At 41.7% G+C, this 66,019-nt stretch overlaps 1 protein-coding gene across 2 annotated transcripts; it reads left to right on the top strand.

Annotated features, from left to right (window-relative positions):
- The first annotated feature begins 35,167 nt into the window (after positions 1–35,167).
- Positions 35,168–64,107, top strand: PTP4A2 (protein tyrosine phosphatase 4A2). Of its 2 annotated transcripts, XM_045858964.1 has the most exons (7): positions 35,168–35,568; positions 42,264–42,361; positions 51,390–52,073; positions 54,185–54,277; positions 58,734–58,864; positions 60,378–60,452; positions 61,658–64,107. In XM_045858964.1, the coding sequence occupies exons 3-7, from the start codon at positions 51,978–51,980 to the stop codon at positions 61,764–61,766; spliced, it is 504 nt and encodes a 167-aa protein (XP_045714920.1). In that variant the 5' UTR covers positions 35,168–35,568; positions 42,264–42,361; positions 51,390–51,977; the 3' UTR covers positions 61,767–64,107. The 2 variants fall into 2 exon arrangements, with proteins under 2 accessions (XP_045714920.1, XP_045714919.1); XM_045858963.1 differs by lacking the exon at positions 42,264–42,361.
- The last annotated feature ends 1,912 nt before the right edge of the window (positions 64,108–66,019 follow it).

Genomic DNA, 66,019 nt, shown 5'->3' with positions numbered 1-66,019 from the left:
GTTGAACACAAGTCTGTCCAACTCCAAACCACTATGACACTATGCTTTGTCATCCAAGAGGATTGTTACTGGAACCCAAATTTTTTCCCTTGAGTCTGCCTGCATGCACTGGCTCAAAGAAATGCATGAGCAGGAATTTGCAGTAAGGAAAGAAAAAAAGTTTAATATTGAATTGGTCAGTAAGGAGACGGGGAGCTTATGCTCTAAAAACGCAGCTCCCTGATGGCATGTAGGTTATATAGGGAAAATCACAAGACACCATGGGTTAGGGAATGAAGGATGGTGCTGGGAGCTGATTGGTTGGAGGTGAGGTAAAGGTAATAGATCATTTCTTCAGGTCTTGAGGACAGTTCTGAAGTCTTTTCCTTTGTTTGGTCTCATGGGAAAATAGCCAGGGTGTTGTTTCACCCTTAGGGCTCAGGAGCTGAACATAATTATGTCAAGATGTTATCTTTAGCCTGCCAGAGGTCTGGGCCAGCTGACAGTCAGGGTACTGTCTTCTGCTGCCTCACAGGTTGCTGATTATCTGGAGGAAAGTCTAGGTTTCTGAGAGGTATGTCATAGAGAGAGATATGATTTCTAGAGCTAGGATTTAAAACTAAATGTAATCAAAGTCATAGGGACCCTCAGTTTCAATACGTAGGGGATATCAACTTTCTGCCTCCCAACTATAAGTTGGAGGCAGGTGCAGGCGTGCCAGAGGCACTGACCACCCTCTCAGGCAGGCAGCTCTATCACCATCACCACACCAACATCATCGAAGGAAGCTCGGAGAAAGGGAGAACTGTGGGCAGAGAAGGCTTCAGGAAGAAGTTGAGTTTTGAGCTGTGTCTTAAGAGACAATTTGAATTTGAATAGAAGTGGAAATGGAGGGAAGACACTCCAAGCAGAGGATGCTAGAGATGCAAAGAAGAGAAAATGGACATGGAAAAGGCATGCATGGACTGGAAAGTCTGGACTAGGACCTGTTAGAACGTCAGATCTAGCCCTGACTGGCATTGCTCAGTGGGTTGAGCATTGTCCTGCAAAGCAAACGTCTGCCAGTTCAATTCCTGAGTGGGGCACATGCCTGGGTTGTAGCCCTGTCCCTTGTTAGGGTGTGTGCATAGATGTAACCGATTGATGTCCCTCTCACACATCAATGTTTCTCTCTTTCTCTTTCTCCCTCCCTTCCCCTCTCTCTAAAAATAAATCAAATATATTTTTTTAAAAGTCAGATCTAGATGATCAGATATGGAAGACTTGAAATTCTCCTGAATCTGCCGAAGGAAGGAAAAGGACTCAATAGGATTTTTAAAAACGTTTTATTTATTTGCCCTGTGGCTCAGTGGATTGAGTGCTGGCCTGCAAACCAAAGGGTTGCTGGTTCTATTCCCAGTTGGGGCACATGCCTGGGTTTCAGGCCAGGTCGCCAGTATGGGGCGTGCAGGGGCAACCACACATTGATGTCTCTCTCCTTCTGCTTCTTCCTCTCTTCTTCTCTCTCTCTCTCTCTCAAAATAATAAATAAATAAATAATATATTTTTTTAGACCCAGGCATGTGCCTCGACTGGGAATTGAACCAGTGACCCTTTGGTTTGTAGGCCTTCATTCAATCCACTGAGCCATACCAGCCAGAGTCTTAACAGGATTTTGAATAAAAATGGGAAGGTGATGAAAAGCATGCTTAAAGTAATCTTTAAAAAGGCTGCAATATTCAGGGTGAATTGGAATTAGCCATTCAAACTAGATCAGATTTGGGTTGATATTGGTCTAGAGTAGCAAGAGGAAAAGTGGAATAGAAGGAGGTGGATGTAGGACTTTTGAAACAAACAAACAAACAAACAAACAAACAAAAAGATGGAGATGGTATCTAAGCCCCTGTGTTCCAGGGAGGGAACACCTGTGATGCAGATAAATAAACACCCATGATTGCCGATCAACAGGTTAAAAAGTGCTAGGAAAATCACCGGACTGCAGCTCTTATCAAATTAACCTTTTCCCCAAACCCCTTACCTATCCTTTCTTCTTACAGAAAGGTCAGCTGGAAATGAGATGTTAAGATGGTTTTTGAGGGTACATAACCTGCTGTCTTCTCAGATTGCCAGCCACCTGAATAAAGCACCCATAAAGATTAAAAAAAAAATATAGAGAGATGCTTGGCAATTAATTGCATTCAGAAGGAAAGAAAAAAGACGAGAATCTGGGATTTGATTTGTGGGTAGCCAGGAGAATAATGATGCATTTGAAATCAGACTGTACTTGTTTTTGGTGACTGTGTGTGGCCTTTCTCTGATGGAGAGCAGGTAGAATGTGGAGCAAAGGACAGAAAAACAAGTGAAGGAGGATAAAGAGAAGAGGCTACAGAGAATGAGAGAGGGAGGGAGAGAGGAGGAGGGAGAGAGAGAGAATAGGGCATCATGGAGTCAAGGAAAGCAAGGGAGAGGGGAAGGACTCAAAAAAGACGTAGATGACCAAGGTCAGATAGGATAGAGATGGCAAGACAAATCACAACAGGAAACAGGCCACTGACTTTGAGAAAATCAATAGGCTATCCCAAAGTAAATCATGTTTTAAAAATGTATTAATTTTTTGAAAGAGAGAGAGAGAAACATTGGTTTGTTATTCCACTATTTATGTATTCACTGGCTGCTTCCTGTATGTACCCCAACCAGGAATCAAACCTACAATGTTGATATATCAGAATGATGCTCTAACCAACTGAGCTACCCAACCAGGGTCCTCAAAGTAAATCACTCTGACAGGCTCCTGTCTCTCAGTAAAAATTGCCAAAAGCACAAGGTGAAGGATACTGGAAAGGGGGTGATGGTTCTGAAGCAATGCAGCTAATATTTCCTGAGCACTTTCTATGTGCTCAGGCTCAGGTGATGGCAGACGGGTGTCATCAGTGTCTTCTCAGGGAGGGAAACCGAAGCTCAAAGAAATCACTGAACTCTCCCGTGGCCCCATCATGGAGGTGATGGGACTAGGATTTCAAACCGGGTCTGCATGACCCTGAAGGCCCCAGCGTTATCCACCTTACCTCAGTGTCTGTGCTCTGCACCAATGGCTCCACGATAATAATATGAAAACCTACCATTTCACGAGCCTTTCCTGGCACTGAGGACTGTACTAAACAGTTTATGTATATTAATTTTATTTTATGATACCCTTTGCAGTAGGTATTATTAATCCTGTACCACAGATGGGGAACTTAAAGCTCAGAGAGGTTAAGAGATGTGGCTAAAGTCACACAGCCAGAAAGCGGTTGAAGTAAGCTACGTATAAAGCTGTGGGCTTCTGCCCTGGTGAGTGTGGCTCATTGATTGGGTGTCATCCCGCAAATCAAAAGGTTGCTTGTTCAGTTCCTGGCAGGGCACATGCCTGGGCCCGGTTGGCAGCATGGGAGAAGCAACCTATCAATGTTTCTCTCTCGCATCGATATTTCTGTCCCTCTCTTTCTCCTTCCCTTCTACTTTCTCTAGAATCAATAAAAGAAAAACAACAATAAAGCTGTGGGCTTCTATTACCTCAAGAATTTCTTTAAAAAAAGATTTTATTTATTTATTTATTTATTTTTAGGGAGAGGGGAAGGGAGGAAGAGAGGAAGAGAAATATGGATGTGTGGTTGCCTCTCACACGCCCCCTACTGGGGACCTGGCCTGCAACCCAGGTGTGAACTCTGACTGGGAATCATTTGGTTTGCAGGCCAGCACTCAATTCACTGAGTCACACCAGCCAGGGCAACTTCAAGAATTTCTTAAAGGAAATCTATTTAGCACCCAACAGGTGACTGGCTAGTGTACTGAAGCTTTTATAAATTAGTAATTGTATAGAGTCAGTATCACATGCTTCCTGGGTGATTTTTGGTGCTTCGAACACTGTGCTTCTGGTGGCAGACTCCCTGGCTAGCATCAGCATCACTCCAGACTGCTCTGTTGGGTTGCAGGGCTTCCTCTGTATCACACTCCTTGCTTCACCCCAGGGACTGAGGCCAATCTGTGGTTTTTGAACTTGCTCTTTCATCAGGGATGGAGAAAGCATGAGAGTTCACCTACTGCCTGAATTGTTAGGAGTATTTGGACAGAATCAGGCACTTGTGGCTGGCTGATGCCTCTGCCTGGCAGTCCCAATGGCTGGCATCACTTTTCCTGACTGAACTCGGCGGAAAGAGGGTGGTTGAGTGGACAGCGGTATCTGCCTGGCAGCCGGAGGCCTGTGAGACAGAGCTCTAATCCCTTCCCAGCAACCTTAACTGTGGCCGAGGCAAGACCAAGTGAAGGCACTCTTAGTGACAGCCGTTTGGCTGGAGAGGAGGCAGACATGGAGATTTCCCTGCGGGGTTCTGGGCAGAAATAAGCAGGAGCTCAGTTGACACTGTGATTGGTAGGCCAGAGCAAGGAGGGGGCCATTAGGCCAAGTGCCTCTCTTCCCCGTGGTCGTTAGTCAGAGGGCCTCAGGGAAAATGTCAGCTTTCCTGATCTAATTTCCAGCCCCCTGCTGTATAACTGAGTGACTCTCTCCATAACTGAGTGATTCTCTCCACACATGGTCAGTAGCTGATTTTTCTCAAGGTGAAAGCAATTAGGCCTCCATCTCCTCCATCTCCTCCTCCCCTACTGCTAGAAAGCAAAGGAAGATGGAAGGGACGCTGTCCCTGCTTCTTCCAAGGTCAGCCAGGGTGCCCTGGCCTGTTCCAGTAATTGGCTCCCTGACCTGCTCTTACCTCTCACAGGTTGTTGCAGTCTCAGGCATTTCGGTGTCCCTCGTGGAAATGAAGAGGGCAGGAGCTGCTGCTTTACACTTCCCTCCCAAACCAGAGAGAGGCCATCTCACCCTGCCCTGGGCAGGGAATTAACTGGAACACTGTGAGGCCAGCTTGGCCAGCAGCACACATACAGCACACACACGGAGCTGAGCTGCTCCCTCCTCTCTCTGGAAGATTCAAAACCAGGCAGGAGAAAACTCTTTGGAAGTTGCAAGAATTCATTTGTTTGGTTAACGGCTATGCCAAGCCCTCTGCTAGCTAGGAGTTCCTGGTCCCTGTCTTCTTGAAGCTGAAGAGAGCATGGTGGGTGTAGGAGGTGGAGGGGTAGGAGAGGTAATGAGCAGAAAATCACCAAGGTGCTGAATGTCACAACAAAGGAGGGAAAGAAAAGATACCATGGGAACCTGATCTACAGTAGAAGTCAGGGAAGGCTGCTTGGAAGAAGAGACTTTTGAAAAGGGATAAAATCTCATGGTAAAATGTTTAAAGGTAAAAAGGGCAAATATTGAAAATAGAAGCTTGTGATTATCCCCCACCCCCACCCTCATGGTAACAGCTGTAAATATAGTGTTCTGTACTTTCCCAGGAATTTTCCATATGTAGTCAGGTGCAAATACATGTATATGTATGTATTTACAATCCCTTAAAAAAAAGGGATTGTATTGTGCACCCATTTTGCTGGTTACATTTTTTTCACCTCACAATATATCCAGTGCATTTTTCCATGTCACTAGAGAGTGCTTTGCCTCATTCTTTTTGAAGGTTGTGTGTGGTATGAAGAAGTGAAGAAGTGATTTTTTAAAGGTAAAACCTGAAGAATGAGTGAGATTAGGAAGGCAAAGGGGTGGGTCTTTAAGGGAGAGTCTAGGAAAAGGAAAACTACATAGATCTCCATACCTATACCTGCTAGTCTTGCCCCTCCTCCTGTTCCCAGACCCCCTCCCTCTCCTTGCTGCCACAGTTTTCCCACTCTAATTTGCAAAGCCAGTCAGTTCCCTTTGTCTTGCCCTATCCCTGGGGAGCTTCATTCTTCTTGCCAAAGCAACTTATTAAGTATTTTCCTAAACAAAGAACCATCTACCCAGAGAAAAATTATACCACTCCCCTAACAGACAAAAGTAGCTGCAGGCAGTTGTGGTTTTAAATAGCAATTAAGAAAAAAAAAATCTGTTACACACATAAAGCACCTGGCAGTTCACAAATGGTGGCTGGTTGTTACTATTATTATTTACATGTGCCGATGGATGACTTGGCTGCTGAAAGAACCCATCCTTCATCCTGGAGCACCCACCTTTTGATTGGTAGCTTTTAAATGCAGAAACGGTGTTTTATTTGCCTTCGTACTCCCAGCTCTCAGCACAGGGCCTGACATAGAGGAGACACGCAGGAAATGAGTGTTGAGTTGAACACTCAAGAGCTCTGAGTGTGCTGCTCTGAGCAGATACTGAGTCATGGATATTGTGGGTCTGCTGTGAGCTGAACCCCAGTATAGATGCTTTGGGACAGTAGAGCCAACAATTTTATTTATTTATTTATTTATTTTTAGAGAGAAGATAAGGGAAGGAGAAAGAGAGGGAGAAAAGCATCCATGTGTGATTGTCTCTCACAAGCCCGCACTGGGGACCTGGCCCACAACCCAGGCACGTGCCCCAACCGGGAGTTGGGCCCAACACTTCGGTTTGCAGTTCAGTGTTCAGCCCATCAACCCACTGAGCCACACCAGCCAGGAGAGAGAAAACATTTAAAAAAAGACTTCTCTCCCTGGGGGACCTCACTGTCAGCCTGGACCTTGTGAATGTAGTATCATTTCACAAACTGTAAAATACCCCTGTAGTCCCTGCTATCTTTGGTTGTTTTGTCTTTTGGGGAAGGGGTAAGCTCTCCTCCAACTTAGGCATAAAATAGATACAGTACTGTGTACGAATCTTAAATGAACAATTGAGTGGATTTTTATATGTGTATGACACTTTATAAACACTCCCCCCAAATCAACATACATAACATTTCCAGCAACTAGAGGGCTCCGCTGGCCTGTTTTCAGGTACAGTCCCTGCCAAAACCACTATTTCTGACCTCTACCACCATCAACTTTTTAAAAATTCTTTTTTATTTATTGCTTGCTGTTTTTTAGAATGAGAGGAAAGGAGACAGAGAAAGAGAGAAAAAACTTTGATTTGTTTTTCCACTTATTTATGCACTCATTGCTTGATTCTTGTATGTGCCCTGACCGGGGATTGAACCCGCAACCTTGGCATATCGACACAATACTCTAACCAACTGAGGTGCCCAACCAGGGCACCATCAACTGTTTTTAAGCCTTTTATTGTTAAATGTAAAAATCTTTAACTTCTACAGTTAAAGTCTTTGTTAAAGTGAGGTTTTATTGAGCCAAAAAATGCTACCCAAAAGACTAGTACTGGGGCCTGGAGTCTAAACCACCAGCAGCATGGCTAGGTAGAAAAGACAGCATGTGCCTGCATCATTACAGAGTTCTTAGAAGCATTTTGATACATCGAGTAGGGGTAAAGGGAAGAAAGAGGTAGTCTGAAAGAATTTACATGAGCTTTAGGTAAGGGGTGGGAGAAGGTGAAGTGAGCAGCTCTGAGCTTGCGGAGTCCCAATAAGAAAATGTTTGCTCCTGTGGTAGGGCTGTGGGCAGCAGTCCGCAAAGCTCACCTGTAAACAAGCAGAGGCTCCTGGAGTTAGATGGTGCCTGGCGGAAATCATCTGCAGAAATAGCCACCTGGAAATCAATCCGAAAGTCCAACAGGCAAAACAGGAATGTGAGAAGTCCTTTGTTACCTGGCCTGCAGCCATTAGCAGACTGACAGTTCTGTCTCTTTCTCTCACTCCCTGGCCACCGTAATTTAATTTAGAGCATCTCAGAATTTTTTTCTTATCATTATAAATGGGATCACAGTATATATCCTTTTAGGTTTGGCTTCTTGCACTCAAGCTGTAAGATTCAACTATGCCAGCTCTTAGTTCTTTGAGTGTGTGTGTGTGTGTGTGTGTGTGTGATATAGTGTCTGGTGATTGAACATATAACAATAGGCATTTGGTTTGTTTCCAGCTCTTCTGAATAATGCTGTTATGAATGTTCTCTTACACATTTATATAGCCAAGAGAAATAAGTGTTTATTTCTCCTGGCTAAAAAAGTATATATATGATATACACATGAGTAGGATTGCAAAGTCATTACAGGATGCATATATTTCACTTTAGTATACTGCCAGTTTTCCAAAGCAGTTGTGCCAATTTACACTCCTATCGGTAATGTGTGGGAGTTCCAGTATTTCTGCCTCCTTGTCAACAGGTGGTATTATCAATCCTTTTAATCTCAGCCATTCCAGTAGATGTGTCACGGTCTCTTACTGTTTTCATGTGTTTACACTAATAAGTAACGATGTTGTTTTCACATGCTTATTTCATGTGCTTGTTGGCCTTTTCATACGTTCATTGGCCATTTGGACATCCTCTTCAAAGAGTCTATTCAGCCTTGATCCTCTCACCCAGGATTGTGTCTGGGTGTCAGGATTGTGTCAGGATTGTGTCTCACCCATAGTTGTGTCTGTCCTTGTGCTAATCCCATCCATGAGCTGCCTCTAGAGATCCTGCTCCTAAACTCGGCACCCACATATCCAACTGGCTTTTGCTAACTCTGACAGGGTGATCCACACACTCCTGAAGGTCAATGTGCCAGCTGAAATCTTCGGCTCCTCTTCAGCTCCAAACCCGTTTTCCTTCCTTTCCTCTCAGGCCTATGATCTGGCCCATCATGTTCGTTCTCACTGCCCTGTCCACAACCTCACATTTCTCAAGAAATGTGCTCAACTAGTTTCCCTTTCCTACCCCACACCCCTCCTTGCCCCGAGACCTCCTTTTTAAGTCTCATCTCACACGTCACTTCTGCTCAGTTAGGTGTTTCCTATGCACTCCTCCAGCACCAGTTCCTTCTCATCATGTTGCTTATCACGCTGTGTTGTAATTACCAGTATCACTGCCTGAATCCCCGAATCAGACATCTGTTGTCTTCGCCTACTCAGCATTCATTCCCTGCTCCTTAGTTAGTACTCTCATTTTCCCTGGGAACCATCACTCCATTTGCAATCCACGTGGTCTGGGTGGGGCTGTGCAGAAGGGGGTGCATGTCACCCAGGCCTTGTTCAATCAGCATATTCCATCGTTCAACCCCATGCCTGGGTCCATGTTAAGCATGGCATCAAGGCAGTTGATCAGAGCCAATTTTAGGGTTTTTACTGGAACAACTGGGGAGGAAACATTCTTTTTCTGAGGGGGTTCGTGACAAGCTAAGATGAATGGCTGGAGCCAAGGGCAGCCATCAGGCCACCACAAGGACAAGGCTACCTGAGGGCGGAGGACCCAAGAGAAGAGTAGGGTGAAGATGTGAAGAGACATTTTGAGTCTCTGGATCAACAAGCCTACCTGATGTCCATCCTCCTTTCAATTAAGTGAGCCAATAATTCTCTTTTGCTTAAGCCAATTTGAATTGGTTTCAGTCATTTGCAACCAAAATCGTGCTAATTCATTCCCCCAGTAGACTGCAAACTCCCTGGAGGCGGCACTGCCTGGCCCATAATAGGAATTCAGGAAGTAGGGGTTTAAGGAAGGAAAAACAGAAGAGCTTCTCTTCACTGCGCTGGATCCCTCCTCCTGACTTCCCCTGCCAGGTGTTATTCCAGACTTACTCATCCACAAGTCTACCCCTGTCAGTCTGAGGGTGGCTCATTCATTCTCAGCCGTGAATCTCTGCTCCCTGATTCCTTTGAAGTTTACTTGCCTGTCCCACTAGAGACTGCTGGCTGTTTCTCAGCTGTCTGTTCCCCAGATTCTCTTTGCTGGCCAATCCAACCAGCCACACATTCTAGGCGGAAGAGTTCTCCTTCACATTATTGGGGAACATAGGTTCTTTTTTTTTTAAGATTTTATTTATTCATTTTTAGAGAGAGGTGAAGAGAAGGAGAATGAGAGGGAGAGGATTATCAATGTGTGGTTGCCTCTCATGCACCCTGTACCAGGGACCTGTACCAGGCACCTGGCCGGCAACCCAGGCATGTGCCCTGACTGGAAATTGAACTGGCGACCCCTTGGTTCACAGCCCTCGCTCAATCCACTGAGCTACACCAGCCAGGGCTGGAGCACATAGATTCTATAAAAGAGCACTCCTCCACAGCCCTTTTGCCTTTTTAGTGCTTTGATGCATTTTGTAATTATTTTTACTTAGATTTATCGTCAAACTACAGAGTAGTAGTTGCTAAAAGCACAAGCTCAGAAGGCTAACTCTAGGGGTCAAATCCCGGCCCTACTAGCTGTGTGACTTTGAGAAAGTTACTTAATCTCTCTGTGCCTCAGCCCTCATCTATAAAATGGGGATGATAATGGTACTTACTTTATAGTGTTGCTGTGAGAATTAAATAAGTTGATTAATGTAAAAAGACAAGGTTACACTGTGGGAAAAATCACTCATGGGATATTTCACAAAGGAAGTGAAAACAAGGCCAGGTTTCCAAGTGACTAACAGTGGCCGAGTTGGTTACAGGAAATGCAGTGGAGTTTAGCCTGAGTGTCTCACCATTAACTTCTAATGAGGTCCCTTGTTTTCTCTATTTTATCTGTAATGTGATCTTAGCCTCATGATGGCATCACTAATGAAATCATTTTCAAGAGTTTGGCATCTCGGGGGTGTTCAAGAGCCAGAGGGTTACCAATAACGCAAAGGGATGATGGTGGTGTTTGCTGCATAACTTGCATTTTTTTGCATTCTTCGTATTGTACAGAGTATGTATTTCACCTGCATAATAAATTTGGTTCTGTGATTCCAGCACATAGATATCCACGTTACAGAGAAGATTTAGGGACTCCTTCAGCCAGTACCACACTATGGAGCTGCACATGGCTGGGAGATGGTAAAACACTGCCGTTTCGAGAGCATGGGCTTTGCAGTTGGTCATATCTGGATTTAGACCTCATCACTGCTTTTTGCTTGCTTGTGTGAACTTAAACCATTAATTCATCCTCACTGAGCCCCCATTTTTTCTTCTGTAGAAATGGATAAAGTAATTGCCCCTAAGTTTGCCTCCTGGCACAATCAAAGGATTGCCCATCACAACAGATGCTATGTCTTGATAGTATCTACTTTACAAGGTGGTTGTGCAGATTAAATGGGGTTGTTTCTGTAGCGCAGTTAGCTCAGCATGGGTGCATAGAAAGCACTCAGTAAATATGAGTTGCTATTATTCATTTATTTTACATGGGGAAGTACTTCTGATAATCATATCATAATAGGAGAGTGTAGAGTCAGGCGAGTGATGAGTAAGGCTTTCTGAGGAGATTCTAAGTTTTAAACTGGATTTGAAAGGTGGGAAGGAACCTATTTTGGCAAAGAAGATCAGGGTGTTTTGAGAGGGAGGAAGAACGAACAGGTGTCTATGTGACCAGAATGAGCTACTTGGATGCAGCTCAGCCCTGTCCTCAGGGCACTGTTGGGCCTCTGCCAGTAGTGAGGAATCCCAGAAGCTTCTCTGGCTTGGCTGCAGAAGGAAACAGACATCTCCCACAGAGAGAAAGGAAGTCATCAAGTTGTGGTCTGGTGGTGCCTGAGATTGGGGCCAAACCGGCCAGTGGACCAATTTCTGTGTGAGCAAGGGGGCTGGCGGAGTGCGGGCCTGAGGGTCAGCCCAGGACTCCTTGGTCATGTGGGCAGCTGGGCTGGAGGCTTCTTTCTCTCTGCAGAGTTAGCAGGGCTGGTTCAGGGGCTTCTTCCCAGATGTTCAGAATCCCTGTCCTCCTATATATCATCCTTATGGGTTCTTCTCTGGGGAAGGAAAGAGAGTACTGTACAGGGAAGGCCAAAGGGAACTCTGAGAGTTTTAAAATTCTGGTCTGAGCTTCCAGGAGGTCATCAAGGGACTGTGAGAGAGACAGCTAGACCAGGCTCTGCTGCTTTCTTGTTGGGCCAAGTATGTCCTGTCTGTCCGTCCAGATCCACACTTTACCCTGTTCTGGGTCTGACTTGTTTCAAAACATCAGCAAACTCCTTTGTCTGCTGGCTTCAGGCTGGGCTCAGCCAATTGGAGTCCGTGGATGGGAGGCAAGAGGAGAAGAAAGTTGGGGTATTTTTTCCCCTGGCTGCCTCCAAAGTCTGGCAGTATGCCTTGACTGACACTCTCTGCTCTTCTTTAGGAGGCCGCTTCTCCAAAACTCCCTCCAGGTTCAGGTAACCATCTTTCCTCTGTCCCTTCAGGCCTAGGGGTGGTGACAGCTCCTTAGCTGTTACCAGCCCTGGGTTACCATGCTGTCCCATGTGGTTCTCCTACAACATCTATACCATCACAAATGAACCTTCCTCAAATTATTTTGAGTGTCATCTATTTTCAGTTGAGACACTGACTGATACATTGGCCAAATAAGGATTCTTTTGGTTGTCTCAAGGGAGGGGGGATAGAAAGAGAGAGAGAATATGAATGTAAATTATTGCCTCATTATTGCCTCACATACCTGAAACTTAAGGTACAGACTTTAGACTTGTCTGTTCAAGTGCTTGGGCAAGAGCTCAAAGTTTGTAGGCTTCAGTTTCTTTCAATCCTTTAGCTATGTTTCCTGTGGATTTGCCTTACACTCAGGCACTCTTTCCACCTAGGAATCCACCGTAGCTCCAAGTTTATATCCTCTCAATGTCAAATCCAAAGCAGGTTCATCTCTCTCTTCCATGGATTCACAAAGGTCTAGCATTCTCATTGACTCGTCATGGGTCACAAGTCCACTCTCAAACCAATCCCTGTGATTGGAGGGATGGAGTAAGCAATTGGCCAGATTTGGGTCGCATTCTCGCCCCTGGAGCTTGAAATAGAGGTGCCAATCCCACTCATATCAAATGGCCTGAGAACAGGGGAGGGTGGTTCCCGAAAGAAGGTGAAGGTACTCTAACCAAAAGAGGAGACTTGGATACTGAGTAGGGCAAAACCACGAGTCTATTCTACTTGGCTGTGTGAATTTGGGTAAGTAACATAACCTCTGAAACTTTTGTGTCCTCTTCTCCAAGAGTTCTAAGAATATCTAATGATTTTTGAGCAGTGGTTATGTGCCAGGTGTTCCACTAAGGGTTTTACATAAATCTTTGGTAGGTACCATGATTTTTCCTGGTTTACAGATGAGCCAACTAAGACTCAGTCAAGTGATTTGGAGCCCAGCTTGCAGGCTGTTGTGAGGATTAAACGAGATATAAGGAAAATAATAAGCCAACATTTTTTGTACTCTTACCGTGTGTCAGGACCTGAGCCAAACATTCTACATGGGATTCATGTTTAATCCTGGCAACAACTCTCTCAGCCTAGGAAACACCTTGCACAGGCCCTGGTTCAGTACGAATTCACTGGCAGCTTCTCTCCCCTTGTGCGCCCTGACTGTTCTCTTCATGTTGGTTCAGGTTTCTCCCCAGTGTTGGCCATCCTAGGTCCTTCAAGACTGCACAGGGTCTCTGAGCTGTTTCTCCTGCTGCTTAGAAGCTGAGAAGAACCATGCTCAGGGCCTGCAAGAAACTGAAGTCCTGATGGGGGAACTGGGGTCAATTGGAGGAGGGCCGGTGGGAAAATAGGCATGACGAAGTGATTGATTAGTGTCACCCAGTCAGTGTTTTTTTCTTGTGCTGCTTTGGGCACTTTTAAACATCCCTGGAGGACTGGGGTTTAGCCTACTGGAGAAGTGAGAGGTTGATGAGTCCAAGGCTCCCAGAAAACTGGTATGAAGACCAGACACACATTCTGGCTTGTGCTACAATCCCCTGGACTGCTTTCATCCTGAGGGTAGTTACCCATCATCTTTGTCCAGTCAGGTACCAAGATCTGATGATTCTCCCAAACGATTGTTGCTACCAGACAGGTTCTTTATTAAAAGCTTTGACCAAGTTTTCTTCATTGGGATTGAGGGTAGGGACTATATCTTCCCTTTTTTTGTGTTTCCAGCAACTAAATGCATGTTTAATTGAACTTAATAATAGTGATAATTTATTCAAAGTCTCCCGTGGACCAGTTACTCTACTGATCATCAGATTTAATCCTCACAACAACCTTGTGTTATAGCTACATTTTTTATCCCTATTTTACAGAGGAGTAAAAAGTGCAACTCTGAGAAGGTAGGTGACTTGTCTAAGGTTGGAAGGCTAGCGAATTAACTAAATGGTAAGCTAGTAAGTAACTTGGAACTCTCTCTTGAACTCCAGATAGGCACCTCTGGTTGCATATTTGACATATTCACTGGAATGTCCAATGACATCTGAAAATTAAGACATCCAAGACTGAGTTTCTGGCGTCCACTCACCCAACCTGCTCAGTTAGTTGCAACTGCACCTGTCAGTTGGTCAGGACAAAAACCTTGAATTATCTTTCTTTCTTTCTCACATGCTCTAGCTCTAGCTCTAATCCATCAACACTCTCCGTTAGCTCTACCTTCAAAATTGCCTCTAGAATTGATCACTTCTCACTCTCTCCACTGCTCCCTTTCTGGTCCAAGCCATCATCATTGTTCACTGGGATTATTGTGAGAGCCTGCCTCCTCACTGGTTTCCCTGTGCTGGAAACCCTTGAATGGATAAATTGATGAGAAAAAGCCAAAGTCCTTATTCTGAGCTACAAGTAGTATTCTGAGCTTCCTGAGACTTCTCTCACCTCATTTGCAGTCTCCACGCTTCCTGCCCCCCCCCCCCCATCCCCTTCACTCTGCTGCACTTGCGTTTCCTCAGACCATGCACTCTCACTTCGGAGACTTTGCATATGCTGTTTACTCTGCCTGGAAACCTCTTCCCCCAAATACCCACATGACTTGCTTCTGGATCTCTTTCAGGTCTTTATTCCAATGCCATCTTCTTGATGAAGCTTTTCCTGGATACACTATGCAAAATTTCACACCCTCCACTGATATTTTCTATTCTTCCCCCCACTTTTTTTTTTAGGATTTAGCACCACCTAAGATAATATATCTATTCTGGCTCATTGTCAGTTTTCTCGCTCAAATGTATGTTCCATTATAGCAGATTTCTGGTCAGTTTTGTTCACTGTTGAATCTCCAGCTCCCTTAACAGTGCCTAACACATGCTAGGTGCTTAATAAATATTTGTTGAATACATATTTGTCTATCTTTCTGGTGACTAAATGAATAAATGAATGTAGAAGGAGAAATGAAGCCTGTTGACTCATTCTATTGCTCTATGCTGCCTATCTAAACTCAATGTGTCTGTGATACACAAGTGGCTATTTGATGGTACTCACTGCGGGGGCCCCCAGTGTTGCTGGGGCTCTTGGGGATTAGTGAGCACCCTTCTTGCTTGAAAGGTTCTGAATCATTTGAGAAATAAGACAAAGGAATAAGGCATATGGAAATCATTATGTGTAATGATAAAACTGATATTGAAGGTAGTGGCTTATGTCTGTGAGTAGTTGTGCTTTCTAATACTATTGATCTCTGAAGTGGACCAGTTTTACTACCCATTCATTAGCAGTGCTTGATACTGTGTAGACCTTAAGGCACAGAGAGATAGGAACAATGCCTTTTCCAGGAGGAGATGATGTGTGTTGAGCAGTAAATACCTATTCTTTCTTCCAAACTCACAGATCCTTTAAGTCACTTCTCTCCTTTAGGGGAGGAGTGAGTTGGAGGAAGAAGTAAGCCAATGGATGCCTTTCCCATGGAGGAAACAATGAAGATGAGTGTCTCTTACTTAATACCCCTCAACTTTTTAAAAAAGATTTTATTTATTTATTTTTAGAGAGAGGAAGGGAAGGAGAGAGGGTGAGAAACATCAATGTGTGGCTGTCTCTTGCACGCCCCCTACTGGGGACCTGGCCCACAATCCAGGCATGTGTTTCCACTGGGAATGCAAGCAGCCAGGGCTTATTACTTTTTAAGAGTTGGGAATTAGCCCTGGCTCTTGTAGGTCAGTGGATTGAGCACTGGCCTGTAAGTCAAGGGGTCGCTGGTTCCATTCCCAGTCAGGGCACATGCCTGGGTTGTGGCTCCAGGTCCCCAGTAGGGGGCGCATGAGAGATGGCCACACATTGATGTCTTCTCCCTCCCTCTCTCTCTAAAAATAAAATCTAAAAAAAAAATAATGAAACAGCTTTATTGATATATAATTCATATACCATAAAATTCACTGTTTAAATATACAAGTCAGTGGTGTTTAGTATATTCACAGAGTGGTGCAACCAGCACCACAGTTTAATTCCAAGATACTTTATTGTCCCAATGTCCTTTGAAACCCAAACATTTTTAATGTTTACAAAGTCCAATGATCTATTTTTTCCTCCTATTGATCTATTTTTTTCTATTGCTGCTTGTTCTTTTCGTGTCATATCCAGGAAACTATTGCCCAATACAATGTCATGAAGATTTACTCCAATGTTTTCCTTTAAGTTTTATGGTTTTAGCTTTTACATTTAGGTCTATGATACATTTTGCATTAAGCTGGTTATATGGTGTGAGTAGGAGTCCAGTTTCATTCTTTTGCATGTGGATATCCACAACCTTGGCGTATTGGGGACCTTGGTGGGATGGCACTCTAACCAACTGAGTTACCTGGCCAGGGCTGAATTTTTTTTTCAAGATTATTTTGTTTCGCCCTGGCTGGCGTAGCTCAGTAGATTGAGCGCGGGCTGCGAACCAAAGCATTGCAGGTTTGATTCCCAGCCAGGGCACATGCCTGGGTTGCAGGACACAGCCCCCAGCAACCACACATTGATGTCTCTCTGTCTCTTTCTCTCTCTCTCCCCCCTTCCCTTCCCTCTCTAAAAATAAATAAATAAATCTTAAAAAAAGAGATTATTTTGTTTCTTCTGTGTCCCTTGCATTTCCACATGAATTTTAAGATTAGCTTGTCAATTTCTGCAAAAAAAGCCAGCTGAGATTCTGATAGGCATTGCATTGAAGAAGTAGATTGGTTTGGGGACCATTGCCATTTTACTCCTCAGAATGCTGTCTGTTCATTCCAGTCCACGAACCTGAGGTTTCTTTTCATTGAGGTCTATGATATGTTTTAGGTCTTCTATTATATCTTTCAACCATGTTTTGTAGTTTTCAATGTATTAAGTCTAACACATGCTAGGTGCTTAATAAATATTTGTTGAATAAATGTTTGTCTATCTTTCTGGTGACTAAATGAATAAATGCATGTAGAAGGAGAAATGAAGTCTGTTGACTCATTCTATTGCTCCATGCTGCCTATCTAAACACCATGTGTCTGTGATACACAAGTGGCTATTTGATGGTACTCACCCCAGGCCCCCATTTGTTAGATTAATTTAACAAATCTTTTGTTAAATTTATTCCTAAGTATATTCTTCTTCTTTTTTTAAATTAAGATATTGTATTTATTTATTTTTAGAGGGAAAAAGAGGGAGAAAGTGAGGGAGAGAAGTGTCAATGTGTGGTTGGCTCTCGCACGCCCCCTACTGGAGACTTGGCCAGCAACCCAGACATGTGCCCAGACCTGAATCAAACTGGCAACCCTTTGGTTCAGAGGCAGGCACTCAAACCACTGAACCACGCCAGCCAGGGCATACATTCTTCTTCTTGATGCTATTGTAAATGAAATTATTTTCTAAATTTCACTTTTAGATTGTTCATTGCTAGTTATTATGGAGTGAATGTTTGTGTCCCCACAAAATCCTCGAATGTGATGGTGTTAGGAGGTTGGGCCTTTGGGAGGTGTTTAGGTCACCAAGATGGAGCCCTCAGGAATGGGATTAAGGCCCTTATAAAAAGGAGCTCAGAGAAAACAGCTGTCTGTAACCTCACCCGAACCTGACCATGCCGCCACCCTGATCTCAGACTTCTAGGCTCCAGAACCTCAAGAAATAATTTCTGCTATTAAAAATCTATGGTATTCTATTGTAACAGCTCAAATGGACTAGTGTATAGAAATTCAGCTGTTATTTGTGTATTGATCTTATATCTGCAACCTTGCCAAACTCATTTATTATTTCTAATAGTTTTCTTTTTGCGGATTCCTTAGGATGTTCTAAGATATTCCTTAGGATATAAATAAGAGCATGTCATCTACAAATAGAGATAGTGTTATTTCTTACTTTCCAATCTAGATGCCACGATCCCCAGCTCTATCCTGTCTTTCATTCTTCTCACACACAGCCTTTAGGTTAACCTTCCTAGTGTTTTGCTTTCAAGTTGGAGTAGGATTTGGAGACCCATGTTGGAAGCCACGTTTGACTGCTGATCCATTCCTGTTTCTTGAGGTACAAAATTCTTGGAAGAAATGACAAATTAAAATTAGATAATGTGTAGTAAGTTGTTATTGTCCCTTTCCCTACTAGGTACCAGATCCCTGTGTTCAGCAAGGCCACCACAGTGCTGGTCTCCAGAGAGCACCGGTCCTAGAGAAGACCACATGGGTGATGCCCCCTGAAGACAACACAACTGTCCTGATACCAAATGCTTGTCTTTAGTTCTCACAATGCCACGAGACTGATGTTACTAATCTCATTTTAGATATGAGAAAACCAGAGTTCAAAGTAGTCAAACAATTTTAAGGTAAGTCTCAGAGTCTAGATTTGAACCCAAGTCTTTATGATTCCATTATATCAAACTGTCTTTTAAAAAATAATATTTAAAGTTTTAAATTTTAGCTTGAAAAATAATACATGCATATGGCAAAAAATTCAACAGCACAAAAAGATGTGTAGTGAAAGTAGTTCTTTCTTATTGCCATGCCCTCAGTACCGCCATCCCCAGGGGTAGTTATTATTAGTAGTTTCTGGCGTTTCCTTCCAATATATTCCATACATAACTAAATACATATGTCTATAGTTATACAGCTTCTTATTTAAGACATACACACGATCAGACTTACTGAATGTTACACATCTAGCTTAAAAAAAAACTTAATGAATCTTGAAGACCATTCTACAGCAGCACATACGGATCGTCCTCATTCTTTTTAGCAGCTGCACGCTGTTTCATTTTGTCCAAATGCTCCCATACTGAGGGATATTTAGAATGTTTCCAGTTTTTTGCTGTTACCAACAGTTCTGCAGCAAACATTCTTGTATGAATTTATTCGTACATGTCAAGCTGCTTTGGGAAATACTTTGAAAAGTAAAAAAGCCATACAAAGACAGGGCTTCTATGAGTAAGAGGATTGCTAACCATCAGTGCTCTCTAGCAGACAAGGAAAGCTCTCCATTACTTGCTCTAGCTGTCAGAATTGAGTGTCTCCTGGGAGTCTCTGGCTTGGAGTGGACAGCACTGTCGCGCTGGGTTTGCAGTTATTAGGCTCAGCCTGGCTGAGCCCAGGTCGTGGCCTACTTTAGGCTGAAGTGCTGAGCTACGGATACTGGTGTATAGCACTCTGATGACTGCAGGGGTAGCCAAAAGCCATGTCTCTGGGATGACCTTGGATGTCAAGGTGCCTTGGGTGGTGGTGTTTAGCTAGATTAGGCTCTGACCTCTTCTGACCAGGAGAGGGCAGTAGTAAGCTGCCTAGCACTTTCGCCTGGCTGGTGGAAAGCTCTTCTCCCCAGCACCAATGGTTTCTGTCTGGAACAGCGCCAGGGAGAACCAGGCAGCCAGGTAAATCTCTTTACTCTTGAAGAAAGAAGATGTGATAGAGGAAATTTGGTGTAACATGCATTGAGGATAATTTAGGAGAAAATAAAATCAAGGTAGCTTCTTCCACCATGAAAATAGCTTTATTTTTTTTCTCATAAATATTATGCACACACACTGTAAAAACTTCAAACAATACATAGAAGTGCAAAGAGCAAGAGAAAATCTGCCTGAAATCTTATGGCATGAAATAACCACTGTTCACATTTTTGGCAGTATTTTAGAAACCTGCATTTTTTTTAACCTGGAAGAAGTGAACATCTATCTATGTCAGTACCTTTAATGTCCGAGGCCTCAGGACTTGTACGTACATAAATGCTCCTTAAATTTTTCCACCTGTGTTACCCCAAAGGCAGAGAAGATGAATGGATGTATTGCTGGGCCAGTGGTGTGTGAGACAGTGTGTGGCGCTGAAATGTAAGAAAAAAGGAAAAACTTCTTTGACATTATTGGGTTTTTACCTGAAAAATTCAGACAAGTTTTGCTTTATACCTCATTACATTTTGCATTCTACACCATGCTTACTTCTATTTTAAAATATTGTTTTTTCTCCTTCAAATCTTCATAATATTCTCTATATTCTATTAGAGCAAAACACAATATTGGAGATTTAAGTCATTCCAATTTTTCTCTACTATAAATGCTACTGCAACAAGCGTCCTTATGCATATGTATTTTCTCTGGTCTGAGTATATATATCATTGGAATAGAATTCTACACTGGGAACTTTAAAATACATTTTTAGTTTATTTTTTTTTAGAGAAAGAGTGGGGAGGGGAAGAGAGAGAGTGCACGCGTGAGAGAGAGAGAGACATCAATTTGTTGTTCTACTTATTTATGCATTCATTGGTTGATTTTTGTATGTGCCCTGACCAGGAATTGAACCCTCAACATTGGTGTATCAGCACCATGCTCCAATCAACTGAGCTATCATCCAGGGCTAAAATGGGCACTTTTAAAAATAAAGATATGCCTTTTCTGCTCAATGCTTTTGAGAAATGGACACCAGTGAGATGAGAAAGGGAGCTGATGGAAAGGGGTTTTCTCTTTGAGCTTTCTTTTCTCGTCCTGGCTGGGATCTCATGGTGGACTGGCTCTAGGGTTGGACCCAGCTCCTCTTTGGCATTCATCACATACTAATTACAGGGCTTCTGGGTGCCCAGTGCTATGCTAAGTTCTTCTTTCCACTTTATCTTATTCAGTCTTCATGACAACCTGGGAGGGCAAGCACTTTTATTCTATTTTACAGAGTGGGAGCCAATACAGTGAATCCAGGTGTTTTGGCCAAGGTTACACAGTTAGTAATTAGATGCAGGGGGTGTCTGGATTCAGGAATCCAGGGTCTTTGTCAGCCTAGTGAATAGGATACCTCGGCTGTAGACTTGTTTCTTGGACAGTTGTCTAAAAACCTTTTAGTTACAAGTCAAAACCAAACCAAACCACCACAAACACTAAAGCTATTTTGTTTTTGTTTTTAAAGGGAGGATGATGGTGGGAGAGAGAATTCTAGGCACACAGAGAATCTCATGGAACCCAAGAGGAGAAGTAATTAGCCTCATGAGGGATGAGGAAGCAGCTCTCTCTCTCTCTCTCTTTGTTGCTCTCTTCTGTTTTGTTTTTCTCTTTCCTCTGTTTCTGGGAAATCATCGCCTTCAGCTTCGACTTCAGTGTGTGCGTCAGCCTCATTCTTCTCCTCTAGCAGGTCAGCTTCTCTGCTGTTCCATGAATGTAACCTTCTCCCAGCTTCCAGTTTGACATCTGCTCAGTGTAAACATACAGCTCAGACTGAACTAGGATCTCCCAGTCCTAAACCTGAAACCCCAGGAGAGAGGATCTGATCTGATTATGCCACAATGGGTGTCCACTTCTGGTCCAACCAGTTGTGGCCTTGGGGCACAGGGTTCAGAAGTAGAAATATGGCTGTTAGTCTAGTCTGGGTGTAGGGGCGGGCCTCCAAAAAAGGGGATCACTGGGGGCTGGGAAAATTCCTACAAAAGTACGTGTCTCTGTCTACTATGAATTCATACCTATAAAATCCAAATGTTAATTAGCACTGTTTTGGCTGTAAGTGACAGAAATTCTAGATGACTTAAACAAAAAAAAAGGGGGGGAGGAGGGAATTTATTGTTTCTAACAGAATAGTCAAGGGCTTGGCTTCAGGCACAGCTAGATCCATTTGCTAAGAAAAATACTATTAGGAACCTGTCTGTTTCCATTTCTTAGTGAGACCTTTGTATTTGCTTCATTTCCTAGGTAGGCTTTCACCTTGTGGTGGTAATGTAGCCACTAAAAGCTCTAGGCTTATAATCTCATGACTTAGCTTTCTTCACGGAAAGCAAATTTCTCCTTTCCAATCATTTTAGCTTTGACTGGTTTTGATTGAGTTATAAACCCATTCTGAACCAATCACTGTGGCCAGGGGATAGTTTCCTCTGATTGGCTATCCCTGGGTCACATGACCATTTCTAAAGCTGCCTTGGTTCAACCACATTGACTAGAGTCAGGGAAGGACAGTTTCCCAAAGGAAAAATGGGGTGTTATTACCAGAGATTCCAGAAACTACTATTTTAAAACAGTGAATTGAAATTTGCACCAATAACCTCTTAGGACATGTTAAATAATCCTGGTGGAGGGTGAGGAGATACCTTTCATTCTTTTATTCAATATACATTTATTGAGGGTTCTCTGCATGCTCAGCACTGTGCTGGGCTCAGGGAATACAACAGTGAATCAGGGAGACAAGATCGTTCTTCTCATGGAACTTAAATTCCAGTAGTGTACCAACAAATAAATGTTTCTCGAGCATCTACTGTGTACAAAACACTGTTCCTCCCCACCTCCATATAAAGAGAGCTAACATGTGCCTTTTTCTCTGGAAGCTTAGAATGTATGAAAGCAAATAAAATCATGACAAGTAATAAGAGCAAATGGTAAATGCCCAGAAAGTTATACAAGAAGGTGCTTAGAGAGAGAGGACTGGGCTGAGGAACTGTTACCACTACTAATGGCAAAAATAAAAATAACTAATATTCATTCAGTGCTTACTGGCTGCCAGGCACGGTACTAAGAAGTTTCTGAGCAACATCTCCTTTAATCCCACTAACAACCGTATGAAGAAAGTACCCTATTTGAGAGAGGAAGGAACTAAGGCTCCGAGAGGTGAAGTGACTTGCTCAAGAGCTCACAGCTGGGGAGTCGCAGAGTCAGCACTTGACTCTGGTCTGCCTGACTGCAGAGCCCATAACTTCAACCATTATATAGTCCTGGGCCTATGTAATAAAAGGGCAGGAGGTGATGGGTCAGGAGACCTGGACATGTGGTGTACCTGAGGGGCAAGGGGCCTGCAAGAACAGGCTTTGTTCTTCCCTCTGCACAGGGGGCTTTCTCTGCTTCTTCATACAAATGGGGGAAAGTGGCAGTCCCCAGCTTTGGGTCCAGTGCCTAAACTTGACTCCCTGGTGCTGATTACAAACTGGCAGCCCTGGAAACCAAATATGATGCACAAGATATTCTTAGTCTGTGGAAGTTAAAAGAATGAATTAGTGCCCAATATTCAAAAATTGGGAAATATCACATAAAAAAATCTAAAAAATTAGAGTATCTGTCAAGTCTGGACCTATATTCCCATGGCAACCATCTGCTAGAGCAGAGTAGCAGCTGCTACTTTTAGACAAGACACAGTCTCTCCATTCGCCACACTGCCCATTCCGCATTGTCTCTCTTTGGGCTGTTTCACTCATTTTTGCTACTGATGACCCTTGGGGGCATTTGAATTAGAGTCACTCTGTCCCAGTTTCAGAGTTCCAGGAGATAGAATTCAGACCAGCTCTGGTCAAATGTGCACCGTGGTTCAAAGCACCATGGCGGTAGCAGGGCGGGCTTCGGGTAGGTCCACATGGACTTTATGAGTACCTCCTCTTTAGTGAGGTGTGTGGGCAACGGTGGGCTCTCAGGAAAAGGATTGTCATTGGGAGATACTCCAAGACAAGTCTAGTAGAACGGGGGAAGAAGTTCAGATTATTACTCACTTTTAAGGTGTGTAATAATGAAGTCCTAATGAAGGCCTGAACTGAAGCAGAAACAGAGGGGATGGAGGAATAAGGGGGAGATTTATAAGATGTTAAGAGCATGATGATTTGTGGGCAGGGCAAGGAGAGGGCAAGGGTGACGTTTGAACCTCTGGCTTGTATAACAAGGCAAAAGGTAGTGTTATTCATCAAGATCAGGAACACAGGAGGAAGAGCAGGTTTGGGGGTGCAGATAAAGAGTTCAGTTCTGGGCACATCGGGCATGCTGTGCTTGGGGTCATGCAAGTAGAGCAGTGTAGTAGGCAGGTAGCACTTGGGGGAAGATCTTGCCTGGAGATATGGTTTGGAAGGTCACTAGCAAAGTGGTGGATGTTAGAAGACTTGGGCACCAATTAAACCTGGGAGGGGGCATGAGGAATAGGAAGAGAAAGGGAATAAGAGCAGAATCACCAAGGGGACAATATTTAAGGGATGGAGAGCAGCCAGTAATATACCAAAAAGTGCTGGTCGCAGAGGGAGAAAGAGAACCAGGGGGTGTGGCTTCAGAATTCCAGGAAGGAGAGTTTAAAGAAGAGAGTGGTCAACATCTGTTTACTTCTATTTTTTTAAAGATTTATTTATTTTTAGAGAGAGGGGAAGGGAGGGAGAAAGAGAGGGAGAGAAACATCGACTGACGGGTTGCCTCTCTACCCCCTCTACCCCCCGCCACCAACATGGGACAAACTCACAACCCAGGCATGTGCCCTGAACAGGAATCTAACCCGTGACCTTTTGCTTTGCAGGACAATGCACAACTGACTGAATCACACAGGCCAGGGTTCAACGGGTGTTTAGAGAGGAGAAGAAAGGCCTGGAGACAATCTTTTGGATTTGGCAGTTCAGAGATCATCAATGAGTGTGATGGGAGTGGAGTGGTTGGGCAGAAGTTACAGGGGCTAAGAAATGAGTAGGCAGGGAGGATGGGAGACAGGGTGTCAACTCTCCCTAGGGCTGGGGTGTGGAGGGAGGGAGAGAGCTTGTCCAAGGGCAAAGAGTTTGTGTCAAACAAGATTCCATGGGAAGGCCTGGCTGCAGGTAGAGACCCAGGCAGAGCTAATGTCTCATTCTGTGTACGTGTACGGGAGGGCCTAGGACGGACTCAGCTGCCAGGTGCTGTCTTGTTTGTGGAACTGGAATGGAAGCTCATCCTAGGGGCCAGCAAAGGGAATTGCCCGAAGAGGAGGCCCCAGCTTTGTGGCTGGGTTTCCCCGCCCCCCCCACTCTGCATCTAGTTTCCTTGATCCACTGATTATCTTGGGCCGGTTTTGCTGAATGACTCAGGAGCTTGAGCAACCTTTGCGTACTGGGTTTCAAAGCTCTGGGGGAGGGGAAGTCTGATTCTTTCCTGATAACTGAGAAACAGTCATTAGATATTGAAAGAAGGACAATTAGCCCCAGCTTTAGAAAAAAAGGGTCTCTAAGAACTAGAGAATTCTAGTGCTTGGATCTAGGAGCAAACAGCAGATGCTGAGGTGCTTTTCCTCTCTGCCTCTCCCTAAGTCTTAATAAAAATAACAATATCTAATAGTTACTGAGTGCTTTTATAATGATCAGGCATTGTTCTGTGAGCCTACAGGCTTTATCTCTGACATTGAGAACACTTATTATCCCATTTCATGTGACGAAGTTGAGAGTTAGAGAGGTGACATGACTTTAAGCAACTGGAAGAGCTGAAAATCGACTTCCAAAAGCCCATGTTCTTTACCATTGCACAACACTGCAGGTCTCAGGATGTCTCTGTGGGACCCAGCAAGGCTGTGGGACTGATGAAGATCCAGCAAAATGGCTGGAAAATAAGGTTCTTAAAAGAAACTTCTCTCAGCTAGGATTTCTACTGGGAAGGAAGGGACAGAATCCTCTGAGCTCATCTGAGGCTCCTGGTCACCTGAGACCCCTTCTGTGGCTGCCCCCTCCCCTTCGCCTCTCCACTAAGCCCAGTGATAAAGGGTCTATTCATTGGGCCTCCCAGAGTTGGGTCTACAAGCTAGTCCCTCCCTCCTCCAGTCTGCCTTCCCTGCCCCTCCTTTTGGACTTGACACCTGGTATCTTTTTCTTGTGTCTCTGAGCCCAGGGCGTGTGAGGCCCAGACAGGCACAGTATCACTTTCTTCCTAAACTGTCCCCGAAGCAGGGACAATTTTGTGTTCTGTCCGCCCCCACCGTTAGTGCATACTTCCAAGGGTTCCTGTGGAATCCAATCTCCGGTAAACACCCAAAGCGGAGGAAGTGGGCCAAGCAATGAGCCTGCGATTGCATCAGGGCTGACGCACTCCCTCTGCCTTTTCTCCTATCTCGGTCTCCAGAGGAGCCCTGTGGGGTCAGGTTCAGGCCCTCTCCCCTTCGTTCAGCCCAGGAGAGAGGCTAAGGTTAAGGTGGAAAAGTGATGTTTATAGAGTGACAACCAGGCACCGTGTAACGATAATAATAATACCTGACTTAGGACACATCAGGCACTGGAATAGCAGCTCTAGTTCTGTAATAAGAAGCAATTAGGATTTTATTGCATGCTGCTGCTATGTGGTTTACATATATTATCTAGTTCTAGCAACACTTTTTTTTAAGATTTTATTTATTTTTTAGAGAGAGGGGAAGGGAGGGAGAAAGAGAGGGAGAGAAACATTGATGTGAGAGAGAAACATTGATTGGTTGCCTTTCCCACGCCCCCAACTGGGTCCCTAAGGAAACCCAGGCTTGTGCCCTGACTGGGAATTGAACCATTGATCTTTCACCTTTGAGGGATGATGCCCAACCAACTGAGCCCACCTGTCTGGTCAGTGCTAATTTAGCAACAGTGTTAAGAGTTAGCATGATTATGATTATCCTTTTACAGGTGAGGAAACTCAGACTCAGAGGGCTTAAAGTTCAGAATTTTCCAAGGCCATCCAGTTGGTCATTGGAGAGTTAAGTCTTGGATTTGGGTGTATTTATTCTTTGCTTCCTTAATTAATGTAATTTTTCTCAACAAGGGTAGTTATTATTAACTTTGGTTTATAAAGAGGAAACCGAGGCTCAGAAAAGTAAATTGACTTGAGGTCAAAGTGCAAGTCTCAGTTCTTGTCACCCTTAATGTGATGCATTCATGCTGAACTAGAGTGGGCCCAGGGGGAAGGAAGCCTTGCTGGAGTGTTCCTAAGACTGTCCTCAGTGCAGGGTGGATTTCATATTATTTCTCCCCTCCCCTGTCTCTAGGCAGTGGTGGAATCAGCAGCTGCCTCTGTGAAGTTCCTTTTCATATTGGCTTGTGGTCGTCTGCTGACCCAGTCTTCCCTCCGGACTGCCAGCTCTCTGAGGGCCAACTCTGGCTATTCAGTCATCTGTCTGTAGTCAATAGCGCCTGACCCACAGGGGAACTTGTTTGAATGAATAAATGGATTCATTAGGAGCTAGGATTGGAACCTAGGCCTTTTGGGCTCTGCCAGAGCCATTTCCACTCCATTACCTGAGTCGGGGCCCTCTCACCCAGGAAGGCCAAGCTGCACAAGCTGAGAAGCAAATGGCGAGGCAGCAGGCAAGCTGACTTAGAATCCTTCCCCTCTTCTTTCCTTTTCTTTTTCAGAAGCCAAGGAGAAATATGCAAACTCAAAGGTGCCGAGAACCAGTCTCAGCTCCCAAGTCAAGGAATGCAAAAGGTGAGAGTCGCCATGGTAACAGCAGTGCCAGGTGTGTTGCTGAATACCTACCTAGTTCTGCAGCAGCAGGGAAAGCCTGCCCAGTGCCTGGTTGAAGGCTTGCATTTTCTGACTACAGGGGAACTGCATTTCATTTGTTTCTCTTAATGGGACATTACTGGAGACTTTGCTTTTCCATGCTTCCATTTTCTTATAAGTGAAAGGGGAGGGAAAAAAAAACCATTTTCCTTTCCCTCCCACCCACTCAGAGAAATGTCAGAAAAACACCAGCATTCCCAGCATCAGAGGCTCTGCTGCTGCCAGTCATGAAACCCATCATCACTGAAATCGCTTGCTCTACTTTAAAGGTTTGTGAAAACTGCATCAAATCGATTTTTTCCATATCGCTTCTATCTGTTATTTCTGTGGTTTCTCCTCTTCACTGCTGCATTTCCCAGGGGCAAGAGACAAAGTGTATATGGAAACTTAAGGTACTCTTTTGTGGTTTGGGAACCAAAAAATAAAAGGATTTGGGAGGGTACCAAATTGTTTTTCTTCTACTTCCTCATGTATATACATATTTATTTTTACCCTGGGTCTGTTGAAAAGGATTTGGTTCACAGATTCCAAGCTCAATTTAGCTTCAGGTCTTAATCATGTTTGAGCAGAGAATTTTGTGGCCACAGGGATGGAAAGAACTTTGGAAGTCACCTAGCTCAGAGGTCTTCTGACTTTTAGACATTATTAGTGGTTAAAACTTCAAAAAATGAGAAAGGGGCACCAAGACATGGTTGCTAGCTTTTAGTTTGACCAAACAGAACGTTAAAGAAAAATGACTTATCATGTTACAACCACTGCTTCATAAAAGGAAGGACATTTTAATACCAAAAAAAGAAGAAAGGGTATACTCTCAGAATGAAAGACTGTCCTTTAAACTGAATAAATTTAGCAAAAGTCACCTCTGTATCTTTATTTTTCTCCTTTTCCCATACACTAGCACCAGTTTGAGGGTGAACATTTGAGAATCACTAATTTGGTTTAATGTTCCTACCAGTATTTCTTGCAGATGGTGTCTTGTCCTCTGTATACCTCTGGTGGCTGGGGCGCTCACTACTTAATCTCTTTGGATAATCCAGGCTGTTGCTTCTTTTTCATTGCCCCTCTCTTGCTTTTGCCGGTTAATATCCCTTTCCTGTGCTTCCTTATGTCCTCCCAGGTGACCACTTTTGTAGTTCTTATCTCACAGTGTTGTAATTGCCAGCTAACCCATCCATCAGCAATGAGACTGTCAACTTCTTGAGGGCGGGCCTACATCTTTTCACTGTTGGATCCTCAGGCCCATCACATGGCAGAGGCTCATCAATAATTGTTGATTGAACGAATGAAACTCTATCCACCAGTCTAATGATATAGTGAAGCAACCGTCACAATAATCATGACAATAACTAACATATACTTAATGTATACTGTAACCTAAGCACTTTATGTGATTTTGATCAGGAATGGGCTTTTACGTCAGGTCATTTGGAATAAGATGCAAAGGATAATTTATGAAGCATAGTATTTTAAAAGGAACAGGTCACCTGGGAATTTATCCTACAGATATCCCCTAGAAGGGTTTCCAAGTTCTATATGCAAAAATGTCCATTGCAGTACTGCTTGTAATAGCAAAATATTGGAAACAATCCAAATATCACTAGAGAGACTATTAAATAAGTCATAGTTCAGCCATATTATGTAGGCAGTCTTTAAAAGAATAAGGTAGATATAAATGTAGTGACATAGGAAACTTCCCAAGACATATTAAGAGAAACCCATTTCTTTTAAACACATGTGTACACACATATGTGAGTGCATAGAAAAAGCGTGAGTGTACAGAGAGAAATTTGGAAGAACAGTATAATACAAATTGTTAATAGTGGTTCTTTCTCTGGGTATGATCATTGGGGACTTTTACTTTAATAAGCATTTATCTCTGTAATTAAAAAATTGTGTAAGAAGCTTGTCTTATTTTTAACAGTTTTATTAAAGTACAATTTATGTATCATAAAATGCATGTACCATTTTTAAGGCTGGGGAGCTGGGAAAATTTTTTAAAACACAACTAGAAGGAAAGTCTTCTGCATTGAAGCTAATCAATCTTTTGTCCCTTTGCCTGCGTTCTGTTCCCTTCCTCACGATGGGTTCCCCACCCCTTCCCAATAGCTCTCCTTGGCCTGGAAAACTCCTTCTCTTTACCTAGGCCTATAAAAGGAGGGGTCGCATTAACTGACTTCTGAGGTTCTTTTAGACATGAATTTGGTTAAGTTCATATTCCTTCTGCTCTCTCTCATACCAAAACTCATTTTCAGGAACAACTGTAATAGCATAAACAATGAAAAAAAAACTGAAAAGAAAAACAGAACTAAAAAAACCCGACAACCCCAAACTCATTTTTAGGGAGGATCTGATCATTTTGTTCTCATCACATAAAAATGTCTAGTGAGGCCCAGTTTAAATTTTCTCTCTTGTGATGTTTGCATTTGAACAAAAGATGAAATATTATTTGGCTTTAAACAACAACAAAAAAGAAACCATCAATTGTGCAGTTTATATGTACACTAACTGAAGATGGGGTAGGCGATATGTTTTGGGGGGCAGGGCACCTTTTCAGTATCCTTGAAAAACAAGTTAGAATGACTTGTGTGGAGATTGGTACTCGAGGTTACTACTGGGTAAACTGGGACCCGCTGTGGAGGGGATGTCAACATTCTGGCCATTCCGCCTGACAGAATTAAGACAACTGTGCACCTGCCGGGGAAGGAGTGCTCTCAATTTCACAATGTGACCTTGATTGCCCCATTTAACCTGGTGCTTTGATGTCTCAGTGTGTAGAAACATTATCACAGGCAGAGAGCATATATTAAACATTTATACACAAACAGATCCCGTAAGTCACTCTGGAACAGGTTGCTATAATGAAGAGCTTGCACTCTTAAACCAACATCCAGAATGTAGGGAGACTGCAACCACATTCTCATTTGAGAAGCAGAGGGCACAGTGGCTGATGGGGTGTGGGGGGGTCCTGGACAAATATTCCCTGGGTTCAAGTCCTGCCTTGATTCTGTCCTATCTAGGTGGCCTTGGTCAAATTCGTTAGCTGGCTCTGCTGTTATTCATCTGTTTTCCCATTTGTAAAGTGAGGATAATAATAATTTCCAACTCCCAGGATTGTTGTCAAATGATCTTAGTTAATACACATAAAGTACTTAAAACAGTGCTTGGCACATAGCAAACAAACGCTCAATAATCCCTTCGTAGTGTAGGGAGATTTGCTGCTTCACTTCCAGCAGCTCATTTCAGTTAATAAATTTTTTGATATTTCCCAACTTCCAAAAGGGGAAACTGAGTCTGGAAGTATCACACAGTGCTGTGAACTGAACCCACCAGGCAGGACAACGCAGCGCCAGAGGTTAAAGTACTGGCCTGGAGTCCGCTTGATTCTCAGTACCGCCCAGAGCAGATCCCTGCCTCTCCCGCCTCAGTTGCCTCATCATTATTAAGATAAAACAGGAAGTTAAGCAGGATCTATATCTATATCTATATCTATATCTATATCTATATCTATATCTATATCTATATCTATATCTATATCTATATCTATCTATACTTATCTATCTATCTATCTATATTCATGTTTTTTAACTTTTCCCTCTCCCTCACTCCGAGTTCCAGAGGTCGTTTCTTTTCTGGATTTCTGGGTGAAATCCACTTACACCTGACCAAGGTGGAGATGGGATCCTGACAGCTGATTGGCCGCAGGAAGGATCTCCATAGAGGTCGAGGGCTTCCAAGTGCACTCAAGCCCAAGCAGAGATTCAGCCGCAGCTTCCCAGTTCCTAGCACATGAGGAGAGGGAACTCCCCGCCTTAGGCCCCACCCCGCGGAGCGAACAAGAAGTCTCCCGGAATTCACAGCTCCTCTCCCTCCCTGCTGGGCTCTCCCCAACTCCACGCAGGGAGGCAGCTAAGAGCAAACTGTCTGGGTGTGTGCAAGACTCCCAGGGGCTTCCCGCAGAAGCTGATTAGCAAGGGGGGGGGGGGGTGGTTCCTGTAGCCCGCGGTAACCGGCGCCCTGCCCTCTCTGCCTCCAACCCAGTAAAGGAGGGCTGTAAAATTCCCGAAGAGAGATTAGAGGCATGGGATGGGTGGGTCAGTGAATCAGTACATTCCTTTACCACCCCCCCCACACCCCTCCTCTCCCACTATCACTTTCGGAAGGTTGGGTCTTCCTATGGCCTTCTCTTGACCAGTCCAGCCGCATGGTCTAGAAAAGCTAAGCTGTGCTGGGTGGGACCCTTGCAGGATCCTCCCAAGCTCAGTTGAACTTTGTAAAGCCTGGACCGCTTATTTTGCAGCTCATGGCCCCATTTGGTTTCTGGTTGGGGAATTTTGGTCCTTGCTTCCAACTGGGTCCTTTCCATGAGAGTGGCTTCTGCTTATTGGCTTACTAAGCAAGTCCCTACAGTGCGGTAGAGTCTGTGCTAGGTCAGTCTTATCATCCTAAAACTTTGCAATGCAAGCATACCTTATCTGAAGTTAGACGAAAGGAATCTGAAAGCTGAGAGATGTTAGGTAACTTGCTGAAGGTCACACAGTGGAGAGCCAGGACTAAGCCCCCGCCCCACCCCTTAATTCCATTAATTCCCACTACACCCTAGGGCTTCCTTTGCTTTAGGACGTAGATAAACACCACTTACTAGGATGTAGGGAAGTAACAAGTATGGGCCACCTCCCACCGTGCTAGGTACTTTAAATATATTGTCTATAATGTTTTAATTTTTCACAACATCCCCCTGAGATAGATGTGATCACTACACCCATATTACACATGAGGAAACTTTAGAGGTTAGGAATTTAAGGGACAGACCTGGGGTTCCTGTACAGTCATAGTACAAAACCACAGTTAATGTTTGTATGGTGCTTGACAGTTATAAAGCACTTTGAAGACACTCATTTCAGAGCAATCCTAGTTCACAGATGAAGATAGAGGTTCATTCATGAAGTTAAGCCACCTGTCCAAGGTCACAAAACTAGTAGTGAGTAGCAGAGCCTGCAATTTTTAAATGAACTCTATGGGACCAGTAGTAGCAAAGCTCATTCCATTTATTCATCCCACAGTGCCGAGTACCATTCCAATAATTGTCTTAATAGCTTGTATTTATTGAACACTTCCTCTGTATCCAGTATGGTGCTACCTGAGTTACATACACTGACTCCGGTAATACTCAGAACTACCTTATGAGCTGAGTACTGTTACCTTTTCCATTTTACAGATGGGGACACTCAGACTAGTTAAAGTTACTTACCAAAGTTACACAGCAACTAAATGACAATGTGAGGATGCCTGATATAACAGCTTGGAGTCCCTTGGTATGAACTAGGCACCTGGGTTGTGTCCCCACTTCTGTCTCAAACCACTTCTCCCAGGATTTTGGTTTCTTTGTCACACTGCCATTACTTCTCTTTCTAACCCCTGTCTGTGGCAGGCCCACACAGCTTCTGTTCTCAAGAAGCTAAGGCTCTGCTCTAGAAAATCAGTCAAGGATACCGCCAGCTCTGCTTTACACAGGCACTGGGAGGATTAATAAGCTAATGGCACTTGGAATGCTTCAACAAAGGAGGTGAATAAACTCAGGGCCACTATTATGTGTAAAATTCACTACCAAGGGTGTTCATGCTGTAATTAGCTGCCTGCAGCCCAGTTCCTGATCTGTTTGAGATATTCAGTCTTCCTTGAGAAACCGTTTGGATGAGGTCATTCATGCCAGGGGTTAGAGCATTTCCTTGCTGTTGTAGGGTGTGGGGAATTGGTGGTGCCGTGGTGTCAGGCATTTTGCTCTCAGAGGTGGGTATTTTAGCATCTCAGAAGGGATTCCAGGTGAATCTGAGGGACATCAGTTATTGACTGGAGTCAGAGATTAACATCATGCTTCTTTGGGCTTTAGTGACAGATACCTGGGCTGAATGAATCCTGCTTCTCTGGTTTCATTTCTCTGAGTCTCCAATCCCTTTTAAAATGAGAATAAATAATACCTTACTCATAGGGTTATTCTGAAGCATAAACTTGATAATATATTTTAAAACACCTTGCCCACAGCTTGGAATAGAATAGAGCGGATGCTTCATAAATGGTAGCCATTATTGTAACCATTATTGTTACCCTTATGTTGTTATTACATCATTACTGACATTTAGGGCCAGGCTGAGAGGTAGGTGGAGGGAAGATTCAGTCATTTGTTCAACAGTCTACCAGACTGCCCCAAGTAGGTCAGTTTAAGTAGGGGAGAATCATGAAAACGGGCATTTGTGAAACAATGCGATAAATGCTATGATAGGGGATTGTATAAGGTGTTTTGAGACTTTAGTGGAAGAATGAATAACCAGGAGACTCAGCAAAAGTTTTGCAGAGGAGATAGTTGTCTGATTCAAGTCTCTGCTTGGAGGAAGTAGAAAATGCTGCCGGCTGGAGGCAGGCAGAGCACAAGTGCAGCTAAGCCTGTGTTTTTCACCCAAGGGCGATGAATCTGATCTTTAGTCCCTCTTGCTTCAAGGCCTCTCAACTCCTACACAGCCCTGCCAAGCAGCCTTGCCCTGGAATACCCTCTCCGGGGCCACCTGCTGGTGGTGAACATCCAGGGTTCTGTGCTGTGGCTAGATGTGGCTGCGTCATAAGACCTTTCTTTATACTGCTAAGCTCTAATGGCAGCCTTCTGTTCAGGAGCAATGCCCCTACCTCATATGGAAGGCCTCATGATGACTCCTGGCCAGTGTTCCCCGCTTCAGGGCCAGATGAATAGGTATACGGTGGTGAGTGGGTCCGGGGAGAGGCAGTCCAAGGAACAGTAATCCCTTCTATATAGATTTTCCAGGGTGGATAGGGAAGACAAAGCAACCCCTCCCCTCCAGGCTAATGGGTATGCCTCCAGTCTTTGTCCCAAGCCAGCCACCAGTGCCTCTTTCTGGCTGTCATCTGGCAGTAGCCCAGACCAGTCTCCCAACTCACTGGTGACCACATTTTCCATAGTCTGACAAAGAATTAAAGATTTTCTGGCCCTGGCTCGTGTGGCTCAGTTGGTTGAAGCGCTGTTCCGTGACCCTAAGGATTTGGGGTTTGATTCCCAGTCAGGGCACATGCCTAGGTTGCAGGTTCTGTCCTGTTGGAACGCTTAGGAAACTCAACCAATCCGTTTCTCACATGATGTTTTTCTCTCTCTCTCCCTTCCTTCCCCCCTCTCTAAAATCATGAAGCATGTCCTCAAGTGAGGATTAAAAAACCTTCTCTGCGCGCCTTTAAACTTTCGAGGATAATCAATCCCTCTAATTAAAGGGGACATTAGGTTGGAAACCTTGAAATTCAGGGTAGCCTCTTTAACAGGTATTTTTTCCATAGTTTTATTATGTGAAAAGAGCCCCATGAGGTAGCTAGTAACTATTTCCACTTTAATATTTGAGAATAGTCAGAGAGAGGAAATAACTTGCCTAAGATGCTACATCCCGGAAGTGTGAATTTTGGTCCGTCACAGAGGGTTCATAGATCTAGGTGTGTGTGGTGGCGGGGATGTGAAGCCAGGCGCAGTACCATCCTTTGCAATTGCAGACGCACACGCCATTTATTTGGGGCCTCAAGGAAGGGCAGCCAAGAACTGAGCTGCACTGGGTTTCTCACTTCCGAGTTGGAAATCCCCAAGCAAAGGGCTCGGTCACCGCCCCGTCCCAACAAGATCTGGTCCCAGGCCCCACCGCAGGGGTTGCCGGAGGGGGTTAAAAGCCCTTTGACCTTGCACCTCACCCGGCGGCCTCCGGCCCTCGCCCCAAGCCAGGTGCGGATGGGCGGGCCGCAGTGTGGGCGAACCACTCGCTAGGTCTTGTTCTACCCACTCCCGGTCACATGGACCCGCTTCCGCAGCCAGGAGTGTAGAGCGGAACGAAGGGCGAGGAGAACCGGGCGATGTGCCGAGGGCAGTGGGTCAGCGCCCCGCGGGGCAGTGGGCGGCCCAATTGCCCTGCGAGCCTGCCCGCCAGCCAGTCAGCGCGTGCGGTGGGCGGGCCGACGGGCTTGCGCCGCGCCCTGTAGCGCCCCCTGAGGGGCGGCGGCGGGAGCTGGTTCCGGCTGCGCGCGCAGCGGTGGTGGCGGAGGCGCGATCAGCGGGTCTGTAACCGTCGTCCGTCCGGTAGCGGCTGGAGCGGCAGCGGCGGCCGGGCACGGCGCTAGGCGACGCCACAGGGCAGTGGCGGCAGCGGCGGCAGCAGGAGACACAGCGGCGGACGCAGCAGCAGCAAGACGGACTCGTGGACACGCGCCGTCGCCGCCGCCGGGCCGGGCCGGGTGTCGCGCGCCGAGGCTGGGGGGGAGTCGTCGCCGCTGCCGCCACCGCTACCGCCGCCGCCGCCGCCGCCGAGGTGACTGAGGAGAGAGGCGCCTCCTCGCTCCCGCCGCCGCTGGACGTCAATGCCCAGTCCCCAGCTCGACAGCGTAAGTGCTCTGCTCTTGGGCGGCCCCCGCGCCGGCTCCCGGGGCCTCGGGGAAGGGGAGGGCGGGCGGGAGGCGCCGCAGCCATTAGTACAGGCCCGAGACACGTCCCCGGAAGGAGGGCCGGGCCGGGACCCGGGGAGGGGAGAGCGTGGCCGGGAAGCGTGGAGAAGGAGGGTGGGTGAAAAAGGGGGGGATTGAGTGTGTGTAAGAATATTGAGTGTGGGTGGGTAAAAGGTGCGTGCGTGAGGGGGGTAAAGAGTGTGAGTGGGGGAGAGGTCTGAGTGTGTATGTGGGGGTGAGAGAAGGGGGAGTGGAGAGGAAGAAAGTGTGGATGGGGGTAGTTGGGGACAGTATGGAGGGGAGTGTGTGTGGGAGTGTGGGGTGGGTGTACAGGAGAGTGTGTACGGGGGGGGGATAGTGGGAGTGTGTGTGGGGGGAGTATGAGTTGGAGGAGGAGAGTGAGCGTGGGGGCAGCGCGTGGGGTGTGGGAATGAGTGAGTGCGTGCGGGGAGAATAGGAGTGCGGTGTGGCGGGGGGAGGTGAGTGGCAGGGGAGGGAGTGTGGAAGGATGTGCCTGCGTCTGTCCAGAGTGTGAACTGACATCCTGGAGGCTCTCCCTGGTCTTGGTGTTTGGTGATCGTGACTCCTGAGGCCTCGGTTAGGGAGTCCTTTCCAGGAGCGTCTTGTCCCGGGGCTCTTGGGTTCAAGTGTGAGGAAAGAGTGTAGGAGTATAATCTCGTGGCACTGTCCTCTTTTGGTTCTGGGATTTTTTTTTTTTTTGTAAACCCCCCCCCCCCGCTCCCCCCCATGCCATCGACATAAATTTCTGAACTTGTCAAGGATACGGTTGTCATCCCATTTTAGTCTGGGGATGTGAGAGCTAACTAAAACTTGTCTGTTGCTCAGGGTCCTCCGCTCTTGCCTTGGAGTGTTCAGAAGCATGGACTCTTTCGTAAAGTACTGTTAGCTTTTCAGGTGAGGTGAAAGGTATTTTATTTTTAGGTAAACTGAAGTCATATTTTTTAGGTTGTGACTCTTCCTAATCTTCTGGAGAAAAGCTGTTAAACAATAATATTGATGATGATGATGATGATGATGATGATGATACGATGTAATGATGATGGAGGAGAACCATAGGCTAGTTTATTATTTTTTGGAATTTGTCAAGAGACATTAAAGTGTCTAGCAGTTCTCGCGTCATTGTAGCTCGTCTGTGTGGAGTCACCAAATGACAGCCACAGCTGGATTAGAGTAAGGTAGTTATTTGCTGGCATGCTCTGTATTACGGAGTAGTTTCAGACAGGAAGTGAGTGAAGTTATGCTTTGTTCAATGTGCAAGAAGAAATTAGGGTTACAGAATGACACTTTAGTAAGGCTTCAGGGCCACTTGCCAGCATACCATCGTGGTGGTGAAGGTGGTGAGAAGTTGTTTGCCAGTATTCTGATCTTGACATTTTAAAAGTTGTTTCATATTGGATAGTAGATGGACTGATCACTGTGATGGACTTTACCCAGGTTATTGTGTTGTAGAGTAGGGGTTCTTTTTTTTTTTTTTTTTAAGATTTCGTTATCTTTTAGAGAGGGGGGAGAAAGGAGGAGAAACATCTGTTGGTGGCCTCTCGCATGCCCCCAACTGGGGGTCTGCTAGTAACAGGTCCCTGTGCCCTGACGGGGAGTTAAACTGGTGACCTTTTGGTTCACAGGCCAGTGTGCCAGCCACTGAGCCACACCAGGAGAAGTGGGGGTACTTGGTGAAAAGTACCTTGATAAGGATTTTATGTCTTAATGATGGGACTTTTCTTAGAAGTTGAGAGTTTTTCAATATGATAGGCAAAGAGTAGGGTGTTTCTTTTGATAGTAGACATAATGGGATCACAGGCAAAAGCAGTGATGTGTCAGAAATTATATTTTTCTGAGCGCATTCTTTTTCTCAATACTAGCATACCCTGTTTTTGAAAATCGTAACTAATGTTGCTATTCAGTGAGGAACTGGATTAATTAGTATTAAGTGCTTACTATGTATCAGGAGCTTTTTATACTCTCTCATTTAATTCTCACAGCTACTAAAGGGTGGTAAGTATCCTTATTTGTATTTATTTGGCACATATTGAGGGTTTTCTGTTTTGCAAGGCACTAAAGGATACAGTGATGAGCCCCCATTGACTTAAAGTGATGAAGGACTCAAAGAAGTTAAGTGACTTGTCTCAGGTCACAAGTAATAAGAATTGGAGATGGATTAAAAACTTAGGTCTATCTGATTCCAAAGTTGTTGGTTTTTCCACTACATAATTACTATCTTCACATTAGGTTGTCTCACTTTGGGCTATTTTACCACACAGGGACCTATCAGCTCATACAGGTGAGAGACGATGAAGTTGAAGCAGAAGACTGAATGGCTGGAGGCAAGGGGATCATTAGGAGATGCTGACTTGGGACCTAAGCAAGGGTTTTACGGAGGTGGAGATTCTGCCTTAAAACTCTCTTGGGGCCCCAGGGTGTGTGCTTTGAGACAAAGTTTTTATGACGCACCTGGGATATGTCTGGGAGAGGGAAGTCTGATTAAAGAAACTCAGCAGTCTTTTATGACTTTTATTTTGGAGGAAGAGGAAGAGTGTCTTTATTGGGGCTAAGAGTCAGCCAGAAGTTGTCACTTCTTTGTGAAAGTCTTTCTGTTCAGCTGTGTGGGATATTTTCCTCAGGAGATTGTGAACATCAACTGAGAAATATATGAAAGCACTTCATTATAAATTGAAATACAGGTTCAAAGTATTAAGAGTTTTCTACACAACAGTTTAGTTGTTAGACTTAGTAGCTGGAAAAGGCTAGCATTTTAGAACACCTATAGACATGAGAACTTGTTTAGAACTGCTGAACCCTGCATATTCTGACTCAGAACAGCAAAAGTCAAACCGCTCCCTCCATGAGTCAGTCAAGTAATATTTAATTTAAATGAACCAAATTTATAGGCAGAAACTATTTACAACCTCACTGAACTTTGGTGGCACTAGGGAAGAGTAAATGTTTGAATGCTTTTTGCACATAACTTTCTTAAAAAGCCCGAAAACCCTTATTATATTTTACTTGAAAATACATTTGTGTGTACAAGGTAAAAAAGATTTATGTTTCTATTTTTAAAACTTACAGATTTTTAGAGAGAGAGGAAGGAAGAAAGAGAGAAACGTCAGGCTTGTTGTTTGATTCATTGGTTGATTCTTGTATGTGCCCTTGGTGTATGGGGACAACGCTCTAAGCACCTGAGCTACCCGGCCAGGACAAGATTTATGGGTCTTAAGATTTAACTTTTTACTCATTTTCGCTTTCAAAGGTAGCAGTTTTGTATGTAGTACACTATGATTTTGGGGCACAAAATTGAAATTTAGTAGATTTATTTTACGGAGTTTGATGGTACTTTTTTTGTTGTTGGAATGTGGGATTGGCAACCAGTGCAGCCTCTAGAAAAAGCATTTACAAATAAGATGCAGAGGAGCAGTACATAGATTTTTAGCTTTTGCTCTTGGAAGACTGAAACCTAAGTTAGGTTGATTTCTTTAAGTGTTATCTCACTAGCTGTACTCCTCATAGAAGTTGGGGATTTAACAAAACTTAGAGCAGCTGGAAGTCAGGACCCATAGTTTAACATGGTAGACTTAGTGGTAAGTAAGTCATGGTAAGTACTTACCATGGTAAGTACTTACATGGTAAGTACTTATATACTTACCATGGTAAGTCATGGTAGACTTAGTTATGTTTATTGAGAAAGAGTAGTGGTAGCGTTCTTGAGGTCTCAGACTACTTGTGAAGTCCAACATTTAGGTTTCAGTATTTCCTTCTGGAGATCATGTCCTTTGTGCTGAATCACAAATCACCTCATTTACAATTCATAATAATCCTTTAAGTGGCATTCTTTCACTTTTTGGGATAAGGAAATTGATTTGTAAAATAATTGTTGAATCCCAGGTTTTGGAATCCAGTTTAAACAGTATCAGTAAATAAATGGTAGCAGATAAAAAATATTTCCCCCTGGGGTTTGAAGTCGTTAAATCTCTGGTTAGGCTTTTGTCTTTCAGTTAACTCTAGTCAGTTTACAGGGAGTTATGTAGCAGTTAAGTAGATGCTAAGGAAGTTGGCCTTTTTTGCTTGAATTTTAATTTCTCTTTAAAAGAATACTTAAGGTACTTGCATACACTCTTTGCGGATGTTGCTGCTTTGAGATTTTTCTCAAGACACTAGTTGGGTTATAAAGAAACTGATGATTCTCCAAGTTTAAAAAATAAAGAGTCCTTAATGCTACAGTTCAGATCATTTTGTACCTTGGATTTGTTAAATGAACAGTGGATGCCACCAGTTATAATGACTTTGGGAAGTGTGATTTGAGTCTGTTAATCTGGAATGTTAGAAGAGCCTCTTATTAATTTCCACCTTCAGAACTAGTATATGTATTAGAGGTGTCTACTAGCTTTCTCCAGTTATCCTTTGTTTTATTGACTGAACCACATTCTCTAGTTCCTTTGACTTCCTGGCTACCTTTGGGATTTGAAGCCTTCTTAGATTGCTTGGTGTTGAGTTCAAGTGGCTATTGTATGTAAATCTGTTGCTCCTTTGAGTTGTAGAGCTCTAGGCTGTACCAGAAACTGTCCCTACTCTAACACCTAGACAAAAGAAACTTCACAGCGCCACAGGCGTTGTCTACTTTCACAGTTACCCTGTGGAGTTTCCAGGACCCAGGTGAGAAAATGACTCTTCTCCTGCATGTCTCGCATGGTTTTCCCTGCACTATCTGTGCAGTCAGTATAGATTTATGGGGCACAGCGTCTTCCATAGAGAAATGACTATAAGGAGTTGACAGATTATACCAAATTTTTGTTGTGACTTTAATACAAATGGTTTTTGTTTGTCTGAATGGATTTCTGTCCCGTAGGTTCTGTAATACAGCACTCACTCTATTTTAAGTGGCCTGGAACTAAATTTCATCATTTGAATATAAATTTATATTGCACAACATTGCCATTTTAAACTGTAGAGAATTTTAAGATCAAGTTTTTCTGTGACCCTTTTTTTGCTAGTTGAGCCTGCTTTGAAAAAATATTTTTGACTATTAGAACAGTCTTTACCTTGAGAGAATTGGTGTTTTCAATTCCTTTCATAGTATTTTTGGGTTGAAATTTCATTCTTCTCAGAAAATGGTAATTCTTTTGGCATAAAATGCACACATGATATATTTGCTTTAGCAGATCAGATAAATTACTTTATATTTTTATTTCTGCAGTGGTCAGAAATGTTGGCTCTATACTAATGTATCATTTGACAAGAATTCAATTCACAATCAGGTTTGCTTTCTTCTGGTCCTTTAGTTTTTGTAGAGATTAAAGCATAGGTTTTTTTTGTGTTTTTTTTGCAGGAAATATTCATTACATTGTACCACTACAGTATTTGTAAATTGTACTTATATACATACATTGATATTTACTGTTTTTAGTAGCAAAACACATTGATGTCTTTTCTACATTTCATTATTGGTGAAAAGTGTATCATGAGGGAACAGTGACTGGTTAGTGCAGAAGGATATGAGTCATCAGCAGGATTTGTCAGCAAATTGGGAAGGATATGATGGAGAAACAATAGATTCTAGTGACATTATTCTTCTTTCCACATGTGTAGTTACAAACAAGTTTCCTTTTGGTGATTGGTTTAAATTCAGGTAATTTAGATCTTTCTGGATAAAAAGTACTTCCAGTTTTAAGTCACGGCCTATGCTCTGAATTGTTTTTCTAGTGAGATGAGATCTTCATGTGGAGGTCATCAACAAGTAGAATTTAGTTAAACTCGCCTGTTTACTAGGAAAAATAATTTATCAGGTAGGATTTAGTAAATTGAGAGACTATTTTTGTGAAGCTTGTTGTAATTACGGAGTTGCTCAGTAGATAAGGAATCCCTACCAACATGGTAATACAGTTGACCCTTGAACGACATGGGTTTGATCTACATGGACCCACTTTCATGTGGACTTTGAAAAATAAATGTCTCCACTGTTTTTGATCCATGGTTGGGAGTCGCAGATGCAGGGGGTCAATGTATGCATTGATTTATACCGTGTTATATAGGGGACTTGACCATCTGAGAATTTTGGTATCTGTGGCGGGGGATGGGGGGGATTAGCTACTGGAACTAATTCCCCTTGGATACTGAGGGACGACTTAAGTATTTGGGGAGCCGGAAGTTACACACTGGTTTTCAGCTGTGTGTGTGTGTGTGTGTGTGTGTGTGTGGTGGGGGGGAGGCAGGGAATGGGGGAGTTTGGTGCCCCTGACTTCCATGTTGTTCAAGGTCAGCTGTATTTGTTTTCTCACAGGGAGCAAAGAATTGCTTCCGGACTACTATTCTACCTTTAAATTCCTAAGAGCTTTTATTGCATTTGAATTGGTCTGAAATTCTGAGCATGGTTAAGGCCTCACCAGCAATATCTAACCAGAGACTCAGGTCCTCTCCCAAGTCATGCTACCATGGCCCTTTGCTGTTTCTACCAGTCTAGTCATAAAAGTTTTACCTCTCCTCAGAAGTCTTAATTAATCCTACTCCATTCTGCTCATGCTTGCTTTATATCTTCAGAGTATGTAGTGTTAATATGAAATTTTAATGCCCATCATCAAATATATATTTTTGAATTCTTAACTGAGGATATGTTTTATTGATTTTAGAGAGAGAGGAAGGGAGAGAAAAACATTGATGTGAGAGAGAAACATTGATTGATTGCCTCCTGTATGCGCCCCAACCTGGGATCGAACCTGCAACCTAGGTATGTGATCTGACCAGGGGTTAAACCTGCAACTTTTGGTGTATGGGATGATGCTCCAACCAACCAAGCCACCTGGCCAGGGCTTTCATCATCAAATATTTTTCCCCACATTGATTATTTTAGGATCCTGATTCTGGATAATATTTTATGGTGTGTTCATAGAACTCCATAGATACTTGTAAGACTGAATGTGTTGCATTTTAGTATCATTCAGACATGGTATGTTGTCCCTCATCTCAGTAAGTATTTGGAAGAAGAGAACAAAAAAGAACATTTTGCATTTTTAGAAAACTTAACATTCTTTAAGTGTGAAGAGGAGGAAGGGGAATCCATGTTGAAATTAAACAAGCTAGTGAGCAAAGAATAATAGCCCCTTGACATGGTATTGTAGAGTATTGTAATATGAAACAACTGTATGGTTTTTAAAGATTGTAAATGTTGTGTTTTATGAAAATAAACATCAAGCCATTATCAGACAAACTGGATAGACGATATATTTTAGGAGGCCAGCAGCAGCTCCAAGTAGAATGATTTGGGTTGTCTATTTGTTTTGTACTAAGTATGCAGAGAGATGGCTGTGAAGTATAACATTTATGAAAAGCAAGCTTAGAAGAGGAAGTGAAGTGTAATTTACCCAGTTTTAGGGGAAACTTGGACCAAAATGCCCTAACAGCAGAAAAATTTCTGGGGCTCAAACAAAAGAATTTGTGCTGACAAGATGTTATTTGGAATGTTTTTATTCTGTATCATGACATAGAAAGCTTCCTTTCCTTGCTTTTTGGTGGTAGATACTTGGATAGGACCAATACATTTGACAAAATAGGGAAATGAAAGAGTTAAGTTGACCCATAAACTGCTAAGCTCTGAAACATATATTTTAAATAATGCTAACAATAGCCTGGAAGTTTTTGCTTTGCATGCTGCTCCTGTGCTGTAGGTTATTTTGAAAGGTGATTCAAATAACCTTTTCCCAAGTATCTATTTTGCAACCTCAGGGAACTTGCAGCTGTTACAGTCATTCAAACTGTCCTGATGTAGGTCAGAAAACATTTCAAAGTAGTGTTGACAGGGCAAATCCAGGTGTCCTTTTGGATTTTTCCTACTGAAATTATTTTGTTACAATTGAAGTTTTAAATCTCAAATACATATCTTTATTAAAGAAATAATTGATTCAGTGGTTCTTGGGTTAATGTATGTATAGTGATGTTGGAAACTAAGGTGATTAAGATTAATTTTTAAAAAGATTTTATTTATTTTTAGAAAAAGGGGAAAGGAGGGAGAAAGAGAGGGAAACATCAGTGTGTGGTTGCCTTGACCCAGGCATGTGCCCTGACTGGGAATCAAACCAGTGATCCTTTGGTTCACAGGCTGACACTCAAGCCACTAAGTCACAGCAGCTAGGCAGATGATTAAGATTTAAATTGTTCTCCGGGGCAATTACTTAGCCTTTTGAGATTGCAGAAAGTAAGATGAAAGGAAAGAAGAAAACAAACATTAGGATTTAATTTTATGGGAACACAGGTGAGTTTGAGATAGTTCTTATTGTATAGAGGAGATCCACAGTTACTTAGAAAAAGAATGTGCTTAAACTTAATATTAAAAAGTCTTGGGAGCCTTAAAATGCACATAAACTAAAGTCTATGGAGAGGATAGTTATGATACCTTTGCCTGGAAATGAAAGTATGAATGAATATAACCAATAACAGAGTTAATTACCTTAATTTTAGAAGATTTACTGAAAATGATAAGATTAATGCCCAGTATTAGAATTGTGCTGTTGGGGTTTTTAATGTTATTGCTGGTATTCAAATAATTTTTTAGAAAAAGTGGAAATTGGCTATAGTGTTGTTACCTCCATGAGAGGACAAATTAGAAAAATTGGACAAGGGATTTAGCTGGAGAATTGCTAATCTTTAAGAGAATAATGAAGTACAAAATGAAAAGTAAATATTTTCAAGTGTGGCATGAAAATATTTAATGCAATTTTAGTCTTACTTATTCGTAGAAATAGGAATTACTAGAAAAAGACAACTACTTCTAATCACTAGGGTACATACAGACTCAAAAACCACTCCCTTCACATTTGAGTGGGAACAGGGCCCACAGGACCTCAGTAAATAACTGTCACTGTCCTCAGAAGCAGGTGTGGTTGTTGGTTAATTGCTTTGCTTTCCTTTCCTTTCCTGTCCTGTCCTGTCCTGTCCTGTCCTGTCCTGTGGCAGGCCATGTATCTTCTGCTGGTTCTGAAATGTTAAAGATATTTTCCCACCATCAAGGTCATAATTTCTTTTTATAGAACTTATTGTTGATTTCTGTTCTGGAACTTGATTCTTAAGTTCCCTCCTTAAATGAGGAAGTAGAAAAGTGGGAATAACCAAGGGAGTAACTATGAAACTTTTTTTTTAGCAGTAAAGAAGCATCTTGCTATTTTTAGCTTGTTTACAGATGTTTTGGGTCCTAATTTGTGTAGAATTTAATGGATACCTCTTTCTTTACTATAAATTCCCAAGGACTGTTGTCAGTAGGGCAGGAGAACTAATATTAATTAGAATTGTCTATGTTCAAGGATCCAGATGTATTCAATTTTAGTTTGATAAATGCAACAGTAGCAGGATAAAGAAAGATAAGTAGCACAGAGAGTAGAGCTGTTGTTTCTGTAGGGCTCTGATGAGTTGGGAGTAGGTTATGAAAGATGAGTAAAATTTCAGTTTGAGTCCAGTTAACCAGAAGTTGAGTGTTTAATGAGCAAAGTTGGGTTCTCTTTCATTTACTAATCTTAAGGTGCTCCCCCACAACGGTCAAAACGCAGTAGATAAAGTAGTGCTTCACAGAGGAGTTTCTCTACTTCCTTGATGGTGGTGAAGATTTTTTTTCACACTCATATGGGATGTTTATTAAAGCTGGGGACAGTGAAACAATGAATGGCTTAAGATAGAAGAAGCAACAGGAGAGCCTAGGCTGGGCTGCTTTGGCTCGTGGAAGTCAGAGAAAGAGGGCCTTGGAGACAGGTTCAGGGGGTTAGCCCAGGAGAGCTGCTGCTGCTTGCGGCTCCCTTGGTTGCAAGTATGGTGGGCTTCCAACTGTGAAGATTTTATGCTCTGTTGTCTGAATAGTTCCTGAATGTTAAGTGAGGCTTTTACAAGTTCTTAGAGTTATTGAGAGCCTCGACATTTCTTTTTTTCAGATCCCATATCCAGGCTGTGGACAAATCTTTTTGGATTCCACCTCAAATTATATTTTAAAACTGATCCCTTCTTATGTTCTGTATTTCTGTTACCCTGGTTCAAGCCATCCTTGTTTCTTTCCTGGATTATAGCAACAGGATCTGTCCGCTTCCACCGTTACTACTCATATAATGTCTCCACATCGCAGCTAGAGTGGGCCTTTTAAGCATAAATTGTCAGTTTTGCTTGAAATTTCATTTTTCTTAAAATAAAAGCCAGATATTGGCCTATAGGCACTCACTTATTTCTCTGACCCTATTTATTCCCTTGCCTTCTCTGCACTGGTAGCACAGGCCGCCCTTGAGGTTCCTAGAACACTTCAAGCTTGGCCCCACCTCATAACCTTTGCAACAGCTAATCCCTCTGCCTAGAATGCTCCCTCAAATATCTATTTGGCTCACACCTCCAGGTCTTGGATAAAATGTCACTTTTTTCAGTGAGGCCTTTCCTGATAGCCTTATTTAGAATTGGAGGCACTGCAGATTCTCTTGCTTTGCATTTTCCTCCATAGCAGTGGCATATTTTATTTGTCTTTCTCTGCCTACTAAAGTATAAGATGCATCCTGACAGGAGTTTTTCTTTTTGTTTTTACTGCTGTTGCTGCAACTGTAGGAGTATGTGATACATAGTATATGTCTAGTAAATGTTTGAATTAGTAAATTCTTAACCAGCCAAATTGCAAGGCAAAACTAACTTCAGAGAATAATTGTTTTTTAACTGTTGACAGATCATTCATACTTTAAGGGAAGTGCACGTATCTTCATTGAAGTGAAATAAATTTGTTTTAGGAAAAATTATTATAAGATTTTAGTCTTATATACAGTATTATGCTTTCATGTTGCCTGTTTGTAGAAACCAAGCTAACTCAAATTTGCATGACTTCCTGTAGAATTTCTGGTTAAGAAAAGTAACAGCAAATATGCTTACTTGTAAGACCTTTGCTTTTAGATTTTTATTTTCTTAGATCTAGAATATTTTATTCTGCATTTATAGTATAATATGCTGTTTTAATTTGGTGAATACTGTCATAACCTATCAAATTGGAGGGTTTACTGTATCATTTGCTTTAATTTGGAAATAGAAAGAGGTGTTTTCTCAGTGGAAAGCTTGATGTGAGTAGATTGACAGGATTTTAAAAAGGATGCCCAGTAAGTTTGGGTTACACTAAATGGGACTGATTTTGTAAGTTCCTTCAGCCTTTAAATCCCCTATATTTGTATTTAGACTTAGATTTACAACTGCCAAAGTAGTACCTGAGTTTTTACTCAGTAGTTTAGTCTCTTTAACAAAGAACACTGTCTTCCCGGACAGAGGGGCTAGCCCTCTTGAGGCTCTTTGCTATCCCATGGTTATAGCACTATTAAGAAAGTAATTAAATTGTAAATCTGTATCACCCTAGAATTAAACAGAAATTAAGCTAACATATTATGTACATGAAAAAAAAATTAAGACAGTTCAGAAGGCAAAGTAAATCATGCTCCTGGCCTTGAGTTCCCAGGCAACCCCCCGGAAACTGCTGTTACTTCTTAATTTTCAGGATAGTTTATGGGTATGGAAGCTCTATGGTACTCACAAGTGTTTCTGTATATACTGTTACATGCCTTGCTCCTTTCACTTATTAGTGTCTCTTAGCCATCTTTACATAACAGTTCTTATAAATCTGTTTTATTCTTTTTAACCTCTGTATAGTTTTCCATTTTAAGAATGTGCCATGATTAAATGATGGATATTGTGTTATTTCATGCATTTTGGTTTTTGATTCTCATCTAGACTGATGTTAGCCATAGAATATTGACACTAGACATTTAAACTCTACCATAGTCTTCAAAGTTTTAAGTATTCTGTTGTGTTATTGACTCTGTCTTATCTTAGCTTGGTAGGCCTCTGCTTACTTGCCATTCTTTCAGCCCATTTCTTCATTCGTTTTTCCCTTCCATTCTTCCTTTTCCTCAATTTAAAGTGATTTTTCTGTTATAGACCATCCTGTCTAATCCTCCAGTGAAGTTACATTCTTTTGTTAAAATTGAAAATGTCCCAAATTCAACATCTTATTTTATTTTTTAAAAGCTTTTGAAGGTTTTATTTATTTTTAGAGAGAGGGAAACGGAGGGAGCAAGAGAGGGAGAGCAACATCAATGTGTGGTTGCCTCTCGTTTGCCCCTTAGTCTGTAACCCAGGCATGTCCCCTGACTGGGAATCACACTGACAATCTTTCGGTTTACAGGTGGGCTCAGTCCACTGAGCCACACCAGCCAGGGCTTAAATATTTCATTTATTTACTTTTAGAGAGAGGGGAAGGGAGGGAGAAAGAAAGGGAGAGAAACATCAATGTGTGAGAGATACATTGATTGGTTGCCTCTCACATGCCCCCCAACTGGGGACTTGGCCCACAGCCCAAGCATGTGCCCTGACTGGGGATCAAACTGGTGACCTTCTGGTTTGCAGGCCAGTACTCAGTCCACTGAGCCACACCAGCCAGGGCTAAATTCAACACTTAAAAGTTAGGTTCCATAAAGATAAAAGTAAAGGGTAGCCCTGCCAGTGTGGCTCAGTTGGTTGGAGAGTCATCCTGTAAAACAAAAAAGGTTGCAATTTGATTCCCCATCAGGGCACGTGGCTAGGTTGTGGTGGGTTTAGTCCCCAGTCCAGACAAGTACAAGAGGCAACTGATTGATGTTTCTCTCTCTCCCCCCACCTTCTTCTTTCTCTGAAATCAGTAAGCATGTCCTTGAGTGAGGATTAAAAAGAAAATAGTTAAGGGTGGAGTGAATATTTGGATGGATCTTTGAATCTGGTAGCTATTACATGTCAGGTAAATAAAACATACCAAAAAGCCTCTTCCAACACCTGGTAAATTAAGGCAAGAATCAATTTTTACTTAAATAGATAAAGCAGAACTAATGCTAGAGAGAGAACTTTAGAAGAAGGTTTTTCTGTAAGGGGTACAGGTGCTGAGTTTATGCTAAAATATAGGGCTTTGTAACTCTTGTACTTTCCAGCTGTGATACGTTGTTTATGATTCTTTTACAGACGGTTTGCTTTGCATTCTTATGGGTTTCACAGGAATGAACATTAGTTATCTGAATTGACAGGTGCAAGAACATTTAACTGTTGATGTGTAGTTGAACCCTTGGGGGAGGGGGAAGGAGCAGAAGCTTGCTTTTATCATGGATCTGTTAACATTGATAGAACATACTGTTTCATTTGGAAGAAATTCTTTTGCTGGGGATCTCAATATGGTGTTTCAAATTGAAAATTGAAGCCCTGGCCGAGTGGCTCAGTTGGTTGGAGCATTGTCCCCTGTACCAAAAGGTTTCAGGTTCTATCCCTTGTGACCCCCTTGGGGGCATTTACAGGAGGCAACCAATTTAGTATCTCACATCGATGTTTCTCTCTCTCTCTCTCTCTCTCTCTCTCTCTCTCTCTCACACACACACACACACACACCCCCCCAATAAACATATCCTTGGGTGAGGATTAAAAAAAAGAATCGAAAAGTTAATAATGAATTGTCCTTATCCCTGGAAGTGGTCCTTCCAAAATGATTTGGAAGAATAAGATGGGCTAAAGATTGCTCTGTTTGCTGAGCAGGCAAACACTGGAGACTAGGTAGAAAACTTAATGCTAGAACTGTAACTTTTAAAACCTGGCCGTCACTACAATGTAGGTCTTTCAGTACCTTTACTCAGCTGACACAAAAATTATCTGCGATAACATCATTAAACCAAAGGGATTCAAGCAGGCTAGAATTTCCTTGTGTTTTGCTCTGCACTGTATGCAAACCATTGTTCTTTGAGTAGTTACCTTATTTATCTTTTCTCCCCTTATTATAAGGTCACAGAGTTGCAGATGAATATCCAAGTAAATATTTGAAAAGTTACACTTACATGAAAAAGATTATGACTTAAGTATGTGGATACCTCCACTAGTGAAAATTGAAGGAGAAATCAATAGGGAGTTAGGAGACCTGGGCTCTTGTGCTTGATTTGCTACTAAGTAGTAGTGTGGTCTTAGTTAAGTCATTTTAACCTTTCTGGATCCCAAACATCATCTTTTTTCTTTTTAAAGGTCAGAGTAGTTTGATTTGTAAGTTTTTTCTAGCTCTACAATTCCTTGATTATTCACGGAGTACTCTGTGAAATGTGCAATCGAAGGTGGCTGTGTTTTGGAGGTACAGTTAGAGTTATGAGGTAGGAAGAGTGATGGTGTGTGTATTTTTATTTTTCTTAGTTGAGTATAGAAGTTTTCATTTTTACTGTAGTGGGTAACTCATTTTGCTGAGGTACTGAAGTTCTTAGAATGCCATTTTTAATTTTTATCTTTCATATTCTAGGAATGTGTTTAGTTTTGTGTTTGTGTCCATGGTGATAATGTCACAAGTATGTAACTTACAAAATAAAATGCCATAAGAATATCTGTAAAAAGAAGACTTGAGGATAGATGAGTAGGCTTAAAAGTTTGTAAGCCCAGGTTCTTTTTAATCTATATTTCACTTTTTTCTGCAAACTATTATATAGTCATTATCTTTCATGTCTTTTTCTGTTCGATCACAATTACCTTTTTTAGGGACTTCTAAATAAGCATTCATTGGAAGCTTAAGAAAGAGGCAAGTGAAAGAACTTGACTTTGTCCCTGTTTCCAGAGGAAATCATGGTTATGTTGACAGTCTGACTGAGCCAGCTATCAAGATTACTGTGTTTCAAAGCAGGCTTAAGATGTTAAAATTTTACCACTTCTCTTTCTTGCCTTGTTTTGGTAGGGATTAATATTTGGGCAGGAGAGTGCTGTATGAGTCATTGACCTTTAAATGCTTTTGTACTTCTGAGCTGCTGATGTGAGAAGTAGTAGAAAAGGTAAACTGGACTAGAAGATGAGAGGATGGGATTCCTACATTGGTTGAGTCAGCTGACGTGGTACATTGGAAAAAATATGGAACTAGCAGAAGACTTGGGTTAGAATTTGGACTCAATTAGTTCATTCACCTTAGACAAGTCACTTCACTTTTCTGATCCTCTTTCCTCATTCCTCATAGGTAGTAACAACTACTCAGAGTTGCGAGGAAAAGGCAGTTTTTTGAAAGAAGTGCTTTATGGGCTAGTATCCTAATTGGGGGCCAATGCATATACTTCGGATAGAAAGAATTAAATCTCTATCCCTGGCTGGTGTGGCTCAATGGATTGAGTGCTGGCCGGTGAAACCAAAAGGTTGCTGGTTCGATTCCCAGCCAGGGCACATACCTGGGTTGCCATCCAGGTCCCCAGTAGGGGGGATGCAAGAGGCAAACACATTGATGTTTCTCTCCCTCTCTCCTTTCCTTCTCTCTCTCTAAAAATAAATAAATAAAATTCTTAAAAAAAAAGAATTAAATCCTCTAAGTAGAATTTTGGTAAATATTGTCCATCCATTTATAGATAAATCTTACTTTAAGCAAAGAGTATATGTAAAAGGCTTAACCATCAAAGCAGAAAAGGATTATTATAAACTTTATGAAGAGTCCACGAAGAGATTTCTTTAAGGATCATTTATCAGTTAAAAATGACTTGAGTTAAATATAATCTTGTTAGCACAGAAACTTTGATTATTGGATCCTGGTTTGAAAAAGAAAGACATATTTAACTTTTGTATCTCAGGCTTTTAAAACTTCTGCTATACACTTCTACCCTATTCTTGATAGATGCCAATCATTTAGAATGGTGACATTTCAGATGTCTTTGGGCTCATAAAGAATGTGTCCTTGACTTTGAGCATTGTGTTTATGATGCTGTCAACCTCCAGTTCATTTTGTTTATGTTTTTCTCTTCCAGGTTTTTTGTTGGAATATACGTTGCACATTTATGGCGATTCTGAGTGTGAGGGCAGACTTCTGCCAGGCTCAGCACAGCGTTTTTGCTGACAAGTGAGCTTGGGGGTTCTATGTGCCATAATTAACATTGCCTTGAAGACTCTGGACACCAAGACTGGCCTCAGAAATAGTTGGCTTTTTTTAATTGCAAGCATATTTCTTTTAATGACTCCAGTAAAATTAAGCATCAAGTAAACAAAAGTGGGAAGTGACCTACACTTTTAACTTGTCTCACTAGTGCCTAAATGTAGTAAAGGCTACTTAAGTTTTGTATGTAGTTGGATTTTTTTGGAGTCCGAAGGTATCCATCTGCAGACATTGAGGCCGAAGTTGAATTTGGATTCAAGTGGATTCTAAATACTTTTGCTTATCTTGAAGAGAGAAGCTTCTCAAACAACAAACAAGTTGAATAGAAAAAACACTGATTGATAATAGGCATTTTAGTGGTCTTTTTAATGTTTTCTGCTGTGAAACATTTCAAGATTTATTGATTTTTTTCATTTCCCCCATCACACTCACACACGCACGCTCACACTTTTTATTTGCCATAATGAACCGTCCAGCCCCTGTGGAGATCTCCTATGAGAACATGCGTTTTCTGATAACTCACAACCCTACCAATGCTACCCTCAACAAGTTCACAGAGGTAAGACCGTAGCATGGTGTACTTTCTGGATTGGTAAATTCTTAATAGATAAAGCCCTATTAAAAATTAACATCATTATAAAGAAGTCTCCTATCACAAAGCCATTTATTTCTGTGATTGATGGGGGGTCATTCTACCAATCTTTTGAAATGGATTGGATTAATTATAACATTTTTAAAGGAACATTTATGGAATTTGGGAAGACCTTAGAGATGATCTGTTACTATGTTTTTTCTTCTTCCTACATTAGAAGCAGTTCTTTTATCATACTTTCAATAATAAAAATAATTACCATTTATTGAACACTTTGTACCCAGCATTACAATCAGCAATTTTAGGCAGCATATCATTTACTCCTCACAATAACCCTGTGAGATGCAGGTACCATTATTATCTCCCTCTGTAGATGAAGAAACTGAAATTCAGAGTGTTTCAGTAATTCAGTGAAAGTACACAGTATGTGGTAGAACTGTCTCTGACACTAACGCCCATGTCTACCTCAAGTATCCTAACCACCTTTGATGAAAAGCTACCCCGGAACTACAATAGTAGCCATCACAAGGGTTCAGAAATTCAGGGGATGGAAGAGTATCATAGCATTTTTGTCAGATCCTTCATTTTTCCTATTGGTAGTAGTAGTAGAGGAACGTTTTGTACTTTATTCAACAAACATTTGAATGTAAGCTTTTTATCAGTCCCTGGTTATTCAGTCTGAATGTGATCTCTATTGATGTAGATCTCTACTGATACAGAGTAGACTTAACTGGTTGAACCCCTAGGGATTCTAAATCCATCCCTCTCATTTTTCAGCTGGCAAAACTGAGTTCAAAAGAGGTTTTGACTTGCTTAAGGCCACAAATATTCACCATAAAAATTCTACCATAACCTTTCAATAAACGGCTACTATGAAGTTCATTTCAGTGGGATTTTATTTGTATTTTGAAACTTCTTAAAATTCCTGACTCATTATAATACTTAACAACTTTCCTGAATGTATTTTATAAGAAGACCTTTCTGTCTTAATTTTAACTTATAAACTTTAGCAATTAAAATAACTTTACTTTTGAGATAACCAAATGGCGGATGTTTTTTGTAGGATGTCACTGTTCCTGCTTGTTTATACTTAATAAGTCCTCGAGCTTCTAAACGTGGTGTGCACAGTGTATGAGTTGGCTCTGGGCTTGTGTGCCCTTAGGTTGTCCAGTCACCCTGGCTTCGTTATGTGATACTATTTTTAGTTTCACACAATTCCTCGGCCATAGAATCCAAAAGTGGCAGAAGTTATTGTCCTCCTGCAGCTATAAAAAAGATACTGGTGGTCCCTTGAAGATAGGTAGCCCCTGGATTAGGTTAGGCATTACTGTGGGAAAGTTTTTAAAGGAACAAGGCTTCTGGCTATAATTTGTGTGTTAATTGGCTTTGTAATATGAAACTGCTTTTAAATCTTAATTTCAAAGTAACTTTTGTTTCTTTAATAAAAAGCATTAAGTATTTACTTCATAAAAAAGCTATAGATAAGCAAAAGATACTTTAAAAATACTTAACTGTTAATACTTAGCTTTTAGATATTTTTTTCTCTGCATGTATGGATATATTTATAAGTATACATATAGATAGGAACACACTATATATTCAAAAAAAGTCTTCCCCCACTCTCCTTAGTATTATTTTTATAGATGTCATAGTATTTTGTATGGATGGCCCATACTTTTTTAATCATTCCCATGTTTTGCATCATTAATACTGTTTCCAGGTTTTTACCATTCCAAGCCGTGCTAAACATGCTGGCATCCAAATCTTTGTGCATATCTCTAATTATTTTGTTAGTAACAAATCCCAGAAGTGGAATTGCTTGGTCAAGTATATGTGTTCTTTAAAAGATTTGTGTTATGCTACTAAATTGCTCTTTATAAAGGTGAAGTCTTATTGTTGCTTCTACAAAGAGTGCGAGGGTATCTATTGCATAATGTATGTTGCCATCTTGAGAGTGATTTTGATTTTTGTTGAAAAATGATGTTTTGTTGTTTCAGTTTGTATAAATCATAGAATATTTTTAAAGCTTTGCTTGCAGATTCTAAAAGCAAATTCTCTTACATTATATTCCTTTAAAGGAACTTAAGAAGTATGGAGTGACAACTTTGGTTCGAGTTTGTGATGCTACATATGATAAAGCTCCAGTTGAAAAAGAAGGAATCCACGTTCTAGTGAGTGTGTAGTGTTTTAATTTTTCACTACAAATAAGTTGTACCTTTCAGACATAGATATGTATAAAACTTGGCACTCAGTAGTTTTGCTTTTTGAGCTTGTATTAGGAGAATACAATGTTCATAGCAACCTTTAAATTTTTGGTAGTTGGCAGTTTTGTTCATTTGTGTTGTTAAAGTCTACACTTGCCGGGAGGGTGTTTTTAATACATAAAAAGTAAAATTTAGGGAATACTTATTTTAAGAAAATGGAAATTTGCATTTTGTTTATTCTAGGAAATTAATGCAACAGTTGGCTTTTGTTTCTAGGCTACTGGTTTGAATCTAACTGAAAGTAATTTTCATCAGACATTCTTAAGTCACATGGAAATATTCTTCCTCACTTTGCAAGTACAAATTAGTTACTTAATAGTTTGGCATCTCTGGGCCACACTAGAAGAAGAAAAGTTGTCTTGGGCCACACATTAAATATACAAACACTAATGAAAACAAAAGTATCTCATAATGTTTTAAGTAAATTTATGATTTTGTGTTGGACTGCATTTATAGCCATCCTGGGCCATGGCCCATGGGTTGGTTACCCCTGTTGTAGGGCACAAAAAGGTGGTAGAAGAAGCTAAGGGAGGGGAGAAGGCATCTTGCTCCAGAGTTATCAGCATAGTTTCTGATACTTTTCTAGGTTTCTAAGAAACTTTTGTGTGATTTGATTTCTTTCATAGTTCAGTTTGAAGAAAAAGTGGAATTGTTTTAAATTAAAATCCTCCCTAGCCTCTGTGTATGCTATTTTATTATAGAAAATAGGAGCCTTAGATTGGGTAAAATTTTATACCTTCTTCCCTAAATAGTTGTCTAAATTGCGGGAGCATGTAATGAAATGACTGTAGTCTTCAGTGTTTTAGAACTATTTGATTTGATTGTGGGAAGGCAGTTAAGTAGGTTGAGACCTGGGGATTTTTTAAAGTGGTTGGTGAGGAAGAAAATAATAAAGAAGATAATTGTACAGTGAAAAATTCCTACTTTTTATTGAAAGGTAGTTCTGTAGTCTTTATTGCATTGGCCAGTAGTTGTGAGGGCTGTTCATGAAAGGAAAATAAATGTTCAACATGTCAGCAAGGCAGTCATCTCCTATGTGATTCATAGAGTTTCCTCACCTTCATTTTGGTGAAAACAGAAAAACTAAGTAGCCAAGCATTATGTTTTCAAAACATTCTGTGTCCTCAAATATATTTGAATAGTATGGTAGCAATTTGCTCGCATTCTCATTTCTAAATGACTTTACGTTCTCCTGGCTGGAAATCATTGGGGATAAGTGTAAACATGTGTAAAATATAGCCCTGTGGTTTTTTTTTTAAATTAACTTCTGGTATAGCCCTGTGTTTAAAAAAACAAAACAAAATGTTAACTTCTGAAACTAGGCTGAATACAGTGGTCCCCCCTTATCTGCAGTTTTGCCTTCCGCAGTTTCAGTTACCTTGCAGGGGTCAACCATGGTCTTAAATTATTAAATAGAAGAATTCCAGAAATAAACAATTCATAAATTTTAAATTGTGTGCCGTTCTGAGTTGTGTGATGAAATATTGCCTTGTCCCGCCCAGGATGTGAATCGCCCCTTCTTCCAGTGCATCCGCGCTGGAAGCTCCCCGCCCATTAGTCACTGAGCAGCCGCCACCGCCTCTGTTGTCAGACTGACAGTTGTCCGACTGACAGTCACGGGATCGCAGTGCTCGTATTCAAGTCGTCCTTATTTACTTAATAATGGCCCTGAAATGCAAGAGTAGTGATGCTGGCGATTCAGATACGCTGTAAAATGCTTCCTTTTACATGAAAAGGTGAAAGTTCTCGATTTAATAAGGAAAGAAAAAAATGTGCTGAGGTTGCTAAGATCACGGTAGGAATGAGTCTTCTGTCTGTGAAATTGTGGAGAAGGAAAAAGAAAGTTGTGCTGGTTTTGCTCTCGCACCTCAGACCACAAAAGTTACCGCCACGATAACTGCATAGTTCACGATAAGTGCATAGTTCAGATGGAAAAGGCATTACATTTGTGGGGGGAAGACATGAACAGAAGATGCATTTCATTTGACAGCAAAAGTCACACCAGAAACTGTTAAGCCTGTGTGATCACTTCAGCAAAGGATCTCCTGAAACAAGTGACAACAAACAAGTAAGAGATGGTTACACAGATTCAGGAGTGAAAAATATAAAAATTACTGGAGATAGAGATCACATTTATGTAACTTTTATTACATTATAATAGTTCTATTTTATTATTGGTTATTGTTGTTAATCTCTGTGCCTCATTTATAAACGAAATTTTAACAGGTTTGTATGTATAGGAAAAAACAGTATACATAGGGTTCTGCAGTTTCAGGCACCCACTGGGCATCGTTGAACATATCCCCTGTGGAACATATCCCCTGCTGTATGTTCTCCAGTGGATAGATGGGAAAGAGTTTGTTTGGACAGATGGCAGGATGGGAAAATGAACTGCAGATTGACTATAGTCTATGTGAATCAGTAATACTGTTAAACACTTTGTAAAATAGAAATGAACTAAAGAACTAGTTTGTAGAAGATGCTGGTAGGTCTGGGATTTATTCCAGACCTTAAAATGCAGGCTTTTGTTTTGTTTTATATAGCTATAATCAGATAAAATTAAAGGGCTAACTTAAGCTTGAAAACAAGGACATTTAAAATTAAGATTGGAATTTCTTTCCTTTTCCCAGACAGACTTTAAGATGAATTGTTAGTTTACTTTTGCTAGGTGAAGAGGATTTGGGACACTTTGTGAGAGAATGTCCCCAGAATTAGATCTTTCAGTCCTCTGACCAGTGCTTTTACAAATCAGAGACACATTGAAAAAGACTAATGGCGGTTTCAGCTATGTCAGTTTGAAGTTCAGATGCTTCAAAATTGTTACTTTAATGATTTTTTGATAGAAACTGTTTATATGAGTAAGTGAAGCATGTTTCATATTATTGTTTCTTAACTAGGTGCATTTTAGGGAGTAGTAGAGGAAGTAAGCTCTCAACTAAAGTACTTAACTCATTTTACTGCTATTTACAGTTAAACTACAGTGACATTTATAATGATAACACTGACAGCCCTTTAATTATGGGGTGTAGTTGACAAATCAAACATAATGTACTGTCATGGCTAATAGGCTACGTGCAGTATTCTAGTGGTGCCTGTAATGAGTGCAGAATCAATTTAGTGCCCTGCCACTTTTCTCTTTTCCCCCCACTAGTATTTTAAAGTGTCCTTATCCAATCTCATCAGAATAGTCTTGTTTAAAAAAAAATGCCCAGTGTTTTTACATTTTTGTCCTTGAAAACTAGATGGAAAATAAGGTATGTAAAATATAAGTTCTCTTTCCCCTTTCTTCAAAGCTAATTTGTATTGTTTTTTTAGGACCTCTTGCAAGGTAGCAAGGAAGATAAACACCTGCCTGTGTTGTGAATGCACATGGGTTTGTCTTAATTTAAAATTTAAAAGAAGCCCAATTTGATGAATGTAAAAAGAGAAAGGGGTATTTGAGAAATAGGCCTCCATTTGCTTAGGGGGCTCTATTATGTGGCGCTGTGCTTGTTAAATGGGATATGTGTAATTTTGACAGAGCTTTAAAAATATTTGCTACTTGGCATTTATTTATTTATTTATTTATTTATTTATTTATTTATTTTTAGGGAGGGAAGGGATGGGGGGGGGGAGAGAGAGAGGGAGAGAGAGAAACATCAATGTGCGGTTGCTGGGGGTTATGGCCTGCAACCCAGGAATGTACCCTGGCTGGGAATCGAACCTGGGACACTTTGGTTCCCAGCCCACGCTCAATCCACTGAGCTACGCCAGCCAGGAGATACTTGGCTTTTTTAAAAAATATAAGCACAAAGGTGGTAGTATTTTTCTGTTATGATATGCTAACTATTGAAGATTTCTTACCAGAGAGCCTTTCTCTAAAAAGATATCATATCTTAGAACTGTTTGGGGGATAATCCTCACAAATATTGTTAGAGATCAATAAGATACCAGTTGGCATACTTCTTTGCCAGAGAGAACTTTTAAATCATATTGACAAGTGTTATATCTTCTCTTCCTTTGTCTTGGCTATAAATACAGTTTTCCCTATGCCTGTTTACTGATCTATTCAGATAAAATATTTGAGGAACACTGATTTCTTATCACTTTGATAGGAGATTTCCATAAGGTAAAATTAGACATCAGCTACACTTCATTGAGGAAGGCACTCCTCTATGAAGTGTAGCTGGTGCTGTATTTGGTGCTCTTAAATTTCAGTCTTGGATCACTTTTAGCAGTGATCGGAATTATGTTATTAAGAATAGGTATATATGGTATAATTAGTTCAATTAGGCCTGCCCTGTGTACTACAGAGCTATTCTGTATCAGGATGTTAATTGTGGAGGAAATACCAGTTTAATGTAAAATATTTTTTTCTTTCCAGGATTGGCCATTTGATGATGGTGCGCCACCCCCTAATCAGATAGTGGACGATTGGCTAAACCTATTAAAAACCAAATTTCGTGAAGAGCCAGGTTGCTGTGTTGCAGTGCATTGTGTTGCGGGATTGGGAAGGTAAGTTTTTACCCTTTTGTCTGTGAAGTCATTATCAAACATTTCACTTTGGTGGAAATTTACATTTATTACACTAAACATTAAATTGCCAGAAGGAAAGAAAATGAGAACAAAAGCTGGCATATGATTTCTCAGAGCTACTTTGTGTGTTCCACTGGTCGTCTGATTCTGACACCATACCAGATTTAGTGGGCGGTGGTCAGTAGTTGTTTCGAAACTGACTTAATATCTTTGACCTTATCTTTGAGCTAAAAATACAGTCTTAATTCCATGTTTTTTTTCTTTTTCTTCCCATTTCAAGTAACCAAAGGTTCAGGTTTTTGAAATGGGTGATGATATTTTAAAAATCTGTACATGGTTAATTTTGGATTGCATTGTATGGGAAGTTAATAGGTGGAGAGCAGGTGGCTAAACTTTAACTCCTGAAATGAGATGTATGGAGAACAAAAATTAACTTTGATTTTTTAAAAAAACCTTTATCCTTGAGCATTGCATGGATTGGTGTTGCTGTACTCAGCAGCAACAGTAGGTTAAATGTCAATTTATGGTGTTTGTACTTTGACTCAAAACATTAGCGCAGGCCATAGTGACTCAGGCTCTTACCTCTGCTTAGCTCTTTTATTTGCTACTTTTCTTTTTTAAAGTTTAGTAAAGTTTCTGAGTTTCAGTTCTTATCTTGAGGGGAGAAGGTAGTATTTTTAATTCGACTTGGATTAATTTTATAACTAGTAAGTACTTCAGGTAGTCCAAAGTTGGTGCCCTGTAATGGACTTAAAAAAATAATCATTTCCTTTGTTACATTAAAAAAATATACTTAGGCCTGGCCAGTGGCTCCATTGGTTGGAGTGGCATCCTATACACCAAAAGATTGTGGGTTCGATTCCTGGTCAGGGGACATACTTAGGTTGAGGGTTTGGTCCTTGGTTGGGCCACATGCGGGAGGTGGCCAGTCGATGTTTCTTTCTCACATTGATGTTTCTTTCTCTCTTTCTCTTTCTGTCCCTTCATCTCTAAAATCAATAAACATATCCTTGGGTGAAGATTAAAAAATAATAAAATTAAAAAATATATACATATACATACTTATAGAGACTGTTCCTAATTACCAATTCTCTGATACTTTCTCCTAGCCTATGAAAAGGATTAGCGTAGTTTTAGTATTTGATATGGAAATGATATTAAAGTTGATTTGTAACAGAAATCAGATAATTTTGGTAACGTAATCTGGGTTTTATTTTTAAAAATTTTTTATTGTTTTAGAGAGAGGAGAAGGAAGGGAGAAAGGGAGAGAAATATCAATGTGTAGTTGCCTCTCACATGCCCCCCCACCAGGGACCTGGCCTGTAACCCAGGCCTGTGCCCCGATGGGGGGAACTGAACTGGTAGCCCCTTGGTTCACAGGCCAGCACTCAATCCACTGGGCCATATCAGCCAGAGTATATAATCTGGGTTTTAAAAAAATTCTTTAATTCCAAGGATGCGTGGATATTTACAGATGAGTTTCTCTCTGCAGGGCACCTGTGCTGGTTGCACTTGCTTTGATTGAATGTGGAATGAAGTATGAAGATGCAGTTCAGTTTATAAGACAGTGAGTATGAAGTTTTATGTTCAGAAACACATAGAGCAAGATCATACAAGAAGAATGAATTGTGGAAAAGTATTCATTTGTAGTCTGGAATAATTTGTTGTCTTCGGCTTAAAATATTGTTTGTTTGAGGATATCAGAAAGAGAAAGTGATAAAGATACTCAAGACTCCTAGCTCCCAGATTTAAAGATTTCCTAATTTAGGTGGCAAGTGTGGACATTGTAGAATATGTCCAGTATATGACTTGAATATCTAGGAATCTTTAAAGTGAATAGCTAGGTAGAAGAGTCTCAGTAATCTTGTGTCTCTTTTAATGGATGTTTAAAGTACTTTCAAGCATAGCTGGTAGGCACAAAATAGACAGGGGGAGGTTAAGAATACTATGGGAAATGGAGAAGCCAAAGAACTTATATATACCACCCATGGACATGAACTAAGAGGGGGGATTGCTGGAGGGAGGGGGTGCAGGGCGGAGGGGAATAAAGGGAAGGAAAAAATGGGACAGCTGTAATAACAATCAATAAAATATAATTAAAAAATAAAGTACTTTCAAAATGCCCTGTCTATAATCAAGAGGCAAGCCAGAATCTATAGAGGTGCCGTGTATCACCAAGGACTCATAAGTTCAGGTGCAGAGTCCGGATGGTGGTGCCCAGACAGGGTCTTGGTGTCAGTCTGGAATAATGGGCCATGCTGTTTTGCTGTTCGGAATTCTTTGGCAGTTATTTTCTTAGCCTTTCTCTTTTTTCTTTAAAAAAGAGGAGGAAAAGAAAAAGACTGTTTGTGACAGGGCATGGAATGAATTGTAGCAGCTCTAGGAAGGAAACATATTTTAAGGAATGCCATCTGTGCCTGCTGCTTCATATAAATACTCTCTCATGCATCCTAAATACTTGCTACTGATTCTAATCTGAAGAATATTTTTAATCTAATTGGGAAGAGTATAGTCAGATGTCTCTGGATAAATCATTCTGATTTTTCTTAAATGTTTAATAGGTTAAAAAGAGCCAGCAAAGAAAACTGGTCTGTTCCTTCTCAGAAGGCACAGAAAGTGCCTATTTCAACCTAAGTGATTTTGTATGGGAAGTATGTTGACTTTCAGCTTTGTGGTATTGGAAAGGCCAAAGGCCATAAATAATGCATTTCAGTGACTTAGGTAGCTCCTTTCTTCTTGTATGATAAAGTTTGCCATTCTTGTATTTTGCAGGAAAAGAAGGGGAGCATTCAATTCCAAACAGCTGCTTTACCTGGAGAAATACCGACCTAAGATGCGATTACGCTTCAGAGATACCAACGGGCATTGCTGTGTTCAGTAGAAAGAAATACAAAGGCTGACGTGATTGTGGCATTTAGAGGGAACTCTTTGTACCTGGAAATGTGAATCTGGAATCTTGACTGTGTCATCAAAGTAGTGATGGATTCAGTACTCCTCAGCCACTCTTCTAATGATTGGAAAAAAGCAAACAAAAAAGAAATCCCTCTATTAACATGAATAAAAAATGTTTAAGAAAAGAAAAAGAGAAAGAAAAAAGGGATTAATTCAGTGGAGAATGATTTTGCTCTTAGTATTGAAGTTTGAATTTCTGCCAGGACTGAATTATTTCAAAATCTCTTGTCTTTTTTAACTTTTTCAAAATAGGCCTCTAAGGGAAACCAGCAGGACAGTAAGTAGCCTGTGCAGAGTCATCTGTTTGGGGAGCTCACTCTTCCATTATGCTTGGCACATAGATCTCCATGTTGTGTGATTTCTTTCTTTTTTCTTGATTTGAGGGTAGGGGGTGGGGGCTACAATATTCCTCTCTTCTCTCCTTTCCTTATTCCTCTCCTTTTCCCCGATACAAGCTGTAGATGGAATAGGAGAAGCCCTTGTTGCTGTAGATGTGCGTGCAGTCTGGCAGCCTTAAGCCCACCTGGGCACTTTTAGAAAAAAAAAAAAAAAACACCAAAAAAAAAAAAAGCAGTGGCATATCTATTATATGATCCAGGTGGTTTTTAGTCTTTACTGATGATGGGGTGTTCATGTTAGTTTCTTTTCTTGAAAACTCTATACAACATTAGGCAAAGTAGCCAAGAGCCTTTTGTTTGTGGTTTTGTTTTGGTAAGTTAGTGGGGAAATGGCATTTCAGGAGGAGTCTCTTAAAGAGCTTAGCTGTAAGTCAATTCTTCGCTTTTCCAACCAATGAAGCTAAGTGGGTATCCCAGAAAGTTTGTTTTCTGAAGGGGAGTACTCCAGTCCATCACTAAAGATGTGTCCAGGGAGAGAGTTAGCACACATTCTACACCTTGTAGAGTTGTGGGCTGTGTGTAGCAGTACTCGCTGATTTTCTGTCTAATGATGTCAGAGAATGCTGGTAGTTGGAAATTTTTATTTTAGGATTTATTTGTACTCTGAATTTTCAGGAACAGTCAGAGGAGTAGCAGCAAAGATATAATGTCTTGGACTTGAGAAATGCCTGCATGGGTATTTTCCAAACTGCCCCCATATGTACAGTTCAGTTTAACCACTGATTGCCTTGTTATTTTCTTACTAGGTTCTTTATGAGATAAAACCAACAATGCCTAGTGAGTACGTGTCCACAGGCCTAACAGGGTAGGAGAGAGACATAGAGCAGCGCAACCAGTAGCAAAAGGACTATGTTGCTAGTGGTATTTGGTGTAGTGTCATTTTTGCTGATTCTTTGTTGGGTTCAATGTGCTGATCTAGAAAAACTGTTTTTTTGCTATTTTGTAGAAGGCAGTTTTGACCAGGCTGTATCAACAAAGCAAGTTGAAAGACACCTTAAGGGGCTTCTGCACTCTTCATTTAAATATTACACACTTCCTAGTGCTCTGCTTCTAAGGATTGGAATAAAGGCTTAGGGTCATCTTGTCTTGCTGGAATTTGATATGCAGAGCCATAAACTTCCCATTTTGTTAGAATCAGCTAGACCAGTAGGAATGGACTGGGGCCTTGTCGTGACGATACCTCAGACATTGGCTGGCTATGTGAACTGCCTATCTCTGATGCCAGGGTTGTTTTGCTCTTAAACTAAATGAAAAATCTGTAGATGCTCTCCTCCCCCATCCCAGAAAACAAAACAAAATAATGCTTTTTGAAATTGTTTCTAGGGTTTTAAAGTGGAAAATGATGGTACTATCCAAAATCCTGTATTTTAGAACATATAGGCTCAAGATCAAAACAGAATATTCTCAAAGCTCAGATAGATTGTCTGTTGACTCCAAGGGTTTTGATCAATACCATAACAAACCTTTTTCCTTTGACATGCTCTGATTTTTGTTGTCTGCGGGGAGGGAGAGACAGAGAGAGAGAGAGAAACAGTTGTGTGTGTGCGTGTGTGTGCAGTGTCCACCAGTATCAGTGCCTGCCTGAGTTAGGAAAATTACATTCCTGGTTCTGTGTGAGGAGAAGGGTGTATAAAGCAACATGAAACATTAGCCCTCATTTTGTTTTAAATTGCAGACTAATGTTAATTGTTCTCAGAACTGGATTTTCTTCCTCAAAATTAAGGTTTTTTTTTATCTTTTGGATTTAATGAAGTATTGCTAGCTGAAGCCAGTTTGACATGGGGGGAGATGTCAGACTGATGAAAGATGTGCAGCCTGATTGGAAACCAAACCCTGAACCCTTTTAAAGAACAATAAACATATTTTACATGCTCTTTGTGTGTGTGTGTGTTCTTTACCCCATGCTGGGTTTCATTTGTCTCCTTAGAAAACTTGGTATTCTCAAGGCCTGATTTGGGTCCTACTAATTACTGCAAGGAGGTGAAATAATTAGAGGTTGGGAAGTTTGTAGGTTTCATGCCATCCAGGTGTGTTCAGGAAGGGCAAACTTACTGGGGTACATTTGCTGCATTTTCTAGTTCAGTTCTTGGGCACAACACTGCAGGAATTCAGCATCTTGTCTCATTCCAAAGGACTTGTTTACACCATAGGTCTTGACGAAGCATTGCAAGTTTTTACATGAACTGTGGAAGGAGGAACTCTATGTATCATAGGAGTGGAGGTGGGGAATTTCCTTTAAACCATGGGTAAGCATTTCAGCCACCCATTCAGATAACAAACTTAACGTGCTCAAGTAACAAGAATGAAAAGATAAGACCCTGATCCCACTTTGGAGGACCTCAGTCTAGAAGAAGAGTTGCCTATGTGGACATGAGCAGAGAGTGATTCCAGTACTATGTGACATAATTCATTGATCCGCTCACTTGTCTTTAATTTTTCACTTCATGTCCATCATCCAGCTTCGGTTCAGTGTCCCATGGTTAGTCACTCGTGGCTACGCAGTGAAATTGCCTCTCCCCATCTCTTGCTTCATTGTATGGACTTGCCTGGCTCAACTCCATTTGGTTGAGTTCAATATGTCACCTTCTCTGCTCTTAGGCACTTGAGCAACTGAACCTGATGGCTCTGCCCCTGAAGTGGTGGCCTCTGTTTAAAGTAGACCTTTGCACCGCTTGACAATCCAACTACGTTTCTCTATTCCATATACTCATTCACTCTCCTTGAAAGCACTACATTTGAACACTTTTCCCATCCTCACTCTGTTTATGACCTTTTTTCTTTTAAACAAAATTTCCATGAGGCTCCTACTATCACATCTATTTACCTATCTACATCTGTGCTTATATACTGTGTCTCCTCTAGTTACAAAAATGTTCACATTTCTAATCCCTGGAACCTGTAAATACGTGTGTCTCTTACATGGCAAAAGGGACTTTGCGACCATCACCATGCTGCAGATCTTGAGGTGGAGAGATTATCCTGGGTTGTGTGGGCGGGCCTGATCTAATTGCATGGGTCCTTAAAAGAAGAGCATCTTGCCTGCCTGAGGTCAGGAGATGTGACTGGGGAAGACTGGTTGATAGATGCCGTGTTGCTGACTTTGGAAGACAGGAGAAGGGGGCCTCTAGAACCTGGAAAAATAAAGGAAACATTCTCTCCCAGAGCCTCCAAAAAGGAATTCAGCCTGCCAACACTTTGATTTTCGTCCCATGTGGGACTCGGATAATAAGTCTTGTTTTCAGCCACTAACAACAGAGTTGTGTTAACTTACTGCACCGGCAGTAGAAAACTAATGCAGATTTTTGCCTCCCAGGATACCACACTCGAGTTTTTGCCTAGTTAAGCATCCACACCTCAGTTTGAGTTTCTGGTTCCTTGTTAGCTCCTCCACTTTTGCTCCATCTGCTCGGACTCTGTTCTTGACCCCAGACCCATTATCCAGTGCCTACTCGACATCTCTCACGGATGTCTCATAGTTCAAAGTCAACTTCAAGGTTTTCCACGAACACCCTCTTTACAGGTTTCAGGTGTACAATTCTGTGATACATCACCTGGATATTGTATTGTGTGTTCCCCACCCCAAGTCAAGTCTCCTTCCATCACCATTTATCCCCCCTTTGCCCTCTTCTACCTCCTCCCAGTCCCCTTTCCCTCTGGTAATCAATCACCTCTTGTCTGAGTCTATGAGTTTTTTTTCTTTGCTTAATCCTTTCACCTCTTCACCCAGGCCCACATGACCCCTCCCCTCTGACAGTTGTCAGTCTATTCTCTGCAAGTCTGTTTC

Source organism: Phyllostomus hastatus, unplaced genomic scaffold (genome assembly GCF_019186645.2).
Source record: "Phyllostomus hastatus isolate PE091 unplaced genomic scaffold, TTU_PhHast_1.1 phas_scaffold_182, whole genome shotgun sequence".
NCBI lineage: Eukaryota > Metazoa > Chordata > Mammalia > Chiroptera > Phyllostomidae > Phyllostomus > Phyllostomus hastatus.
The sequence above is the reverse complement of the archived record's forward strand: the minus strand, read 5'-3'. Positions and strand labels throughout refer to the sequence as shown.

Excerpts from the sequence above, each read along its gene's own strand:
- PTP4A2 (XM_045858963.1), top strand. The coding sequence starts at position 51,978 with ATGAACCGTCCAGCCCCTGTGGAGATCTCCTATGAGAACATGCGTTTT. Across the intron at positions 54,278-58,733 it reads AAGAAGGAATCCACGTTCTA|GATTGGCCATTTGATGATGG; the intron begins GTGAGTGTGTAG and ends TTTTCTTTCCAG. Across the intron at positions 58,865-60,377 it reads TGTGTTGCGGGATTGGGAAG|GGCACCTGTGCTGGTTGCAC; the intron begins GTAAGTTTTTAC and ends TTCTCTCTGCAG.